This window comes from Benincasa hispida, chromosome 11 (assembly GCF_027475165.1).
Source record: "Benincasa hispida cultivar pf3 chromosome 11, pf3_genome.v1.1, whole genome shotgun sequence".
NCBI classification, from domain to species: domain Eukaryota; kingdom Viridiplantae; phylum Streptophyta; class Magnoliopsida; order Cucurbitales; family Cucurbitaceae; genus Benincasa; species Benincasa hispida.
The window spans coordinates 17,253,606-17,325,694 of NC_143488.1; the positions used below are offsets into that span (position 1 = coordinate 17,253,606).

General features: G+C 36.0%; 4 protein-coding genes and 2 pseudogenes across 6 annotated transcripts in view; all 6 read left to right on the plus strand.

Moving 5' to 3' along the window:
* The window catches only part of LOC120090570 (endoglucanase 11-like), a 3,891-nt gene extending 1,944 nt beyond the window's left edge, over window positions 1-1,947 (plus strand). Inside the window, exon 5 of the mRNA XM_039048298.2 lies at window positions 1,289-1,947. Coding sequence (XP_038904226.1) covers window positions 1,289-1,933 — 645 coding nt within the window. The 3' untranslated portion in view covers window positions 1,934-1,947. The remainder of the gene's footprint in view (window positions 1-1,288) is intronic.
* A 23,532-nt stretch (window positions 1,948-25,479) lies between these two features.
* CNX5 (co-factor for nitrate, reductase and xanthine dehydrogenase 5) lies at window positions 25,480-31,044 on the plus strand. Of its 3 annotated transcripts, none has more exons than XM_039047389.2 (12): window positions 25,480-25,620; window positions 27,046-27,372; window positions 27,452-27,544; window positions 27,687-27,742; window positions 27,886-27,950; window positions 28,081-28,155; window positions 28,297-28,375; window positions 28,545-28,583; window positions 28,727-28,835; window positions 29,209-29,327; window positions 29,702-29,818; window positions 30,317-31,044. In XM_039047389.2, the coding sequence occupies exons 2-12, from the start codon at window positions 27,126-27,128 to the stop codon at window positions 30,710-30,712; spliced, it is 1,395 nt and encodes a 464-aa protein (XP_038903317.1). In that variant the 5' UTR covers window positions 25,480-25,620; window positions 27,046-27,125; the 3' UTR covers window positions 30,713-31,044. The 3 variants fall into 3 exon arrangements, with proteins under 3 accessions (XP_038903317.1, XP_038903318.1, XP_090163361.1); XM_039047390.2 differs by lacking the exon at window positions 25,480-25,620 and adding an exon at window positions 26,575-26,912; XM_090307235.1 differs by lacking the exon at window positions 25,480-25,620 and having other exon boundaries at window positions 27,439-27,544.
* Window positions 31,045-32,629: 1,585 nt separating this feature from the next.
* On the plus strand, window positions 32,630-41,587 carry PYRB (PYRIMIDINE B). Its single transcript, XM_039049783.2, has 6 exons — window positions 32,630-32,931; window positions 33,818-34,381; window positions 34,455-34,594; window positions 40,524-40,697; window positions 40,906-41,142; window positions 41,244-41,587. The coding sequence occupies exons 1-6, from the start codon at window positions 32,718-32,720 to the stop codon at window positions 41,349-41,351; spliced, it is 1,437 nt and encodes a 478-aa protein (XP_038905711.1). The 5' UTR covers window positions 32,630-32,717; the 3' UTR covers window positions 41,352-41,587.
* LOC150032441 (uncharacterized) lies at window positions 35,027-36,835 on the plus strand (annotated as a pseudogene).
* A 3,915-nt stretch (window positions 41,588-45,502) lies between the features above and the next one.
* LOC150032442 (uncharacterized) lies at window positions 45,503-46,311 on the plus strand (annotated as a pseudogene).
* An 18,431-nt stretch (window positions 46,312-64,742) lies between these two features.
* Window positions 64,743-65,477, plus strand: LOC150032443 (uncharacterized). Its single transcript, XM_090306910.1, has one exon. The coding sequence runs from the start codon at window positions 64,743-64,745 to the stop codon at window positions 65,475-65,477; it is 735 nt and encodes a 244-aa protein (XP_090163036.1).
* The last annotated feature ends 6,612 nt before the right edge of the window (window positions 65,478-72,089 follow it).

Genomic DNA, 72,089 nt, shown 5'->3' on the forward strand with positions numbered 1-72,089 from the left:
AAAACATTTTATTAAGTTTAAAAATTAACTTGAAACTAACTATAAAAGATTAATTTTATTGAAAACATAGAGATGAAATTTGAACATTTGAATGTAAAGAGAGTAATAGTGTATTTCGAATAATTCACAAAAGATTATTTTTAAAAAATATATATATATCAAGTTTCCAATAAATTGATAGGACCCAAACTATATAACAACAACCCACTAAGATAATCAACCAAATAATTGTTCTCAAAAATACCACAATTAAATTACTAAATAATCACCAAGCAATCAACCAACAATGGACAGCAATAAATCACAAAATTGTGGAACTAACAAAGAGCATACGTGAAAAACCCCTTCGATGTGAAGAGTAAAAATCACAGAACTTGTGAGGAGTCTACCCTTGTTAACTTCTCCTATATGATAAAATTGAGGAAAAAATAACTTAAATCAGTCATACAAAGGTTCACTATCTACCAATACTTTCATACATAAAAGATGAACACTTGAGAGATAAAAAGAATGTAAAATACCCAATTTTACAAGTTCTGTTCGGTAGGGATTACGGATACACCAAAGCTCCAAACAATTATCCAATCGTTCAAAACGGGACTCTATGTGTCCCGACCAAGCTGACCAAATTTTAGTACAATTCAACAGTTCAAACTCTAGAAATCGATAACTTTGTGGAAGCTATTGCTGAAAAATCAAATTGTTATCTTTCTCTTTGATTTTTGCTTCTTTTTCACTCTCTTTTTCTTTAGATCATCCCCATATCACATAAAAGAAAACCTAGGCTTTCAAGATGGGTCAATCTAAAAAATTAGTCCTAATTGGATTTACAAAACACAAATTTAAAATAAAGACTTGTGCAACAAATGAATTGGACATCTACAACATAAATATCTTAAAAAGTTGATAATTTGGAGCGAGTTTACTAAAATTGATTAAATTATTTAAATTACAATAAGGGTTTTTTTTAATTTAACAAACACTTCATAATAACTAAAAAAAACACTTGATAAAAGTTGAATTAAATTTAAAAGTCATTTTTGGAATAATATATTTGGTAGTAGTTTCTTGAAAAATGACATTTGAATTAATTCAAATTTTCTCTTAAATACTTTTGTTTGTTTATGAAGATTAATAAAACTCTTTTGATAATCTAAAATAATTATTTTAAAAAAAAAAAAAAAACTATACTACCAAACACGCTTTAACAATATATATTAATTATTTGTCAAAAACATTAATTATTCATTTGATCAAATATATTAAATTTGTTTTCTTTTAATTTTAGTTGCTAGCAGAAGAAAAGCACAAGGAACATAAGTTCATACTAGAAGCATACCATTCAAAAGCAGAGCATTACCTTTGCAGTTGCCTCAACAAAAACAAGAACAACTCGACTAACCTAAAACGCACCCCAGGGGGTTTACTATACACCCGCAAATGGAACAACCTCCAATACGTCACCACCGCAGCTTTTCTTCTCACCGTCTACTCCGACCATCTCCGAGCCTCAAATCAACGCCTCAAATGCGATCAACACGAAGTGGGCCCTCAAGAGATGTTGACTTTGGCTAAATCCCAAGTCGACTACATCTTGGGGGCTAATCCAATGGCCACGAGTTACTTGGTCGGGTTTGGTCCACGGTACCCCCAAAGGGTGCACCACAGAGGAGCGTCGATGGAATCGATTAAAGAGAATGGGGGATTTATCGGGTGCGTGCAGGGGTATGATAATTGGTATGGTCGTGTTGATCGGAACCCTAATGTGCTGATGGGTGCTGTGGTGGGTGGGCCCAATGAAAAAGATGAATTTTATGATGAACGGTCTAATTATATGCAGACTGAAGCTTGTACTTACAATACGGCGCCGTTGGTTGGTGTATTTGCCAAATTTAATCGATTAAAATCTGAAGGCAAGAATTTTAGACTATAACAATCGTGTGTAAAGATTTGATTTCATGTATTATTTTAATTCAATGCATATGTTGATTGAGTACATGGTTAAACCCAATATTTTTTTTAAGTCAACCCACGATTCAATCTAATTCAACAAAATTAGAAAAAAAAAATAGGGGTAATAAGAAAAATAACATAATTTAACTTTTTATTTGGACAATTAGCAAACCTACTTTCCATTTGTAAAAATAGCAAATCGGAATAAAAAAGTAATAAATAAAAAATTTTTAAATCCAAGTTACCTCTACTACATAGATAATGTTTGATAAGACAAAAGTTTAGATACACTCTAATTATACCCACCCAAAAGTACCAACTTGCTTTTAAAATCCAATACATTTATCTTTCAAAAAACCTAACTCAACACTCAACTTTTCTTCGTCATTTTCTCTTTCCAAGAACTTTCCCTTTCCCCATCCTAACTTTTTCTCTTCTCAATTCTTCTATCTTCAAGCTTCTGCTCTTCCATCTTCAAGCTTTTGCTCTTGGAGGTTCATAGGTGCTTCGGTCTTTCTTCATGTAATCATTCTCTTAGAGTTGCTCCTGCTCTGGTCGTCGATAGGAGGTGCTCCGACTTTTCCATCTTCAAACTTCTACTCTTGGAGGTCCATAGGTTCTCCGGTCGTTCTTCATTCAATCATTCGCTTGGAGTTGCTCCTGCTCCGGCCGTCGATAAGAGATATTTCGGTCATATACGGTGTTTGAACTGAACAAATTAATGGATTATAGTTTCGACGATGACTCTCTATTCTTGAAATCTTCCGCACTAAAACAAAGGTTCAACATACATATTCTTCCCTACATGCAAGATTTTTATATTCAAAATACCTAATTGTTTTGATTTTTTTTCAAATAAGATCCTATCCGACTTTTAAGGGATCACTAACTGAAACTATGAATTCATTTTAAAAACAATATCTTGTTTTTGTTATTAAAAGAGATGGTAAAAGAGAAGATTAAACAGAATGTTTACTAACAGTTTTATTAACATTTACTAACAAAACTGAATTGGAATAACAATCTAAGTAAGACAAAACCTGTATGGTTAAACATGTTACTAAATGTAAAATTAATAAAAAAAAAATTAATTTACCTACTGATAGGATGCAATTGTTAGACCATCAACCTGTGTAACCAGTAATCGATTGGGGTGCAAGCCTCGATTGCCCACAAGAATAAATAGGTAAAATATAATAGAGCACTGTATTAAACTTGTAGACTTTATACCCTACTAACATATAATTTCCTTTTGTTGAAAATAAAAGGTCAAAAGAAGGTTTGATATGATTGACCCAAACTTGAAGTCAACACAAATCCTCTTACGACATGTAAGCTTTTATAATTAAAGTGTGATTGTATATAAATGATACTCTAAAAATAAATAATATTATTATACTAACTAAATTAGTTATTTATTGTTGATACTTGGTGACGACTATAGAAGAATTAGAGAAGGGAAGAGAGGAAACGGATCGACGTAGAGCTGCATAATTAGCCACATTGAAGGATGCTACAAATACACCAATTACTGGTATATGGATTGATGCAGTGAAGGGCAAAATGCTACAAAAATCTAAAGAATATGTTGATGAGAATGACTCATCCTTTGACCTTCACTTGAATCAAACGTAAAAGAATATGACCACTGATGAATATACTATTTTTTTATTAAAGTTTCCTCAAATTGGAACTTCTGAATTTATGTTTTTTTTTTTTTAGACCAACCTCCTAGTTTATGTTTTAAATGACTTTTTAATTACAGTTAATGCATTTATGGCCCTTTCATTTTATTTCCTTCTAATTATCATATCAATGAAGCAAATTGGAGTTTGTAATTCTATTCGCATATCTAGTCATTCCTAAGTATTGATAAAAAAGTTTATTTGAATTAGATAGATAACAGTTAGTCATTATAGTTTTAGAATGATGACCAATATTTTATAACATTGCACGTTGTTTAAAATTATGTACAAATACAATCAACAAATGCATATCATGATTGAATGAGCAAAAATATGAACCATTGAGAAAAAAAAAACCTCTATTCTTAGATTCCTTGAGTGAAAATATAAAATAAGAAAAGTGTTATTTTTTAAGTCTTCCCTAAGATAGAAACACAAAATCACGACAGAAGTGAAAAATCTTAAAGTAGTAATAATTACAGTGTCATACACATTTAAAAAAAGAATGTTTTATACACAGTTATATATGGTTATGTTGTAACAAAGAGATGTAAAAACGTTAAATAGTGATAATTACAGTGTAACTAAATATTGCAAAAGTACGAGGAATGACACATAAAATATAGTAATAATAGATGGAAAAATTAACATGTATTAAAAAAGTATATTTAGTTACAACAACATATTCATTCAATATATTCACAAGTTGAAAAAAAACCTTAAATTGGATTAGATTGACAAGATGTTTAAAAGATGTGTTTGAAGTAACAGAAACTTCAATGAATCGAAAGTCAGGATAGTAATTATTTTCATCCCACTTATCATTGAACAAAACTCTTAATCGTTTAAGAGCCATAAGATCAAGAAAACGTCCCGAAGATGAAGAAAGGTAGAGCTATGTGTTGTCTTCTAATATTTTATGTTTGAAACAAAAGGACAATAAATATAATGTTTCAAAAGTATTTTAAAACCGTAAATCTTGATTAAAATTAATAGAAAGTACAATAAAAACAATAAATTTTAGTTAAGATAATTAATATAATATGATAATTTAAATTTCAAACCAAGATTTGAAAATTAATTGTTCAGATTTGAAAATTCAAAATAACTATTAAATTTGATACATAAATTCATAACTATTAAATCCCGAGATTTAAGAAAAATAATCCGCATTAAATAATCAAGTTAGTTGGGTCTCATTAATACTGATGTCGAATTAATTACACTACAATTAAAGGAGACTATAAGGACATTTTAGGGTTTCCAAAAGTTTGACTCACGTGATCTCCATGCATTTTGTTATAATTCGAAGATTTTCCAGCTTTTGCTATTTTTTCAAATGATAATGTAATTCCTGCTATTTACCTGATTATTCCAAAAATTTAATCTAATCTAATTCAAGAATAAAACTAAACCAACCCAATCCTTAAATTTTGAGTTCAGTAATCTGGATTATTCGAGTTGTCGGATCATTTGAACACCTCTAGCTTTCAATATAAAGAAGACCCAACAAGTGAAAATGAATATTAATTAGGGAGAAAACCACAATGCAGAGGTTTAAACACAAAATATCCTGAATAAACATGCTCTTGTGGTCTACCTTAAATCACTAATTGACCTAAAAGCTTAAGCTACTGAGTGAAGGTAAATATAATTTAAATTGGAGAGAAAATAACATTACAAGAACTTAGAACACGATAACTCCCTTAACCACCTACCATAATACCATCTTAAATTACCAATTGACTCAAAAACTTAAATCGATGGATAAATTAGTGATTTAAGATGGTATTAAAGCAGGTGATCCAAAAAGATCCTATTTTCCATAAAATATTATTTTCCCCAATTAAAATAGATTTTCACTCTCAAACCCACGAAAAAAATGTTATATAATTAAATCTACCCTCACCCACCAACTTGATCAACTTTCAAAAATATTATATACCCATGAGCAAGAAACTAAGAAAAACCTCACATGGAAATATGTTAAAAAAAAAAAAAAGAATTAAAAGAATTAAAAGAAAACAATAGGACTATAAAACACAAAATTTTTTATAAAAAACTACCATCTCGAAAAAAAAAACACGGCCCAGTAAAAAAATAACACATAATTCTCTCTTCAATCCCAATTAAAAAATATTTTCTTAAAATTTTTCATATCCTTTTTTCTACCTGCAATCTAGAGAATACAAAAAAACAAAAAAAACAAAAAAAAAACAAAAAAATCAAATAGAATTAACACATTTAAGTTTAAAGTATTTTATCTTAAATCACTGGTAGTTAGAGGCAGATCTCATCTTGAAAAAAATCCATAACTCCTACGGCATCCGTTAATTATTATCATTATGACATAATTCTTTATTCATAGAACTACGAACTACTCCACCTGAAAAGAGTAAACTACTTGAAATGCCATCTAAAAAAAATTGTTTCATTGAGGTCAATAAACTTGTTATATATATGGTACAACCTACATCTATTTGACTCCCTCAAAAGTTCTTTAAACATGGACATAAACTTAAATAAAGCATAAAGATTGACTCATAATGAACTACCCACACTATTAACAAAAGTAACCATTCTAAAAAATTCTTTTAAATTTTCTTTTCAACCAAACTTTCTTAATTCTTTGAAGTTTTCTTTTCTCCCAACTTCTTTCTCATTTTCGTTTGTTTCATTTTAGTCCCATCATAATTTTAATCACGATTTCACATCTTCATCAAATTCTCCATAGCTAGAGTGAGTTCCAGCTCTCTCATGCTATAAAAATTTTGGATTCTTACCAAGAAAAGGGCTCAATTTTGAATTCCTACAAAACAAAGCAAAGGTATAGGAGAGTTTGAACCAGCTACGTTATAGGAAAAATGGATTGTTGAGAACACACTGCATTGAATTTTCTATACATCAATGAAACAGATCAAAATTACACCCAAATTATATGTTTTTAACCTTTTAAATACCCATATCAAAATAAGCATAACACAACCAACATAACATATTTGATAATAATAATAAAAAACAAAAAAGGGAAAAAGTTTAGTAGTTTTGGGAAAGTCCATGGGATGATTCATATTTGAGTCGGATCCATCAGCTACAAGGCCGGTAATTAGGCCCTTTGTTTATGCCGTCATTAGGGCCATTTTTTTCTATGGCTTCAGATTCTTTGGTGACGCCCTGATCGTGCACCTCCTTCGGCTGCTTTTCAGCCGCCACTCTATCGAACTCCTCCGCGGTCGACGGGGCTCGGTCAGTCTTTGATCGCTCGCTGCCGTCGTCCTCGCCCTCTTTACTTGCTTTGCCATAGCGCCGATGAAAAGGAGAAGTGCAATGATCAGCCAGAGAGGTACAAGCGATGGCATGGAATGGATTTGGCATGGACATAATATTGCTTCTACGAGTGATATGAGTACCCATCATCCTCATCTTCATCATCTTCATCTTCCTGTGAGAGTTTGAGATGGGTTAAGAATGAATGTTGAAGGGGATCATAAAAATGCAATATTTATACAACATATATGTACGTGGCCTGCTATTAGGCTGCCTCTTGGAGCTTTCTTTATTTGCCACTTTCACATTTTAAAGGATAATAAAAACCCATATTTTACTTTTTTTTTTTTTACTTCAAAGATAATTTTGAAAATTAAAATCCATGGAACAAACAATTTTTCTCTTAAGAACCCATGTAACGTTCTGTGATTCAAACAGGGTTTAAATGTTAAAATCAAAACTTATATAAAGAAGTGATCCAAAAGATAAAAATTGAATCTTCATATTTATATGATTGTTATAATTTTTTGTATTAAAATTGGATTTATATTTTAGAGGTGGTCCTTATCATTTGTTTCTATTTTATAAATCGAACTTCAAATTAATATCACAAATAGTATTTGTTAGTTAAGTTATATATATTTGGACTACTCCATTCCACTCCAATTTGAAGCCATCAATAAACTACTTAATTTTTAAATTTTGAGGAGTGGGTTTTCTTGTTAAATTATAAACATGATTTCATAACAATTTTAGTTTTTTTTCCTCTCCTGTTATTATTGATGTCGTACGTGTTTGTTTTTTTTCTCAAATTTTTTATGTTGTTTTTACCGGTTCCAAAACATTTTAATTAATCAAAATTTAAAAACAAAAGCAATTTTTTTTTGTTTGATTCTGAAAACATCTCTGAGTAGAAAACAGATAAAAAAAAAAAAAAAACATAGTACTTAACTTTCAAAAATCATAAATATAAAAAAAATTGTTCAAATAACCCGACCATACTAATAATTCGGACTATCCAACCATGTAAGAATTGGATTGAGTTAGTTTTGTTCTTAGGTTAAGTTGGGTTAAAAGATTTTCTATTTTTATTGGATTGGATTAGGTCGGGTTGTGAATTGACTAAAAAATTTGGGTTAACCCAAATTTTTGATATATATATATATCCCCTTATTCAAACTTCGATTACTTTGAGATGGCCCATATTACAATAATCTCTAATATTATATATTTTACAAAAAAAAAAGAAAAAAAAAGTCCTATTTGCCCAAGTTTCTTATACGAATATAATAGGCTATTTACAAATAAACCCTTGTAATATATATATATATATATATATATAGAAATCATTCAACTACCAAAATTATTATTATTTTAAAATGTTCCTATTTCTAATGAATCATAAAACCACGTCTTTTCAACTTCTCCCACTTCCTTCCAGTTTCTCCCCCCACCTCCCACCTCTTTCAATCGACAGGGTTCCAACGACAAGGGTTTCAACTTCTCTGACCGGTGACCAACGATGGACGACAAAGACCACCCGACTGTAAGTGAACGTTGGACGGAATTTATCATCGTCGAACGGTCTGAAGGCGAACATTGGATGAAATTTCAACGACGACAACCGACAGCGGATATTGGAAGGCAACCCACGACGGACAAAGGCCACTGGAATATAAACGGCGAACGGAATGAGGTGAACGTTGGACGGAATATCGACAACCGACAGTAGACGAACAGATTGAAGGTGGGCGAGGGTCTTTTTTTCGTTTGACGAGCGTTCTTCTTCGTTCTTCTTGTACCGGAAAATGACTTCCAACGACGGCAAATATACCTACTGCAATCGACGACAAAATTGAAAAGTTCATAGTATTGCCCTAATACCAGTTAGAATGTGAGGTTGAAGGATATGGCTGGCAGTATTGGGTGAAGACTGGGCAGTGGACGACGAAGGTAAACGATCGGTGGGTTGGGCGGTAAGCGATGGTGAGTCAGGTGGTAAACGATCGATGGGTAAACGATCGGTGGGTAAGTGGGTGGTGGGTAAACGATCGTTGGGTAAACGATCACTGGGTAAACTAGTGGTGGATAGACGATCGATGGGCTGGACCCTAGACGATGAGGGTAAACGATCGTTGGGTAGACAATTGGTGGGTAGACGATCAGAAGAAGGAGGTGGGAAAGTTGGGCTATCTGTAGAGGTATTAGTTGGTGATTGGGTGTGGGTTGTTCTGTCAATTGGTGAGGGTGAAGTTATGGACGTAGAGGGTATAGAGTCACTGTGCGATGTGTCCTGACTGAGGGGCAGCCAAAAAACTGGGTGGATGGCAACTGCTTGCTTGGTTGGTCTGCAAGCTGAATGAGACACCTGACAAGGAAAGTCAGTTTTATCAAACACAACATGCCGAGAGATGAATAGCCTACCACTGGGGTTGAGGCATTTATAGCCTTTGTGATTCACAGTAACCGAGATAGATGCACTTCTTTGTGCGATAGCTCAACTTATGTGAATTATACGGTCTCAAGCAGGGGAAACATGCACACCCAAATATTCGAAGCTCCTTAAACCTGAGCTTCTTTTTTAACATCACTTCCATTGGAGACTATCCATTTAGGATAAAGGTGAGAAGGCCATTAATCAGCAGAGTTGAGTATAAGAAAGCATCCCACCAATGATGTAAGGGAAGATGTGCTTGGGCTAGTAAGGTTAGCCCTGTCTCCATTATGTGTCTGTGATTCCTCTCAGCCCTTCCATTTTGTGCTGACGTATATGGACAGGTAACCTGGAGCAATGGCAAGCTGATGACAGACTTTGTGTATCTTAACAAATTCTCCACCATTATCTGACTGTAGGGACTTAATCAGTGTATTGAACTGAGTTTGTATCACGGTGAGAAAATGTTGAAAAGCTGCCAGTGTGTCACTTTTTAACCTCAAAGGATAGATCCATGTGTACCTATTATGATCATCAACAAAGATAGCAAAATATTTGTACCCATTTGTAGATAAGAGAGGAGTTGGACCCACAAATTAGTATGTATAAGTTCAAAGGTTGCAGATGCTCTTGAGTTAGAGTTAGGGAAGGCTAAAGAATGCGATTTGCCATAGCTACAAGAATCACAAAATTTGAGCTCTTCATTAGATAACATAAGGAGATTACGGCCTTTGATAATAAAATCTAGTGTTTTTTACGAAGGATGGCCAAGTCTTCTATGCCATGTAACCTTAGACACCCTATGCTTCGAAGATATGCTAAGAACAGACAGATCTTTATTCTTGTGCACTAGTTGCGATGGTACTCTGTTTCCTACTGACTTTGAGCTGACTTCTGCACCCTTTAACTGATATAGTCCATCTTTAAGCATTCCCTTCATTACTGTTTGTCCCGTACCCTTGTCCTTAACAAGACAGTAATCCGTGTGAAATTCAATAAACACGTTATTGCCGTTTGTTAGCTTAGATATACTGACCAAATTTTTTGCTATGGTAGGCACACATAACATATCATTCAGTTTCAAATTACAGATATCACTAGACAACATGCAGTTCCAACATGAGAAATTTCTAGAGTATTACCATTAGCTACAGTGACTGCTTCAGTATCTGAGTATTCAGTCGGATTGCCAAGATTGTTGAAGTCTGAGGTAACATGATTGGAGGCACCACTGTCAGCATACCAATTTGCATCAGTCATGTTTTCTTGTCTTGCCAGAAAGGGGTTACTTTCATAAGTAGTGGCTAGGGCTGTTGGGTGAGATTATGTGTTTTTGGTCTGGTTGTTGGGGAAGGGTTGTCCCTTGTTTTAAGGAGAATTGGGAACAAAATCTTTGTTATACCTGTTGAAGCAATAGAACGCTATGTGTCCTACCTTCCCACAGACTTGACACACAGGTTTGTTGTTGTTTTTTCCCCTGCCTCGACCTCTGCCATGGCCATCACCACCTCGTTGTCCTCCCCCAGTAGACTGATTGCTGCTATTGGTCTTGTTGTTTTGGTTGACATGTCTAGTGTTTGTCATATTCACTAATACATTACTGACTTGGTTGAAGCCTACTGTCGTCTTTTGGTTTGACTGATGTTCCAATCTTCTTTCATACAGGAGAAGTTCTGATTACATATCAAGCCACGACATGTCTGCTCTCCTTTGGATCGTGGCCACGATGGCATTGTACTCTTCATCAAGTCCTAGTAGTACCTGTGAAACAAGAGCTCTTGGTGGCACAAGACTATCAGCTTGCTCGAGATTGTCAACATTCATTTTCATAGTTCGAAGGTACTCTTCCATTTTCAAATTACCTTTCCTGGTTGTTTAAAACACATGTCTCAGATAATCTTCTTCAGCCCTGGACTGAACACCAAAGAGTTGTTGAATGTTGGTCCACAGATCCCTTGCACATTCACATTCCATCACTTGATGGCAACCTCTGGTGTCATGGAGTTATACAGCCAGCCGAGGAGAAGTTGATCTATAGCCATCCACACTTCGTATTGAGGATTTACCTCAAGTGTTGTCGACGAGCTGGAAGCACCACTGTTGGAGCTTCCTTCTGTGCTGCGCGGAGCAGCTCCTGCTCCAGTTGATCCAGTCGGTATGCTCTCACCGACTGCAGGTTGCAGAAACATTGAAGGACAAACCTTTTGTCCGGTCAGGTGTCCTTCGAGTCGGTAACTCTGAAGGATTGGAAGCACCAAGTTTTTCCATAGGAGGAAATTGCTACGATCAAGTTTAATGGAGGTTATCTGATTGAAGAGTTGGTTTAAGGGTGGGCCGCTGAAGTTGGCTGTGCCGAGGGTGGCTCCCAGGTTTCCTTGATTGACGTTGGTCATTATTAGCTCTGATACCAAGTTAGAATGTGAGGCTGAAGGATATGGCTGACTCACGTGGCAAGTCGAAGTGCTTGTTGTCATTTGAAGAGGTATACAACTGGACAGTAAATGACAGTGCTAGAGAGGTAGACGATAACATCAACAAGTAGACGATAGTGTCAAGAGGCGGACAATAGCACTTAGACAAGGTAAATGATAGCATCAAAGATAGACGATAGCATTTGGTGGAGGTAGACGATGACGTCTGAGGGAGGTAGACGATAGCTTCAAAAGATGGGCGATATCGTGTAGACGATAGCGTCAGGAGGTAGACAATAGATGATATCGTGTAGACAATAGCGTCAGAAGGTAGACGATAGGTGATATCGTGTAGACGATTGCGTCAGGAGGTAGACGATAGTATCAGAAAAGGTAAACGATAGTTTCAATCAGGCAGACGATAACTCAGACAGTACACGACAGTAGCAAGCCAACTTTTCCTTTATAATTTCTTATGTATTGAAATGTACATAGGTGATGTATTTATACAATATGGAATCCCTAATTTGGGAATACAAAAATAACTCAACAAAACAAATGGTTAGATATTTTGTTGTAACCAACCTATTCCTTTGGTAAGCCCTATTCTTTTGGTAGAGAGGCAAGACTGTATTTTATGTGTTGGCATCCTTAACATCTTTAACAATACCTATGGCACTCAACAGCCAAATTGGAGAAGGTATACCCCTCTATGATACTACTATATACAAAAGCTATGTACTAAGGATTATTGAAAAAGGTACATTGGGGAACTTGAAGACTGATCTTTATTTGAGATTCATGGCTAGAAGACTATGTACTACTGGGGTTTATTGAAAATAAACTGCATAAACTAAAGTTTATTGATACTAAACTAGGTACTGGTGTCTATTGACACTAAACTACATAAACTGAAGTTTATTGACACTAAACTAGGTACTGGTGTCTATTGATTATATTCCTTTGAGGTTTATTCAAGAAGGTACAGTTAGTTTATTGATAAGAAACTGCATAAATAGAGGTTTATAAATAATAAATTGCATAGCGATAAACTTTGTATCATAGGACTGTTCGAAACTTAATTTTGCTATATACTATCTTATATAAGTCTTAGTATAACTCTACATAGACAAGAGGTGTTTTTTCTTGATTATATTCCTCTGGTGTTTATTGAATAATGTACACTTAGTTTGTTGATAAGAAACTGTATAAAGTGAGGTTTATTTATAATAAACTGCATAGCGAGAAACTTTTTATCATACTACTGTTTTGAACTTTATTTGTTATATACTATCTTATATAAGTATTAAATAACTGTTATGATGCTCATTCGCTATATACTTGATAGTTGAAAAAGGTACATTGGGGAACTTGAAGACTGATCTTTATATGAGATTCATGACTAGAAAACTATGTACTGGAGTTTATCGAAAATAAACTTCATAAAATGAAGTTTATTGATACTAAACTATCCATTTGAGAAGGAATTCTCAACTTCTTTGGTCTACCAGTTGAACGCTTGACATTAGGAGGTAAGACGAAGATCGATCTTACTTCTTCAGGTATGTTCCAACCACAGGGATCACTTAATGAATGGATCAAGTCTTTGTATATTGAAGAAAGTTTCATGTTAAGATAGTTCGGTGAAACATAATTCTTAAGTGATAAGTGCTTCTTACTCAACACAGCATATGCATGAGGGCACAGAATCTGCAAAATATCCCACATCATACAACTACAACTACGAGAAGGCAGGTACACATCATGTTGAATGGTTCCATCTATCACTTGATATTGAATGTTGTTCACTGGAAAAACCTACTAAATTAATAAAAAAAAATATTATTATGTATATCGGACATATACTAGAGTATATACAAAAAATACTTACCTACATCAATCTGCCTTTAGCAATTTGTTCTCTTAAATGGTTCTCCGTTGCTTTGGTAAACTCAGTGACTTGGTATTCTGCTTCATTCCTCCTATCATAGAATCATCGTTGCATAATCATCCTCAAAACATCAAGTATCAAAGTAGTCGGTAGATCCCTAGCATTCAAAAGGGCAGAATTTAGACTTTCAGACATATTCGTCGTCATTATGTTACATCTCTACAAGGACAGAAGGCACAAGACCATTTTTCAAAACCAATACTTTGTACCTCATCTTGTATGCCTCGTGCACTCAACTTCAACAATCGCATTAGAACTTCAAATTCAACAACATTGAAAGCTTTTGCACATAAAAAAATCTAGAATCTATGAGCTTCTCCTTATATCGAGGCTTTATATTCTGTAACAAATGCAGGATACACATACAATGGAATATGTTAGGCAATATTAACTTAGCTGTTTTTACTATACTCTTGTGCCTATCAGAGATGATCACAACATCGTTCCGATCCTCAATATTTTTTTTAAATGGATCATAAACCACTGCCATGAACAGTCATTCTCAGAATCACAACACAAAACGCCAAGGGAAATATCTGATCATTGGCATCTGAGGCGCAAGCCGTTAAAAAGCTCTCACCATACTTGTTCTTCAAAGAAGTACCATCAACCGATACAGGATGACATTGCTTCCAACCCGAAACACAAGCAGATAAAGCCATGAAGAAAAATAAAAACCGTCCATGATCATCAAGTTTGTAGTCAATAATTGAACCTACAAATATATCACATATGTTGTGGTATATTAAAGAATGTATTATAAACAGTGGAATATATAAAAACAACATAAGTATGTTAAGAATATACCAGGGTTTCTCACAACCAATTGAAAAGCAAATGCTGGAATCATCTGGAAAGATTCTTTAGGTGATCCTCAAATTTCATTAAAAACAGCTTCTCGAGCATGCCAAGTCTTTTGGTAAGTTATGTTCAATCCATCCTTAGGCGTGATCGAATGACTACCATCAATGCTAATCTTCTTCTTGATGCACTCCTTAATAACAGAAAATGATGCTTGTGTTGGGGTTGATGCCCTAAAGTCTCGTGTCTTGTAGTTTGTAAACAGTTTGTATGAACACTTGTGATGTATAATATATGATATTTACTTCACTTCTTGACTTTGCACATTTGGATGTTTTATTTGCTTTACCACAAACCAATAAACTTAAAATCCCTGGTTGTCTTTATGTAACTAAGCATGTATGTGGTGACATACAAGTGGATCATGTCTTAAGTGATAACCAAAATAGTCTGTAGTATATGGATATATGAGAGAAACCTTATCCTGGTAACGCTATGGATGCGGCTCGCTTTGTGGTATAGTTACAAGTGTTGTGACTTGTCACAGATGGTCTGATCTTGATCATTCATGCGCGAGGGTGCGAGTGAGGGCATCTTATACAAAGAGTTTGTATAATACCTGACCACGAAGTGTTAACGTCTCGTCATATAACCCCGTTCATGACAGAGACTTCACTTTACTAGGATGACCATAGGTAACATGACCTCAATCCTGAGTGAGTGGGAATTCCTGCCATTAAGGGCGGTTCTTTGATTTGCTTGGGTGAGAGTGGCCAGAGCGTCGACTCAAACCTACCACTTTAGAGATTCGTCTGATTTGGGAGCTGGGAACTCAGCTATACAAGATGGAGTTCACTCCTTCCCCGAAGCAGAGGTGAGTAGATAGATTGATCCCTTAAGGGCTGATCCCGGGGCTTGAACGATATGGTGCCACACACCTTCTCATGGCTCAAGAGATGTTCACACATAGTAGGACTATGTTGTATTGTTCATTAGAGGGATCGGTGGTACCTAAGGAGTAAGATGTAATTACAGGGGCAAAATGGTAAATTGGCCCAGCTGTACTTACGAGCATCTGTGAAGGGTCATCATACTGATGATTGGCTATATCCAATGGACGTAGAAATATATCTATGGTAAGAAGAGTTTAGTTGTCAGTCTTTAGTGGAATGTCTGGCAGTTAACGGATGATAGATATCGTAGCTAAAGAGTTTAGTTAGTCATTCATGTACCGTTAGAGCTTCGAGTCATAGGTCCATAAGGTCCTCTTGGTAGCTTAGATACAAGTTGAGAATAAGTTTTTGGGTCAGTTTGAAATGTTCAAATTGACAAGAGGGGGTTCGATTATATATAATTGAATTAGTTAATTATATATAATATAATTGAACTAGTTAATTATATATGATATAATTGACTTTATATACGAGATACATTAATTTGGAGGAAATTGGATATAAATATGATTTATATCTAGTGGAGGAAAAATATTATGATTAATATATGATATTAATCCATAGGTTATGAATATAATGTGATTATATTTATTATTTATTAATTGGATAGTTGTGGGATAATTGGTCGGTGTCTTTTCTATTTTTATAACTGATGAGTAAGGCAGTCTCAGTCTCAATTCTTTCAATTCTTTCAATTCTATAAGTTGTATTCCTTAATGAATTATTGCATCGCTTCATAAATAACTAAATTGAAGAAAAGACATGACTATTCAAATGGCTACAAATTAGTCTATAAACATGTCATTTCTTCAATTTGTTTGATGAATGTTTTTCTAAGCATTTTTTCCTCATAAAGCTTTTCTCCCATTTTTTTATAAAATTGTGTATTGTGCAAGTTTGGTTTATTTCCAAAAAGTGTAGTTCTGTGGACAGAATGTTGCATCCATAAGAAAGGTAATATGTTATATCCTGAGAGACAATTACTCAAGAAACTCAGCACTAGAGTGAATAAAATTGTCTTAAGAAGACAATGTGAAATCGTTGGGCTCAGATTCTTTTCAGTATATCAAGTTTTATATTTTCTGATCTTTTGTGATATTATTATTCATATAACAATTTTAAGACAAATTTACTTTGCACGTTTTTCGTTTGTTGCCTCTTGTTTTATATTGATTCTGCCTCTCACACTAAACTCTAGAGTTATTTCATTTTGATTCTGCTTTAGAATATATATATATATATATATATATATATATATATATATTATTTCCAGTATGCAAATTAATTGTTTGTTGAATATATCATTTCTAATATCAATGAAAAGGAAATCTTGAAACCATTTATTTGTATACAATTTCTTAATTGGTGGCTGCTTAGATTTCCATAATTCTATTTTTTTCCCTTTTTAATATTGCTTGGAGAACAATTGACAAAGAGGAAAAAAAAGAAACTCTTTTTATTCGTATTACTCAGTGTATTGTGTGTATGTTATAGTAAGGTCTATTTAAAGTGTTAATTATTTCCTTGGTTTGATTTATTTTGTTTTGAAGATATGACTTCAACAAATTTTAATTCTGTTCCTGTTACTGGTGTTGCCCATGGGAAGAAGTTTGAAAATTTTGATGGCGTTGATTTCAAACGTTGGCAACAAAAAATATTGTTCTATCTCACCATCTTAAATTTGACAAAATTTCTCAAAGATGATGCTCCCATTTTGTCTGAGGAAGAAACAGACAAAGAAAAGCAACTTGCAGTTGATGCATGGAAGCATGCAGAATATCTTTGTAAGCATTACATCTTGAATGGATTGAACAACACATTGTACAATGTGTACAGTAGTGTTGATTCGACAAAAAATCTCTGGAATTCATTGGAGAAGAAATATAAAACTGAAGTTGTCAGTTCAAAGAAATTTATAGTTGACAAATTTCTTGATTACAAAATGGTTGATTCCAAAACAGTAATAAGTCGGGTTCAAGAAATCCAAGTAATTCAGCATGATATACATGTTGAGAATATGACTTTGAGTAAATCGTTTCAGGTTGGGCAATAATTAAAAAATTGTCACCCTCATGGAAAGATTTCAAAAAGTATCTCAAACATAAATGCAAGGAGATAAATCTTGAAGAACTTGTGGTTTGTCTTGGAATTGAAGAGAACAATAAAACTGCAGAAAAAGGTTCTCTAGACAATTTTACAGCCTAAAATCGACTCTAATGACATTGTCTAGAGAAAAAGCAAATATGGTTGGAGATCTCAAGATATAGGTTCAACAGGCAAACCGACCTTTAGATAACTTAGTGAACTTGCATTGGATTATTTTTTCTTACCCATTCTAAGGATGATGAGACAGTGCAAATGTGGTTTTAGGGTAAGCATTGTGCTTTTAATGATTTATATGAGTAGTTGAATAATTATTTACAAAAAGAGTATATACGATGTTCTTTATAAGAATCACCTATGTGAGTGTGAAGGGGCCGCTTCTATGAGAATTTTAAGGCGAATTCCCTAAAACACTCATGAGACCAGGTGGTGTTCAAGGCCAAAATGAATACAATTATGAGAACTGAGAAATTGTGTGACTCTAATTGTCTTAGTTTACTCTAGAACGATGACTAGGTGGTGTTCAAGGCCAAAATGAATACAATTATGAGAACTGAGAAATTGTGTGACTCCAATTGTCTTAGTTTACTCTAGAACGGCTGACAGTTCAAGACATCAAGTCCACTGATTAGCTAAGTTAACTCGATTGATGTTCACTAGGGAAAGTTCAAAGTGTTTACTACTTATCTCAATGCAGTTTCTTCATTGGAAAATACCAAGCATTTTCTTTATCCTTTGATATTAAATTGTTAACTTACCATTTATGGGGGGATTGTTGGAATAAATGGTATGTAACTCTTCATGTAGGGTTGCATCTTTCAATTACAAGTTGTATTCCTTCATGATAAATGGTTGCATCCTTTCATAAATAACCAAATTAAAGAAAGGACATGACTATTCGAATGACCACGAATTAGTATATAAATATGTCATTTCTTCAATTTGATTTCTTAACAATTTTCCATAGCATTTTCTTACTTTAAGGGGTTGTTTGGGGCCTAACATGAGATGGTATATCCCCACATCCTATATCGTCTTAGTATTTGGAGGCCCATTATCCCATCTCACCGATTTTAATTATTTGTGAGCCAATTTTCGGAACGTTTTTTATCTCACCGACATTTTCCTTCCGTCAATCGTATATCATCTCAGTGCTTGAACATACTCGATCAGAACTCTCCATACATCAGAACTCCTCATACATCAGAACTCTCTAGACATCATAACTTCCCACATCCTATATCATCTCAACGCCCCAAACAGTCCCTAAAGTTCTCTCAATTTTCAAAATTTGCTGAAAAAGTTCTTAGTTTCATGTGTTTTTGCGTTCATAACATAAAGTGAAGACATTTTGTAATATTGCTTGAAGATGATGTAAGCAAGAGGTCAAAAAAACATTTAAAAATGTGTGTGCGTATGGGGGAGGGAATTTTAGTCGTATCATCATAGTGTTGGGTTAGAGTTTCTGTTTCTAATATTCAAAAAGTTGGCTGAATTCAATCATGGTAAGAAACTTCTAGCTTTTCACATTTCATTCATTTAATCTTTTTATTGGTGCATTTAATTGTTTATCTCATATCATATTCTCAATTAATTTTAGGTTACATTTTATTGTTTTTAATGTATTAATTTAAAAAATATACGTAATATGTCAATTGAGCTATATTCATGTTGACTATGAGAAGTTACACATGTATTATTTTCTTCATTGCACAAATTGATTTCTTTTGACAAATTAAGATGGAACAAAAGAAATCAAAGAACCGAATATACACTCAATTTCTTTAAATAGATATGCTAACACGATAAATATTGATAGACAAACTCAATTATTCAACTTCATCAAAAGTGGAGTTGTAACATCATAATCCTTGGATCAAGAAACAGACTTACATGGTCACCTCTTGTAATTTTAAAATGCCACCCAAATTATTGCCCTTTTAAAATATCTATTAAGTAAAAAAAGAAAAAGAAAAAAGAAGGTGACAATTGATTTGGAAATTTGGAATTTGACTATAATGCCCTGCATCTTTGGATGCAATTGGCATTTATTTTGGAATGTTGGTTGAAATCTAATTTGTTAGTTAGATTAAGTATTTAAGTATTTGAATTTCTATGATTAGAGATTTCAAATTGTCTTAAGGGTTTGTTTTTGCCCTGAGGTTGGGTGGTGTAAAAGCTCACTAGTTGGAGTTGGAATTATAATAACTAATGTTTCTAACTATTATTATCTACAATTAACTATCACATTACTATTTTAAATTTATTTTTTGTTATAGTATTTACTATTTCTCACTTATATTCTTTTTCTTTTATTACTTTTCTACCGACACTAAAATAGTTTACACCCAAATACAGATTAATATAACTCCAACACATTGGCTATTTAATATTTAGTCGACATAAGCTTGAAATACTCAAATTTTATAGTCATATATTTTGGAAAAAAAATCTAGTACTACGAAGTAATAATTCATTCTATTCATTATTTAACAAGTCATTTAATGAGTTATTAATTATTTATTTTATAGATCCCACATAATTATTAAATGTTAATATTGTGGCAAAAAATGAATGAAATAGAAGTAGTATGAAAAATTTTCCACACCGTAGTACTAAAAATTTCTCATATATTTTTCTGAATCAAATATATGGTTAAAAAGCTTTAGAAAAGTAATAGGGAATTTTTAAAAATAGAAAAATAAGGGAAATTATTTACCCAAAATAGCAAAATTTAATCTTCGATGTCTATCACTATCTACCTATGATAGAAACTAATAGAAGATTATCATTGATAAAAACGGATAGAAATCTATCATTGATACGTCTATCAGTGTCTATCAATATTTATTTTTTTGTTGTTTCTATAAATAGTTTGACTTTTTTTTTATCTGTAAATTTTTTTGAATTAATAATTAAAAGAAAAAGGAAAAAAGAAAGGGAAATTTGTACACATGGGTCAAATTTTGAGGCCACTCGAAATTTGGCCCATCTTTAAAAAAACACTCGAAATTTGGCCTTTTGATGACATTAGCAGCGTGTAAAATGTCTGTTTAGTCCCCAAAACGCTCAATGTCACGCGCACATTCTAGATTCTCGCTCATTCCTTTTGTTTTGAACTCTTTTCTCTCATGTTTTCCTCTCACTAAAACGGCCTTAGCACGCTCTCGACCCCATTCTCACGCATTCCTCGCGTTTTGAACTCCTTCCTCTCATGTCCTCATCTTGTTCTTCATCGGATAGAAATTGAACGTTTTAAGTCATAAGTTTCAGTCCGACTCCCTCATTCCTTTTGCTTCATCTTCTTTCCTCTCGTTTTTGCATCTCGTTCTTTACCAAATACCAATTCCCCACCAATTTTTATGTAATTAATGGTTGTTGTACGAATTTTCTAATACTTCAAAAAAGAGTATTGACAAACCCACAATTCTTTCAAATCAATTTAAAGAAAAGTGTTGTGCACGCTAAGTTTCATTAAGATAACAAAACGTAAAATTGCTATTTCGAGTATATCTATCCGTTCTCTCTAAAAAAACTCATAACATTCAGCTGCAAAGTTTCCCAAAAATTCGAATTTGTAATGCTATAATCGTTGTTGAATCAACACATACAAGCAATTTCACACTCCAAGTAAGTATACACATGCACTGTGTTGTTTCTCATTTATATAAATCGTATGAGTCGCGATAGGAAAGATTTGTTTGTGAGTTGGTATTATGCTGCTATAAATAGGCAAAAGGAAGAAATGAGAGTGAGGCTAGTTGAACGAAAGGAAGAAAAAATCGTATCAGATATATAAACGAGAAAAATGAACGAGAGCGATAGTTAACAAGAGGAAGAAACGAGAGTTTAACAAAATCTAAAATTTTAATGTTACTCATTTGTGTATTATTGAAGTATGGACGAGAGCAACTGTTTGTTCAATATGGAGGGTCATGGGATGAGAAGGAATAATGCTATAATAGAGGATGTTTGAAGGGTATCCTAGTGTCTATGACATTGAAGTATAGTGAATTGAGAGATTGATTGCTTGACTTTACAAAAATTAATTCTTCATAGTTCAACTTGATAATGAGGGTGAAATATAAATTGGATTGTGAATACCTTCCTGTATTTTTTATGAACGACAATGATGTTAGATTTCTACTTTCGGAGTTGGATTGTAACAAATCGCCGATATTCGTAAGTGTTGAGAAAATTCATCAAGTGGCAAAATTCGATGACATAGAGACATAATGCAAACCAATGCGTGTGGGTGATATTAATAATCAGCCAGATACTTTTCCATCGATGGTCTCAATGGGAGACGACAACATGAATCCATGGGAGTTGTATACTTATGGCTAGAAGAGAGGTCGTAATGAGAATTTTGTGAACGAGATTGATTGGACCATGGAAGATATTAAGAATGACACCAGTTGTGACAATGTTGTAAATGATATTGTTTGGAATAATTTAGGGTGAAAGAGGGGTTGTAATGAGAATGTTATGAATGGTGAATGAGAATGTTGTGAATGAGAATATTGTGAATGAGAACGTTGTGAATGAGAATGTTGTGAATGAGAATATTGTAAATGAGACTATTGGGACCATGAAAGACATTTTTAATTGCACCGATTTTGATAATGTTCTATATGATATTGTTGTGGCTCCGGCTACTGAAGGGGGTGGTTTTGTCCTAACTCTGACCTTAATTCTTCATAATGACTTTGGTCATTTTCCTATCAACCCCAACGCATAATAATACAGAAGACTAATTTCACTGCATCTAAGTCATTTTCAAACTCTAACGCCTTATAACATTCTTCAAACTTGGTGGGATGCACTTCCATTGCCATTAAATTCTTGAAATACTTCAATCATAGTGATTCCGTCACTTCAACATTACAAACCAGTTTAGTAGGTGACCGCCACAATCTCTTCACCAATAGAAATTCCTCCTTCAAAATTTCAACAATTGCCTCATCCAAGTCAAAGCCCATGGAATCAGGCCTACCACTTTCCACCTCCCTCAATAAAATATGGTGGACTAGCGGTTGTTGAAAACTCTGTCCATATCCACGAATTTTCCAAATAAAGTCCTCCTAAAACATTTGAAATTGCCTCTCTGTAAGTTTCTCTTTGATTATCTTATTTGCGATCCCAATGTGAGATGAAAGGCTTGTAGCCTATCCTAGAAAACAATCCTTTATAGAAATCTTCAGATTAGTCATTATAACGAGGTAAAAGAAAAAAAAATGGAATTACAGAAAAAAAGGAACAAAAATCACATGATGTAAAAATCTCAATTTAAGCTCTCGCTCTTTCCTCTTGCTGTCTCATTTCTTCCTCTTGTTCCTCCTCTCGTTTTGTCTCTCCCTTCTCCCTCTTTGTATTTCCTTTCATTTCTTTCTAAACTCTAAACCTAAAGATGATTTATGATATCAAATGAAATAGAAAACGTAAACCACAATTCGTACCAGTATTACCTTAACTTTTGGAAGTGTAGAAAGGAGCAAACGAGATAGTTCACACGCATTGCAAGTTACCAATAGAAGAAAACAGTCCATAATTTGTTGGCGTTCGACAGTATAAAAATAGAATTAGATGCATGCAACTTGTGGTTTCTATCGACGACCGAGGGAGAGAAAATGTTGTACTAAAGAAGAGGAAAGAAGATGAAGTGAGAGGAATGAGGGAGTCGATTGAAAATTAAAATTTAAAACGTTCGATTTCTATCCAATGAAGAATGAGAGGAAGACACGAGAGGAATGCATGAGAATCCATGTCAAGTGCATATTAGGGGCATTTTAACGAGAAGAAAGCACGAGAGGAAGGAGTCCAAAACGAGATGAGTGAGCGAGCATCTGGGATGCATGTATGACATCAAACGTTTTAAGGACCAAACAAACATTTCATACGCGATTGACGTCAGAAGACCAAATTTGGAGTGTTTTTGAAAGATGGATAAAATTTTGAGGCTATCTGTACAAATTTCCCAAAAAGAAAAGAGGGAAGCCTTGCATCCATCTTCTTTCTCTTGCAGCCGTGGCCCTTGCTTAGCTTTTCTCCGCCGGTGAACCTCAGACCACGCTACCCCACGCGTTGGCGAGTTATCCACACAACAAGTCCACGTGTTTCCCCTTCTCCGGCGGCTCTGCGAACCCACGTCGACAACCACGTTCCTCTGGCAACTGACGCGAGTAGACATCACATAGGTAGACGCCGAGTGTCACAATCGCTCTTTCGGAAGCTTCTCTTAGCGATTGTGCGGCACTTGTTCCCGCTCACGAACAAGCCAGCCAACTCGATTACGGACTGCCGATGGCACACCGAGTGCCTCTTGCAACCTCCACCCCCGTTTTAGGGAAAACGGTTTTAGAAAACGGGTTTGGAGAAAAGGTTTTCGTAAGAAGATTTGTGAGTGTGAATAAAGAAAGAAAGATTGTAGTAGACTAGAAAGCAATAAGCAACAACAACGGCTTTATAGAGTACTACTCCGGGTATGAGGAAATGATGGTTAGTCTTATCCCCATATAGTGCATTCTGAACAAAAAGCCAACTGGCGCCCTTGCATATGCAAAAGGGCGAGTGGTCACTTACAATGAAAATGTAAAGAAAGCAAGCTAACTACACTAATACAATACAGGATATGAAAGTAAGCTAGAAAGGGGTTGGATTGGGCATGCGGCCATGGGCAACAGGCCCTGGACAAGCATGACCGTTACATTCTCCCCCACTTAATTGGTTGACGTCCCCGTCAACCGACCTTGTTCAAAACCTGCAATGGCTGGAGCTGCATTCTTCAAGTCTTCGGCCCGCTCCCAACTGATCTCTTCGTCGGGGAGATCCTTCCATTTCACTAAGAACTCTGTCAGTTCTCGTCTGGGTCTTCCAATACGGCGCGTACGTTTATCCAGGATTTGTGCAACTTCTTTCTCAGCAGAACTCTTCATCGTGACCGGTGGGCGCCTTAGCATGTTTCGCTGTTCGTCCTCGGGATCGGGATGATAGGGCTTCAGGATACTCACATGGATGACAGGATGAATCTTCATCCATGAGGGTAACTGAACCCTGTATGAGGTTCTCCCGACCTTCTCAATTACCTCCACTGGACCTTCATATTTCCTTACTAGCCGTTGGTCTCTCTGGCCTCGGAAACGAAACTGTTCCGGTCGTAGCTTGATCAGGACCTTGTCCCCAGCTTGAAACTCAAGGGCCCTCCGCTTCTTATCAGCCCACTTCTTCATCCTCTTCGATGCTCTTTCTAGGTAGGCGCGAGCGATCTCAGAGGTTTTGCTCCACTCTTTAGTGAAGTTATGTGCCTGAGGACTTTTGCCTGCATAAGGGTGGTCCACCAAGTGTGGCATGAGTGGCTGTCTGCCGCACACGACTTCGAAGGGTGTTTTTCCGGTCGCGGAACTCTGCTGGCTATTGAAGCTGAACTGAGCCACATCTAACAACTGGACCCAGTTCTTCTGCCTAGCGTCGATAAAGTGACGCAGATATTCCTCGAGCATACTGTTGAAGCGTTCCGTCTGTCCGTCAGTTTGGGGATGATAGCTAGAGGAGATATTCAGTGATGATCTCAATATTCTGAACAATTCTGTCCAGAATGTCCTAGTGAATCTTCCGTCCCGATCGCTAACAATGCTCATGGGGACACCCCATAATTTCACGATGTGTTTGAAGAATAGCTGAGCAGTCATCACGGCTGTGCACATTTTCGGCGTTGGGACGAACGTGGCATATTTCGAGAACCGGTCGATGATAACAAGGACCGATTCAAACTCTCCCACCTTGGGCAAATGGGTGATGAAGTCGAGAGACACACTCTCCCACGGTCTAGAGGGCACAGGTAGGGGTTCCAGCAGACCCGCTAATTTCGCCCTTTCTCCGGTGACCCATTCACTCACCAGCGATTTTTTACCCACGAATCCGACTTGTATCGTGAACACCCACCTCGAACAAGCTTCATAGCAGCGTTTCTCACCTGTTTGTCTTTTCCCCCTCAAATCAGTTTACCCATATCGTTTAAGATCCAGCTCTGTAAGTTCAAACGTTTCTGGACCCAACCAACAAGGTTTAGTGGCTTTTCAGTAAGATTTTAGTGAGGATCATTGTTTTAATTTCCTTATCGAATTGGTTTTAAGTGTTGAAGTGTTACTCTGAACTCTTGGAACTTGTTTTTTGTTATGTTTGGGTAAGTTTATAAGTGTTCGATTAAGGTTGAGCAAGTTTAAACACGTTTTGAACTAGTTTGGACTCAATTTATGTATGTTAGAGCAGTTTTTGTCTTGTGGAAGTTTGTTGGTTGTAATTTTGGACTAATTTGGAGTGAAATTTAGGTTTATAGTGGGTTTTGATTAAGAATGTTCTTGTTGTAAAATCTCTCGGTATTGAGTTTGAACACTTAAACATTATGTTCTAGGCATCTACAAGCAGTTTGTTCAAGGAAGTGGATTTTTGGATTGAGAAGTGTAGGTTGTTTATTACTAGTTTCTACATCCCTTCCACGAAATAAATTTCAATAAAGATATTTTTTGATTCTTGTGATTCGATAAATGTTTGAATTGAAAGTATGTTTTATGTGATTTGAGGATTGACTGAAAGTGTTTTGTATATTTTCTGTTTATTTTGTCAAATAAAAGTATGTGAATGTTTGAATGATACTTGGAAGTGTTTCTTTTGACTGATTTTTGGATTGAGAAGTGTTTCTTTGGTATGAAGTTTCATGTATATGTTGCACTCACATGGCCTCACACTTAAGTATTTGACTGCTGTTCTGGTTGATATTATTAATTGACATCTCTAACTGACTAAATGAATGACTGGTGTTACGGACATGTAACCATATATACTGGGCTACTTAAACTATGCATCTTTCCTGTTCTATATTTGAAAATATTGAATAATTGAAAGTTATAATTGTATCAAAGTATTGACTGATTGAAAGTTTTGTTTGATTGAAACTTGAAGACTATGTATTTGAAAGTATTGAAAGATTAATGTTTTAGGAAGTATGAAAATTCTCTTTATTGAAGGTGTTGAAAATTTATTCGAATGTTTTGGTTTTGTTGAACAACTATTTGAAAATTTCAACTTCAAACGTTTAGTTTTGAAGGTTTATTTGCTTAACAGATTTTGATTTCGAAAGTAATGTTTGAAGCAAGGTTTTGACCGAAGGTTCTGCAATGATTTGTATTTTCACTTGCAAAAGTTTTGAAAGAAAATGAATTTCAAAGCTTGATATTGAAATTGCTTATCGAATATTTTTGTACTTATCTTTATTTTCAAAATATTTTTAGATGACAGACTGATTGCAGGGCATCTAGGGTTGTTTATCTTAGGATTTGATAGTTTGATCTAAAAAAGGTTTGTAGTTACTTGCTTCTGCTGATTTATATAAATTATAAAAGTTTATAATGGTTATGTTTCCGCATTTTTTTTAATAGTTGTATTGGAAAATATGGGTTATTACATTGACTTTGTTCTTTGATGTTGTTAGGGTCATAAGCTTCCCTGTGTTTTAGTATAATAGCATTCTCCCACTCTCTCTCTCTCTCCGAGCTTCTTAGCATACCAGCAATGGCCTCAATCACCACTGAATCTTCTCGTATTCTTCAAGAAATCGAGACCTTGAAATCCGCCAAGACCGACTTAGAACGTCGTATTTCAGCTCTTGAATCCCAGCTCCACAACCTCAATCATCCCCACAACAACGGTGTTTCTAATGCCTCTTCCACTCCACCATCCACATTTCCTCACGGTCTCTCCCCTGATATGATTTACAGATACAGTCGCCACCTCATTCTTCCTTCCTTTGGAGTCCAAGGTCTGCTTTCACTCTCAATTCCTTCTTTTTTCTTTGACTCAAATTGACTGAATGATTTTAAAGTAGCATTTTGTTTTAGGACAATCGAGGCTTTCCAAGTCTTCAATTTTAGTTGTTGGAGCGGGAGGGTTGGGCTCGCCAGCTTTATTGTATCTTGCTGCTTCTGGTGTTGGTAAGATGATTGTACCTACAACTGGTGAACCAATGTTAATGGAATGTATTACAAGTAGTTAGTTTGTGTATCTTGTTCTTCTCAATCGAGTAATTCCTTTGTGTTTTATAACTCATGCATATGTTGGGAATTATGATTCTAGGTCGTCTTGGAATTGTTGACCACGATGTAGTTGAGCTAAATAACATGCATCGGCAGGTACCCTTTTGTTCGTTTGGTTTGTTTAATCGTGGCTGAACATTATTTCTATTGCTCATGTTTTAAGTACTTTTAGCCTTTTTGTTAAATACACTATTAGAACTCTGTTTTACTAACATGATTCTGTTACAAATTTATCTCAGATCATCCATACCGAGGCCTATATTGGCCGGTCAAAAGTAGAATCTGCTGCTGCTACTTGTCGCTCGTATGTTTCTTAGCTCCTGATATTTAGTTTCATTGTTTAATTCTTTTTTCCTACCTTTAGAAGTTTGCAGGGCTTTTATATCGGTCAAATTAATTATGGTTTGGTAGTACTAATTGTGCATTCATCTTAGGATCAACTCTACTGTCGAGATTGTTGAGCACAAAGAAGCTCTTCGCACATCAAACGCTTTAGAAATCTTTAGCAAGTATCCTTATTTCAACTATACTGTCGAGTTTGATATTGCTACTCTTACCCTATGTTAAATTATCTGCTTATGGGCGTCTGTTTTTTACTGTTTGCTGTTCTGAACATTTCTATTTTCTTAACTGCAAAAACCTCCTCTTAGATATGATATTATAGTAGATGCCACAGATAATGCTCCTACCCGGTACATGATTAGTGATTGTTGTGTGGTGCTGGGAAAGGTAAATGGTGCACTCTATTCTTCTTAGAAAGTAAAACTCAAGGCAGAAATATATAGAATAGAACCACATGTTCTATTAATTTAACTAATTTCTGCTAAGACATAATTGAACAGCTTAGTTTATAGCCTTTCTTTCGAGAAATACTAATTGTGTTATGATCTTCTTACAGCCTCTCGTGTCTGGTGCAGCACTAGGTTTGGAGGGGCAGGTACTCTAAGCAGTTGAATTCACTTTTTTATTCTAGAATCAATTAAATATATCTTTTAGAAAGAGGATATTTTAGCTTATATTTTCATCTGTAGTACAAAATCAATTCATTAATCTATCTTATTATCGATTCTTTTGGTGTAGCTCACAGTTTATAATTACAATGGAGGTCCATGCTACCGATGCCTATTTCCAACTCCCCCACCAACAACAGCGTGCCAAAGGTGTGCTGACAGTGGTGTTCTAGGAGTAGGTAGGTCGTTGAATTGCCTCATTTTCCATTAGGCCAGTAATCCTTTCACTTAGACTGTCGATGATTTGTCTGCTCTCCAATGTTATTTTTCCCTTGAATATTGTCTGTACGGCAGAAACCAGAAATATATATAGTGCACATAACTTGTGTTCTAGTTCCTGTGTAATATGATTTTCATGTTCAAGCTCAGTTCGAAATATCTTACTTAGTTGGAAACTCTTCTTTAGTGGGGTGTTTTCGGTGGGCTTGATTTTTTTTATGTCCTCGTATTCTTTTATTTTTTTTCAATGAAAACAGTTGTTTCTATAAAAATAATGATTTTCATGTTCAAGCTTTCCTCGTTGGTCACATTTTTGTGCTGTTTATCATCCAGTTCCTGGGATCATTGGTTGTCTTCAAGCCTTGGAGGCAATAAAAATTGCAAGTGCGGTTGGTGAGCCACTTTCTGGACGGATGCTTCTGTTTGATGCCTTGGCAGCAAGGATCCGAATTGTATGTTTCACAGTTATATAATGTTCTACAAACGATTAATTTCAATTGTTAGTACTATAGTTTTTTTTTCCTTTTTGTTTTTTTTTTTGCATGGCCTTCGTCCAATACCCCATCCTCATAGTTGATGTATTCATTCCAACTTGCATGATAGGAAACCCTAAAATAACATTACTCGTATGAGTAATTTTTGTCGGATCATCAGAAGTAGAGATCTCAGTGGGGCTTTTCTTCAATTTTGCATTCCGAATAAACTTTTAGTTATTCTCCACCCTTCACCTTTTGAACTGATTTGAGTCAATCCACCATTTTGTGTTAGATTTTCATTTCTTGCTTCCCTTCTTTTAAGTCATGCTAAGTTTTATAGTTGAACTCAGGTCAAGATTCGTGGAAGGTCGTTGCAGTGTGAAGTATGTGGAGAAAATTCCGAGTTCAAAGCAGCAAAATTTCAAGAATTTGACTATGAAATGTTCACTCAGTCTCCATTATCTACGGTACTCTTTGAATTACATATGCAAATACTTTTCCTTTATGCACATCATATGGCATACTTTCTTGGGCAAATTGCAAAAACCACCCTAAAGTATGGTGGTAGTGTAGTTACAATTATACCCTCAAACTTTTCATTGTAAATTGAGCCCTCAAACTTGTATAGGTTTTAAAATTAGACCTTCACAACTTACATAATTATAGAAATTATAACATCTGTATAAGTTTGATGGTCCAATTGTTATTATTCAGGTCCAATTTCTACACCTATTATAAGTTTGAAAGTTCAATTTTAATACTTGTATAAGTTTGAGGGCTCAATTTTTACAATTGTAAGTTAAAAGGTGCAATTGCAACTTCCACTATACTTTAGGAGTGGTTTTTGCAATTTGCCCTACTTTCTTTCTAGCTTAGCGTAATAGTAGGTTAAATGCTCCGATCGTATTTCCCATACCGAGCATGTGTTAAGCAGTTCCTCTGATTGTTATGCTATTGACATGCAGTCTCCTCTAAGGTTAAAACTACTAGAGCCAAACACAAGAATAAGTGCCAAAGAGTACAGAGATCGACTTCGTAATGGCGAATCACATGTGCTCGTGGATGTCCGTCCTGAGCATCATTTCAAGATTGTTTCTCTTCCAAACTCCCTTAACATCCCGCTGGCGAGTTTGGATGGAAGGCTGGAAGAAGTCGTTTCGGCTTTGAAGGAAGAGGAACATAAACAGAGTTCAGAGTCCTCGAGTGCTGATGTTCAATTATATGTTGTTTGTAGGAGAGGGAATGATTCTCAAAGAGCCGTCAAGTATCTACAAGAGAAAGGATTCCCTTCAGCTAAGGATATCATCGGTGGATTGGAGGGTTGGGCCCAGGAGGTAGACCCCACTTTCCCCTCCTATTAATTTGGTTGCCAATTCTTGTATATTTTCCCTTTAAACACTGCCCTTTGCCTTCCTATATATGGTTTACTTGTTTGTGATTCACATATTAGCAAGGCCACACCTTCAATCATTGCAATGGGAATCGAGCATTTCAATTCTAAAAGAGCTAGTACGTGTTAATTACTGTTAAATTAAGTTTACTTTGATAGTTACTATCACCTCTATCACTGTTAGATTTTTATTTCATGTATCTTACTATTAAAAGGTCGAGAGGACAATTTCTGTATTATAATTTAAAGTTTTGTTTGATTATTAGTTAGTTAATAGAGTATAATTATGTTGCTTTTCCAGCTTGTCTTTTGTGTAAAATAATAGTCTATTAGGTCATTTATTTTGAAAGTTTAGACAATTGTATAATTAGATCTATTTGTTTAGATTATATGTGTAGAAAGCATTAAAAATTATCAATTCAACTCAACTCTCCATCTCTTCAATGTTTCTAATGACTCCACCTGTCAGCAATTGTCAGTGACCAACTTCGGTAACAATTATTGTCTATAATTACCGTCGCCTCACTTTGGCAACATGCTCTGATGACCACCTCTGACGATCAATATACATATATAATAAACACATACATATATAATAAACCCTAACCTACAATTTGATGTATATGCCATACAAAACTCTAAGCCCGTTGGCGGTTTATTTTTTTTTATGCATTTTTTACTTATACACCTGATTTTATGGGAAAAATATACTTCAAGTACAATGGTTATATAGAAAATTGTAAAAAAATGTTGAATCAACCCAATTAGTTTAGAAATGTGCTTAATGACTGAGAGAGTCAGATGTTCAAATCCCCATACTTTTGTATTGTTGTACTAGAAAAAAATCACCATGATTATAATATAAGTTATTAAAGTATTTAAGGTAATTGTTTCTCTATTTCGAAGAAGGAAAAAAAAAGTATGTTTCTTTAAACAAGAATATCTTTTATTTCTAATATATGGAACCTTAATTAACATAGATATAAAAAATATCTAATATTACGATTTTATCTTTACCATGAAATATGAATATTTTATATAACTTGAAGTACAAAGGTTGCATGCACAAAATTGTAAAATGTGATTACACATTCTAAGTATGCAATTAAATGGTGCACAAAAAGTTAAGCAAAAAAATATATTAAGTGGAAAAAGAGTTCTATAAGTTACAACAAACTATATCATATATTCTTGACCCAAATTAATTCAGTTCTATATCCTAACCATACTTTATGAACTCTTTTTGGACAATGATTAAGTACAATCTACACTACATCTAATCTCATCTCTTTTGATACATAATAAAAAAAAAAATATATATTTTTCATAAAAATAGTTGTCACATACAAAATCTTATGGGTTGGTTTCAAACTTTTTTTGGATAGAAAAACCTATCTTAATGTTCACACTGTACATCTCTCACTCACACAAGCTCTTGCATCTCGACCCCATCTCTCCTCTCTCTCTTTGATATCTTCACGTTGTTGTTGCCGACAAGGAACGACATCACCCTTGTTGTTCGTCGTCGGTATGGGACGTGGATTTTTGTTTGTCGCTTTTTAATTGTCTTGGCTTCAACAATTCAGTTGGGTAGAAATCCGATTAGGTAATTTTCCAATGTCAATAATAAAGATAGCATTTAGGTCTATTTACGGGCTGTGTTAAACTATTGTCCCTCCCTTCTTGTAAGAATAGAAATCCTAACTGGATATTCATTTTAATCAATTAATGACTAACCAATGATTATAAATGAATTAATGACTAATTAATTTTGATGGTTTTGTGATGGGTGAGATATTTCTAATACGATAGTGATAATGATATAACTCAATACAAAAGTATCACGTCAGCTTTAATAGGAGTCTTAACAAGGGTGTACTTTTGGAGGAAAATACATTTTGGCCCTATATTGCATACTTGGAAATGGACCACCACCACCATCACAGCATCTTTTCTTCAAAAACATCCCCTTCCCAATGCGTAACGTTTCACTGCCGCCTCTCTCTCTTGCTTTCTTTGGACCACCGCCGGCATCTTTCTTCAAAAACATCCGCTTCCAAGGTTGCGCAACGCTCCTCCGCCGCTCCTCTCTCCCTCTTCTTCGTCATTTCCTCCGTCTTTTTTCTTCTTCTTCATCACTCTCTCTCTCTCCCCTCTACTTTCTTCAGTCACTCTTCGCTTCAGTCTCAGGTAACTCTTCAGTTGTTCTTAATATTCCCTCTAAGATTGTTTGTTTACTTCAATCATTACAATTCAGCATTTCTTTTTGTATTGCTCCTTTGATTTCTGTGTTCTCTCTTCTTTTTCCTTCATTTCGTGGATTACTTGTAATGGTGTTTGGGATGTGCAGAACAATCCTCATCTGGGTCTGAATGCTGATATCTATTAGTATATATGCTTGCATTTTTTAAATTGCTGTTTATTAGAATCACAGGAAATTGGAAACATTTTGGCAGATACTGATTTGGGAATATATTGATTGTTTATTCGTCCCATCTTCTGTAAATGATATATTCTCTGCTTAATTTGAAAACCTTAGTATTGTTCCGTTTTGGTCTTCTTGGGGTGACTTCTTAGCTTTGTTTCTCTACAGACATCTCTAATAGGTTTCTAATTGAGGGTCATGGATTGACTTTCTATGTGTTTAAAACCATTTTTTAATGGGAGGGTATGCTTTGAATTGACTTTCCAAATGATTAGCAAATCATTCCAAATATGCTTACTCACTCCATAAGTTTCAGGGGCTATTGACTTGCCATCCTATTTTCTTTCATGCCTTTTGTACGAGATTCATAAGGGTAGACCCGCATAATGAGCTGAATGTTTTTTAATTTTCTTCTGGTTATTTGTTATGTTATAATAGTTTCCTGAGTCATCTTTTTACCACACTGCATGTGTTTTTTTCTGTAAGGCAGATTCAGACGTATGAAGTAATGTTTTTGTATGCTGTTGTATGAACAATAAGACTTTTTTTCCCCCCCTTCATTTTATTATTTAATAATTCTCCATTCTAGATGGTTATGTCAAAGCTGATTAAATAAGGTCCTCTGTTTTACTAAAACTCGGGCCAATACAGGATATTTTTTACTTGAAATGGCTGCTTCATCATCTCTTATGTCACACTCTTTGCAAGGGCATGCGTCCACTGAAGCAACAATAAAATGCTGTAAGGGTTATATGTATGGTAGCTTATGTTCATCCTACTCCCGGATTGGATACTCCAAGTCCAAGTTCCTAACAAGTCCTAAGTTGTCACATAATGAGAATTCATCGAAATGGGAATGTATTGAGAAACGTCCAATGAGAAATGAAATCCGGTGCGGAGCTGTGGAAATCGAGGATTCACTTTCTCCTTTTGTTAGCAAAAAGTTTGAGCTTGATGATGTGATTGAAGCTCAACAATTTGATAGAGATATTCTCAATTATATTTTTGAAGTTGCACTTGATATGGAAAAGATTGAAAAAAGTTCGTCTAAAAGCCAAATGCTCAAAGGATATCTGATGGCTACCCTGTTCTACGAGCCCTCAACTAGAACTAGGCTTTCGTTTGAATCTGCCATGAAAAGGTTAGGTGGGGAGGTATTGACAACTGAAAATGCACGGGAGTTTTCTTCAGCCGCCAAAGGAGAAACCCTTGAAGGTGATTGAATCATTTCACCTCTTCTTCACCTTCCTATAGTAGTTTACTTGTAATTTATATGCACTTGATTCAGATACCATCAGAACTGTTGAGGGCTACTCAGATATAATTGTGATGCGGCATTTTGAAAGTGGCGCTGCTAGGAAAGCTGCTGCAACAGCTAGCATTCCTATTATTAATGCTGGTGATGGTCCTGGACAACATCCAACTCAGGTTTGTCAGCACCTTTTTTAGTCCTGTAATATAATGGGTGTATGAATATGTAACATGTAAAGAGTAAAAGGATAGACCACCAATTGTATTTCATTATCAAAGAAGGAGAAATGAGGGTAATTTGGGAAAAGATGGAAGTACGTCGGTTAGGGAAGTGGGGACCACGACTAGTATAGACTCTTAGTCTATTAGGAGAATGTTTTGTTAAAAAAGGAGGAGTGGGAACAGGGGGGTTAGAAAATATTTTGGTTAGTGGTTTTGGGAACTGAAGGTTCTCTCTTGCGTGTGAGAGGAAGCAGTACATTTGTTTCTTTTCTTTGTTCTTGTAATCGTTTAGTTCATCTTGAATATAATAAAATTATTCCATCCAAATTTGGATTCTATCAAATTGGTATCAGAGCACTCACCTGGGAGTAATGGCTCAAAAACGATTTGAAGAGAAGTTGAAACGGTTAGATCAGGAGATCTCTGGTTTTCGTGTAGAGATGCAGAAACTGCCGACCATCGAGGAGAATTTAGCATTGGTTGGCTAAGAGTATCGACCGATTGAGAATGCAAGCGGAAAACCATCAGTAGATGCTCATTTCGTATGTAGCCGAAATGGCAAAAGGAAAGGCAATCTCGACAGAAGAAAAAGAGGGATTGAGGAGCGAGACGACTGAAGGATCGAATAATAATACTTCGAATGCGTTGAATAATATGGCTAAATCGGGAGTAGAAGAGTTGGTGAGTGACCGAAGCAAATTTAAGAAGGTTGAGATGTCGGTATTTAGTGGAAGTGATCCGGATTCTTGGCTATTCAGAGCTGATCGATACTTTCAGATTCACAAGTTGACGGAATCCGAGAAAATGACAGTCGCGGTGATAAGTTTTGACAGAGCCGTGTTGGATTGGTACCGGTCCAAAGAAGGAAGAGAACCATTCAAAGATTGGCAGGACCTAAAACAGAGGTTGTTAGTTCGATTTCGATCACTGAGAGAAGGATCAATATGTGGAAGATTCTTAGCAATCAGGCAAGAATCGATGGTGGAGGCGTATCGGAATCTGTTTGACAAGCTGGTGGCTCCATTACCGCATCTCTCCAGTGAAGTGTTGGAGGAGACATTTATGAATGGACTTGCTCCATGGATCAAGGCAGAGGTGGAGTGTTGGGAACCGGTCGGGTTGGCTCAGATGATGTCATTGGCCCAACGAGTTGAGGATCGTGAGAACGCACGGACTGAAGCGGGTCAGGCAAAGATATTCGGAGGTAAGGTCCAAACCCTGAATAATACTAAAATAAATAACGATGTCATGAATAAAGTAGGTAGTATCGGAGAAGTGAAAGACAGAGGGAAAACCAGTGAGTCGTTTCCGATGAGGACGATTACTCTGAGAGGGGTATCGACCAATGACAATCGGAGGGAAGGACCGTCCCGGCGATTAACAAACGCTGAATTTCAAGCGAAGAAGGAGAAGGGACTTTGTTTCAGGTGTGACGAGAGGTACATCGTGGGACATCGATGCAAGGGACGCGAACTCAGGGAGCTAAGATTGTTGGTGGTGCATGTGTCTGGAGAAGAAATGGAATTGTATGAAGAGGATGGTTTGAGAGAAGAAGTACTGTAATTGAACATGTTGACTGTGAAAGACGAAGTATTTACAGTAGTAGAACTTTCACTGAATTTAGTGGTAGGCTTGACTAATCCATGCACAATGAAGATCAAAGGGGAGATAAAGAGAGAGCTGGTGGTGATATTAATTGATTGCGGAGCAACGCACAATTTTATATCCGAAGGCTTGGCAAAGCGATTGCTCTTGGAGATTACAGAGACTACAAATTATGGAGTAGTCTTGGGGTTTGGCTCAATAGTTAAGGGGAAAGGACTGTGTAAGAATGTGGAGATCGAGATCAGCGAATGGAGGGTGAAGGATAGTTTCTTACCATTAGAGCTTGGAGGAGTGGACGTAATTTTGGGCATGCAATGGTTTCATTCGTTAGGAAAAACAAAAGTGGATTGGTGAAACTTAACAATGACCTTCGATCATGAGAATCGTAAGGTAACTCTTCAGTGTGACCCGAGTTTGACAAAAGCGAGAGTAAGTTTGAAGAGCATGATAAAGTCGTGGACAGAGGAGGATCAAGGATTCTTAGTGGAGTGTCGAATGATGGAAGGAGGCATGTTGATGGTTGAGTGGTATGGAATAGAGGAAGTCTATACCATTTCGGAATCAATACCTACTCTGTTGAATAAATATGAAGATATGTTTGAATGGCCAGAGGAATTACTTCCACGCAGAAGTATTGAGCATCACATACACTTGAAGGAGGGGACGAATCCAATTAATGTTAGGCTGTATCGTTATGCTTATCATCAGAAAGCTGAAATGGAAAAGTTAGTGGAGGAGATGTTAGAATCGGGAATTATCAGGCCAAGCACAAGTCCGTATTCGAGCCCCGTATTGTTGGTTAGAGAGAAGGATGGGGGCTGGCGGTTTTGTGTCGACTACAGAGCTCTCAATAATGCAACCATTCCAGACAAATTTCCAATTCCAGTGGTAGAAAAATTGTTTGATGAATTAAATGGAGCTGAGTTATTCTCTAAGTTGGATCTGAAGTTGGGCTATCATCACATAAGGATGCATCTGAGGGACATCGAGAAGACTGCTTTTAGAACTCACGAAGGTCATTACGAGTTTTTGGTAATGCCTTTCGGGTTAACCAATGCTCCCTCCACTTTTCAGGCCTTGATGAATACCATTTTCAAACCGTATCTATGACACTTTGTTTTAGTATTCTTCGATGACATTTTTTGGTGTACAATAAGAGTTTGGAAGAACATTTGTAGCATTTGGAAGTAGTGTTATCTGTTCTGAGGGAGAACCGCAATAAGTGCCAGTTTGCTAAAGAGCGCGTGGAGTATCTGGGGCATATAATCTCGGGGAAGGGAGTGGAGGTGGACCCAGAGAAGGTACGGTCTATCTTGGAATGCCCAACACCCCAAACTATCAAGGAGATACGGGGATTCTTGGGACTGTCGGGGTATTATTGGCAATTCGTGCAAAATTATGGGAGTATTGCAGCTCCGTTGACTCAAGTATTAAAAGGAGGGGCGTTCCGGTCGTCGGGGGAGGCTCAGAAGGCATTCGAGAAGTTAAAAAATGCTATGACGACGCTGTCGGTACTCGCATTACCAAACTTTAGTTTGCCTTTTGAAGTAGAGACTGATGCTTCAAGATATGGGATCGAAGTTGTATTGGTGCAACAGAAACGACCGATTGCTTTCTATAGTCACACCTTGTCAATGAGAGACCGAGCCAAGCCAGTATATGAAAGGGAGCTATCGGCTGTAGTAATGGCTGTGCAAAGGTGGAGGCCATATTTGTTAGGGAGGAGATTCATGATCACAATAGATCAAAAGGCTTTGAAATTTCTATGGGAGCAAAGAACCATTCAACCATGGCATCAGAAATGGGTTGCAAAGTTCCTGGGGTATGATTTTGAAGTAATCTACTGTTTGGGACTGGAAAATGGGGTAGCTGATGCGTTGTCTCGGGTAGAATCCAATGTCCAACTCGCAAACTTGACAACTCCCACATTGATAGACATGGTAGTCATCCAAAGGGAGGTGGAATAGGATGACAGATTACAACGTACCAAAACTAGAGTACTACAGAAAGAAGGGGGAGTTCAGGATTTCTCTTTACATCAAGGAGAGCTGAAGTACAGAGGGAGGTTAGTTCTATCTAGCACATCCATTTTAATCCCTACTATTTTGCACACGTATCATGATTCTGTTTTCGGTGGACATTCTGGCTTTCTGAGGACTTATAAACGATTATCTGGAGAATTGTATTGGGAGGATATGAAAAGGGACGTTAAAAAATATGTGGAGGAATGTATGGTTTGCCAAAGGAACAAAACTCTAGCTTTGTCTTCAACAGGTTTGTTGATGCCACTAATAATTCCTGATGTTGTGTGGGCTGATATATCAATGGATTTTATAGAAGGATTACCTAAGGCCAAGGGTCATGATGTAATCTTAGTGGTGGTGGATAGATTGAGTGAGTATGCTCATTTTATGGTCTTAAAGCATCCCTTGAGTGCTGAAGTCATAGCTAATGTATTTTGTAGAGAAGTAGTTAAGCTACATGGGATTCCAAAGTCCATTGTTTCGGATCGAGACAAGGTGTTTGTGAGTCATTTTTGGCAGGAACTCTTTCGACTCTCGGGTACCAAACTCCATCGGAGTACAGCTTATCATCTCCAATCGGATGGTCAGACTGAGGTAGTCAATTGCAGTGTGGAGATGTATTTATTAGTATAATACCACGTATAATGCATCGACCGACATGACCCCTTTTCAAATTGTATATGGATGACTACCTCCACCTTTGATTTATTATGGTGATAGTTATACTTCGAATGCTACTTTAGACCAGCAGTTGAGAGATAGAGATGAGGCCTTACGAGTTCTCAAGGAGCATTTACGAGTGGATCAAGACAAGATGAAGAAGTATGCTGATAAGAAGAGAAGGGATGTGGAATTTCAGGTAGGGGATTGGGTCTTATTGAAGCTTCAACCTTATCGTCAAATTTCGGTACGACAATAGAGGTATGCCAAGTTGTCTCCTAAGTACTTTGGGCCGTATCAAATCATTGAAAGGATTGGAATGGTCGCCTATAAGTTGGAACTTCCCTCTATTGCAGCTATACATCCTGTCTTTCACGTATCCCAGCTGAAGAAAATGGTGGGGCAGCAACGTGAAAACCAAATGGTGGATCCATTGGTGACTGAGAACCATAAATGGCTGACTGAACCAGAGGAGGTGTTGGGTTATCGCCCTCACTCTTCGCAAAAGGGACGGGAGATTTTGGTGAAATGGAAGGGATTGCCGAGGCATAAGGCAACGTGGGAGATAGTGGCTGATTTCCAGAAGCAATTTCCGACTTTTTACCTTGAGGACAAGGTAAATGTGGAGGAGGGAGGTAATGATAGACCACCAATCATATTTCAGTATCAAAGAAGGAGAAATAAGGGTAATTTGGGAAAAGATGGAAGTACGTCGGTTAGGGAAGTGGGGACCATGACTAGCAGAGACTCTTAGTCTGTTAGGAGAATGTTTTGTTAAAAAAGGGGGAGCGGGAACAGGGGGGTTAGAAAATATTTTGGTTAGTGGTTTTGGAACTGAAGCTTCTCTCTCACGTGTGAGAGGAAGCAGTGCATTTGTTTCTTTTCTCTGTTCTTGTAATCGTTTATATCGTGAATATAATAAAATTCTTCCATCCAAGTTTGGATTCTATCAGAGTAAATAGTAAGGAAGCATTGTAAACATTGATTATTGGTAACAAAGTAAAAAATGAGCGGTAGAAATTTGAAAGCGGAATGTTCATTTGAGAGGATTTTGATGCCCATAATTTTCACTGAATTTTCAATCGCCCTCACCAGAAAATTCAACTTTGATGAATTACTGATTCCATACCCCTCTTCTCATTCATTAAGCAATATAAATAGTATCCATAGTACTTCTTGCAAAATGATTAAAGAATTGATTAAAAATGAGCAACCAACCATTCACAACATGCCGTAACTCTCAATTGTTACATGCACATTACCAAGAATAGTATTTGTCATAAATATATGGCCACTATTTGGTTGCTTTTGCTGAATTTCGTACAAAAATTCAAACAAGTAATTTGAATGTTAGTCTTTCAATGCGTTTGATTCCAATGATTACCATGAATATAATTAAAAAAAAGAGATATTAAACTTATTTTGAGGGTCATTAAAAAGATATAAAAAAGTTAAGTACGGGTCCAGACTCTAGAGCTTCTTTTGCTTAGCTTTGCGAGAACTTGAAAATAATCCTGTTGGTAATCTTCTGCTATGATGGATATCTCTGTCTACTTTTTTTTTTGAAACCCTTGACCTTGTTCTGGTTCTGGCAGGCTCTTCTAGATGTATATACTATTCAGAGAGAGATAGGAAAACTTGATGGAATTAAAGTCGGACTCGTGGGAGATCTTGCCAATGGGAGAACTGTACGGTCACTTGCATATTTGCTCGCCAAGTATCAAGATGTGAAAATATACTTTGTCTCTCCAGATGTTGTGAAAATGAAGGTAAGTTTTAAAGCAAAAATATAACATTACTGCCTATTGAATGAAATTCTTTGTTGTGCCATGATATTGGGAAACAATTTTTGGAGACTGGATAAACTGACTATGCTATTACTTGTTGCTGTTTTAAAGTAAATTGGAGAAGCCAAAACGTATAAAGTAACTGGTTACTTTGAAATCTTCCAACTGTTGAACTTGTTTGTTTATCTAGGATGATATAAAAGACTACTTGACATCACAAGATGTAAAATGGGAAGAATGTGACAACTTGATGGAAGTTGCGTCTGAGTGTGATGTGGTATATCAAACTCGTATTCAACGGGAAAGATTTGGAGAGAGGATTGATCTTTATGAACAAGCTAGAGGCAAGTACATTGTGGATAAAAATGTGTTAAAAGTGATGCAGAGACATGCTGTGGTCATGCACCCCCTCCCTAGGCTTGATGAGGTAACAAGCATGAATCATAAGCATTTTCAAATGTTAATCTTTAATAGGCAAATACATGTGGTGACTACGAGTCTACAAGTAACTTATTCATTATTTTGCAGATCACTGTTGATGTAGATGAGGATCCAAGGGCTGCCTACTTCCGACAAGCGAAGAACGGTCTCTATATTCGGATGGCCCTCGTGAAACTCTTGCTTCTTGGTTGGTGAAGAATGCTACCTTTTCTAAATTTTGCATTTTAAGCATGCTTTAGTTTTACAGGATGATTCTGTTTAAACAAATTACCATGGTTAGAACGTGGCAGTACCACCATGGGTTTTAAGTTTGCTACCAGGTGAATAGCTTGATCCTGTTTGCTAGGGAGAAATGCTAGTTCAATTTGCTGAGTTTTTCAGTTTAAGGATAGCTAGAATGTTGTTGCAATATTAAAGGGTCTGTTTAACCATGTTTCCGTTTACTATTTTCTGTTCCGTTTCTATTTGTTACTTATATTTAAAATTGGGCAGAATTAAAAGAAAAAAGAATGGTTACAAAACATATTCATTATTTCTAATTCTTAAGAAAGAGGGAACAAGAAAAATGGAGAACGGGAAACAAAAATGTTATGAAACGGCCCGAAGTTACTGTAGTCATTTCTCTCCTGGGAGTTCTCTGATCCATCATTCTTTTGTAGAAAGTCGTGAATGATAATTGTCTAATTCTAAGTCTTTATTCTTTTGAGCTCAAACAGGAAAATAAATGGTATGTATTTATTGGTTTCCTTGTTACAGCTTACTTTTTATATTTATATATGTTATTTTACTTTTTCGAATATTTTAATATTTTATTTTACATCTTATTTAAATTTTATAACTAGGAAAATTATTTGTACTTTTAGTTCTTTTTTTCAACAAATTATACGTACTTATGTCTGAAAAACAAATCATTGAAGGGGTGTGTCAAATTTAATTTAAAACTTTTAATCTTATCAATTCAAACTTCAAACTCAAACTTGGTATATTGTATTAATTTTATCAACTTTCAATTCAATTTAAACCGCATATTTGAGTAAGAGTATCAATTTATACTTTTGATTAAGTCTCTGATTCAATCTCTATTAGAAAGAGGTCAATTGGTCAAGGTCGAGCATCTTAGTTTAGGCCTTGGTCCACAGACTAATCTCTTCCCATAGGCTCGTTTTAGACTTGAATTTTGTCATCTCTTTGGTCTTGTTGCCTATGATCTCATTATTTGTTGATTATGCCATTTAGTCTAAATTGCCTACGACATTAGCCGTTACTCCAAAATTGGGGATTGTGGTTTCAACTATCTATCGTTGTGGGTTGAATTCTCAAATATATTTTTGAGTTTGAGTTGTGGGCTCCACATAAGATGTTGCTTCCTTTTTTTTACTTAATGATACGAGGAATCTCTTGTTTCTAAGTTTGTCCACTATTGCCATCAGGGTCGCCCCGTTGGTGTAACCTACAATGTCTAAGGCTTAATTGCTGTTTTATATGGGCATGTCCGGTTCGATTTAGTCCAGTTTTAGATAAAACCATCAGCCAAATCAAAACTCTCAGTTCTTTAAGTTTTTCAATCGAAAAAACCGAGTCCTCTTCAGTTCCTGCTCAAAATTGAACCAATTAAATTTGGTTAACTCTCAGTTCAGTTCATTTTAACCATTTATTCTTGAGAAATAAGAAAAATAAGAAGTGGCGCTTGAGGATGTTCACTGTCAACGGGGAGATCGAGGTTTTTACGGCCACGAGCAAGAAGAAAGCAAAAGAGAGGGAGGAAAGAACAAACTATTATGGTTAAAACCACTATCATGCTACAATCGCCATGTCGTCTCCCTTCTACCGTTAGTAGTGTTAACGTATTTTATTATTATCATTATTTATCCTAAGGGTAGATTATTTGTCCTACTTGTATAAACCTCATTAGTGTGTATCATTTAGTACTTTTGATTGATAAGAAAATCCTATTTTTCTCTCTAATTTTACGATATCAGACCAAAAATTGGTAGGTACAATTTGAGGTTTGAGAGTTGGTTGGGCTTCGATCAGATTGATTTACAACTTCGGTAATTGATTTGGGTTTTGGATTTTGATATTGGAATAATCAGGTAAATAGCAGTAATTACACTATCATTTAGAAAAATTGTAAAAGGCGGAGTAGTTTTGAATTATAGCAAAATGCATGGAGATCACGTGAGTCAAACTTTTGAAAATCCTAAAATACCTTTATCGTCTCTTTTAATTGTAGTGTAATTAATTCGACATCTGTATTAATGAGATTGTAATTAATTGAACTATATATTCCAACATACTTTCAATGCTAACTAACTTGATTATTTCAAGCAGATAATTATCCTTAAATCTTGCGATTTTAGCCGTGGTTATGAATTTATGTAACAAATTTAATACTTATTTTGAATTTTTAAATCTCTTACAACAACTAATTTTAAAATCTTCATCTGAAATTTAAATTATCATATTATATTAATTATCCCAACTGAAATTTATTGTTTTTATTATACTTTCTATTACACTTAATCAAGATTCATAGTTTTAAAATACTTTTGAACATTATAATTATTATCTTTTGTTTCAAATATAAAATATTAGAATACAATACGTAGCCCTAGCTTTCTTCCTCATCTCGATGTTTTCTTCTTATGGCTGTTAAACGATTAAGAGTTTTGTTCAACGGTAAGTTAAACAATTAAGAGTTTTGTTCAACGGTAAGTGAGATGAAAATAACTACTATCATGACTTCCGATTTATAGAAGTTTCTGTTGCTTCAAACACATCTTTTAAACATCTTGTCGATCTAATCTAATCTAAGGTTTTTCCAACATTTGAATGTAGTATTTCTCGGTTAACAATGTATCAGGATGGCTGCAGAAATCCTAATGTGATTAGAATCGTGGAAGACAAAGATGTGAAATTCTAATGTGATTAGAATTGTGGAAGACAATTGACGACAAGTTTACTTTGCAGGATGAAAGACTTTCCAAAGTGATTCCTAGCATATAGACGGTGTTGATATTAACCTGTTTGCCTTGGGGGTCTTATACCCACTTTGACTGATTCAATCAAGGAAGGATGTACCATTCTGAATATTGTTTGTTTCTCTTTTATTCATCAGATCTACATGATTGACATTAACACCACATCATAATTTGTTAGTAATTTTAATTGACAATTTTTAATTGGGATTTTCATACTCTAATCTAAATCAGTTTCTTTTTTCATGAATGCAACTATTTAGATAAAGTTTTTATTAGTCCAACCCTCACATTCAAAACTAATATTTTAGTCTAGAACCAAGAAAAAGTATTGTTACAAAATTTTGGGTAAGTTCAAAGATGGTTTGGTTGAGTGACTTTCAATTATAGTGTATTTGTTGGAGCTTGGAAACTAATTATTATGTATTTGTAGGTCACATAAATATCTCATTGGAAATATCACAAAAAAACTTTCAAAAGATTTTTGATGACTACAAAACCTTCACCTGAATTATAATGTAACAATTTTTCTTTAACCCTAAAATGTCCCCATCAGAATTTTGAGTAGAGTGGAGGAAATTATGGTTGCGATGATAGATTCAGAGACAATAAATTCACAATCACACCATTGTTGGCCGAGGAACTGATTTTGGAGAGAAAAATGGCGGCAACTTGGTTAGAGAAGAGGTCGGTGTAGAGCCTAGCCCACCAATAGTCTCTAGATGTTAGTTTTAATTACAATATAATTACGAATATTTCTTAAAGTCAATTGCAATCTTGGGTAGTTTAGACTTTTATAAATTCGTTTATTTATTTTTTAATTTATTTACCACTTTTGTGAATGAATTTATGATTTGCTATTTTTATAAATGAAAAGTTAAAATCCGCAATTCTTCTCGTTAATCCTTTAATATTTCATTTGTTATTTAAATTGATTTCATGTTCGACTGATTGGTGTGGAGGCAACCTTCGGCTGTACATGAAACTTTAAAAAAAAAAAATAATAATAATTGGGAATCAACTTTTTGTGAGTGACGGCAATTTTTTGCAGTATATGAGAAGAATTGAAATTCAATTCAATATTTGGCAAACTTGAATTGAATTGAATTCAATTTTTGGCAATCTCAAGTTCAATTTTGGCAAAATTGATTTTAGGTTGTCGTGGCGGCAAGCAATTCGGCAAAAAGAATTGAATTGACAATCAATTCAATTTTGTTTAATTGTTCAGATTAATTGTAGATTTGCTTTTTAATTTTCGAATCTTCAGCAAAAGAAGATAGTAAAGTTTTGGTTTGAGAATTTGATTTGATTGATCGTATTTTGTTCGACTTTAGTTGATTTTGTTATTTGAGATTTCATATCATTGTCATGTCGAATCGCAAGGATGATTCTCTGCCGTCAATTAGTATACAATGGTAAAAATTATTTGTATTGAAGTTATGTTATGAAGAATTTCTTGCGAGGGAAATCAATGTGGAACTATGTTACAGGTGTGTGAACGAAACTTATGGATGATAGGGCTACTGATTATGCTTCATTATTAGAAGTTTGGGTGATCAATAATTTAAAGATCATTACACGGATTAATAATTATATTATACATTCTATTGGTGTCTAGTTGGCAAAAATATGAGACTGATAAAAAGATTTTGAGATAATTAGGCTAGGTTGTACGCCCAATTTAACTTTTCCAAACAATATCAATTGGAGATGGATATTCATGCGCTTCAGCAAAATGATATGAGTATTCAAGAGTTTTATTCTTCTATGTTAGAATTATTGGATCAATTGGCATTGATCGAATCTTCAGAATTGAGTACCGTTGAAGCCTATATCACTCGAAAGGATGCTCAACACCTAGTTCAGTTTCTTATGACTTTTTGTTTTGAATTTGAGGGATTGCATGGGACAATCCTACATTGTAATCCTCTCACTTCCATTGATTTAGTGGTTAGTGATCTTTTAGCAGAGGAGATTCGTCTTATGTCTCAATGTGATATGAAAATTACCCCACCTCCAAGTCCATCTGTTTTGTTTTTGTAGTTCCACAACGATCTTTGACTGGAAATCAAAATAGGCCATCTTCTAAAGTCTCCTCTGATGAGTGTGCATTTTGCAAATGAAAGGGTCAACGGAATGCTCCATGTCCCATTTTGTTGATTAAAGGAAAATGGTAGTAACAACAACGACAACCACTATAACAAACAACATTGTTCATCACAACAACCACTATCGATGTCATCACAAAATACTCAATGGACATATCAAACACGTCAGTCCAACAATGGAGTGGTTGCTCCATCTGTGGATCCTTACATTTTTGAACAATTTCAGCAGTTCCTCAGTTCATAGCTTCATGCTATGTCAGCCTCATCTCATAAAGGTTTGGCCTCATCAAGTACCTTAGGTATAGATTCTTCTTTATGGGTCTTGGATTAAGGTCCCTCTCATCATATGTCGCCTCATTTGTCTTCTTTTGTTTCTTTATCTCCCTATTATTTGATGTCAATTGTGGGTGCGGATGGTAGCCTTATGCCATTAGTAGGTATTGGTTTAATCGTTACATCTCTTGTGTCTCTCTTTGATGTCTATTAGATTCCTAATCTTACTTTAAACCTTGTATCTGTTAATCAATTACGTGAATTTGGATATTTAGTCTCTTTTTCTTCTTTTACTAGTTCGATACAGGATCCACAATTTTAGAAGGTAATTGGGACAGACCATAAGCAAGGGGGAGTCTATGTTCTAGATCAACTCAAAGTATTAGATGATGTTACAACTTCTAGTGTGGATCCGTCATCTTTTACTTTGAGTCCTTCATCTTCCATTTCATATTTATGGCATTCTCGTTTAGGTCATATTTCTGCATCTTGATTACAGTTTTTGGCATCTATAAGAGTTTTAGGACATCTAGACAGTCATGATATCTCTGATTATAGTGGTTGTAAATTGGCAAAATTTCCAGCCTTACCTTTTAATAAAAGTGTTTCTTGTGCATTCTAATGTGTAGTCTTTCTCTTGTTCCTACAAAAGGGGCTCTGGATATTATGTTTCCTTCATTGATGATTGCATTCATTATTCTTGGGTTTATCTTATGAATTGTAGGTCTGATTATCTTGTAATTTAAAAATTTTTTTAGAGCTCTTATGAAAACTCAACATTCAGCTGTCATAAAGTGCTTTCATAGTGATTTGAGGGGGTGAATATACATCTAAAGATTTTTTTTCAATTACTTGCTTTGGATGGGACCTGATACGCTCTCACCATGTGATGAAATAGATGTTAAATGTTGGGTTTTAACGCACTGTTTTAGATAGCCGAACCTAAGTACAAGTTCAACTAGAGTCTTGGTAAGTCCAGGGTTGAACTCAGAGATTGCTTTATAAGTATGCGATGAAAACCAATGCTTCGATCTTGACGAAATTGGAATACTAATCAGATGATTGATTTTGATGCTAGTCTAATGCTTTATGTGTGATAGGATTTACACTTCAAGTGAAATAGTATATGCGATAGGTGTGAAATACAGATGTGTGATGGTAAGGTTCAGAAAAATATTCACTAACATTCCCTAAGCAAATATATGAATCACGCTTCAAGCAGTGCACTCGAAATTATAACTAATATCTCTTAGTGTACATAGCCGCAATATCCTATCTCTAGGATGCATGCGATGAGTGTATATTGCAAAAGATTTTACTTTATTTCTAAAGAACCTCTCTTCTTGCTTTATGAGTTCTAAATCTCTAGCTCTTTTGAACCTAGATTTAATCTACTTAGAGTAAGCTCTCGAGTTATCCAAGTATTTCAATAGGCAAACATAAAATATGTAAAACATATGGTTTAAATATTGCTTAGTTCATGTTAGCAAAATGCTTCTCAACCTATAAATAGTTTAGTTGCTCATAATAAAAATAGAAAAGATGGATAAAAGATGAAATGAGTATGCATTAATATTGAATAAATAGGTCTTTCAACGTTTAAACAATACAAATACACTTAAGACAAGAAATAGGGATAGTGAGTCAAGCCATGGTGCACAATTTTTTGCTTCCTTCGACTTTGTTAATGGCTGCTTCACTGTAAGTGTTGAAAGATGGAGTTCCTCTTCTACTTCAAAGGGAAACTGAAGCTCTCACTAAGATTTTTGAATGGTTGTAAGAGGAGAATTTTCGATAGAGTTTCCTCTAAAAGTTCGGTATATTTTTGCATGGCGATTTCATGGCTATTTATAGGCGTCCGAAGGTAGCTTTTCTTCTCTCACTCATCATTGTGTTGATAAGGTGCATTAAATTCCATACCTTGATACGCTGCTTATTACGCGTCAGAAATTCATTGGTTCTGCAGTGAAGCTTTCTTATCAGCTACCAACTCAATCTTTGATTTGACCTCTACCGCCCACATGTCATGTCATATCTCATCGCTAGAATCACCGAGATGGCCAACTATACGATCTTATATTGGCATTGAAAGTTCTCATGCGATCACATCGGCAAACTTTCTGCATTTAAACAAAGTGTTTTTCAGCTTAAAATAGACAAATTAGGCATTGTGTGTGTATGTGATCACATGATACAATTATTTCTATGAGTTCCTTAGTAAGTTGTCGCATCTTCAGAGTCTTTTCCTAATTTTTTAGATAAAAGAGACAGAATAACTTGTATTTCTACAAGTTATCACACCCCAAAATTTAAAACAATGCTTGTTCTCAAGCATATACTTAAGACTCTTAATAAATCTCGATCGCTTTGTCACATCGACTAGACCTCTCAAAGTGTTTTCAACTCAATCTGCTAGACCAAAGCATTCCTGAGTTTTACTCTTCTATCTATGAAAATATTTCTAGTCTTAAGATGCTGTAAGCTTATTCTTCAAAAATCCCTTACTCATTTCCAAAGCTATCTTATATTTCATTTTTCAGGAATGGGCTTTGGGTTTGAGATTTTTCAAAACAAGATAAAATTCTCCTTGGTATATTAGTTAGGTCCAATCTTATGCTGATCCGAGCATCTCATCTTCGTTTTGCCTTCCCCCACAGGGATCATGCGGACATCCAACTATGAGCAAGGTGCTCTTTTCAGACTTAGCTCATGCCTTGCAATTTTTTTTTGATATGGCAGTGGTGTTGCGATCAATTATTTCTTGCGTTGATCATGATTCCCACCTTCGTTTTGGCTTGCCCCCACTGGTGGTACGTGGACATCCAACTATGAGCAAGATCTGATTTCAATGCTTCTTTCTTCTTCTTCTTCTTCTTCTTCTTTTTTTTTTTTGAATAAAGATCAAGGAGATTTAGGCGATTAAAAAAAAAAATTAAACGCTTTAAGATCAAACCTTCCACCCCCAAATTTAGAGAGCAACAAGGTTCTCATTGCTGAAAATTGAATTGTGCGATGGAGTCAGAAAGATATCGCAAAAGAGGTTTGAAGTAAAGCTTGCACACATACTAAATCCAAGAAATGTTTCCTAAGGAAAAATCCTAAAACTTAATACTAACACCAGTCGAGCTACTTATTGCATTGATACACGGTATCATCATTGAGGTCTTTATTGGAACGTAACAAAACAAAAGGAAAATTAAGCGATCAAAAGTATAAACAAGATACAAACAGAAAGAAAAGGCAAGGAAAAGTGGGCAAACGCATAAGAGTTCATAAATTTCAATTGATAATTCGATAAATGATTACAAAGAAAGAAAAGTTGAAAACAAAAACACCCCCAAATTTAATTTTCTCCTGCATGATTGTTGTTTTGCTCTTGTGCTGGATCTTCATCTGGGAATTGTAAAGGAGCTTGGAGATGCAACGGAACAGATGGTCCTACCACGAGGTGAGCAACGTCATCCTGAAAGAACTGAATCGTAAAATGGAATTGCTCATGCTAGCTTTGCGTCTGTTGCAGAATGAAGTCGCGCGTCACACTTTGTTGGCCTTGAACAAATTCCCTTAACTCTTTTTGTTCCCTAACGAGTTCTTCTTGCTTTCGCCCCAGATCATTCATCTGTGTTGTAAGTGATTGTTGTTGCCGCAATAGCTCATCAAGACCTCCTAAGATTGGTTCTCGGAGGTCATCGTGAAGGAATTTGTACCATTCATCGTCAGAGTCAATTTCCTCTGGAGCGTTGGTGTCATCGCACTGGATTCCTTCGTTGGTCTGACGCTCACTAGCTCGCCAATGCTTGATCTGCCACCTATTTCTAGTGTAGGCATTGGCAAGCTTGGGTCATTAGTCGTGGTACGTGGTGGACTAGATTTGGATTTAGGGGAGGGTGGTGGTGTTGGTAATCTTGATGCGATGGGAGAGATAGGAAGAGGGTAATCTTCAGGAGTAGGGGGCTTCTCAAAGGCTGGAGGGCGCTTGTTGAGATCAACACTCAGCCTAAGAGACTCCTTATGATCATCATTTTTGTTAGAGGGAGAGTTTTCTCTAGGTTGAGGTGGCGGGGTTTGGCTTTTGCGAGAAGGGGACCTTTCTTCTTGGGGTGACGCAATCACCTTTTCTTCAAATCTTGGGGAAATGGTCACCTTCCGCTTTTTCTGTTGAGAGGGCTCGGGAAGCATTTGGCTTTACTAGGGTCGTTGCTTAGTTTGTTATTTCAGTTGGCTCTCAGTTTGAGCTGGCAGTCTCATAAAGCGGTGGAAGGAATTACTTGTAAGAGTACTTTTGACTTCAACATCCTCCTCCTCCTTAAACCAGCCTTGTGCAACGCATAGCTTTGTGACTAGAGACAGGAAGAACAACTGCCCCTTTGGTCTTGAGAAGAATGACCATTTGATCTACAATAAGGCGACCAACATTGATTGGAATTAGCCGTATGATGCAAAATATAACCATCATTCTATCCCTTGAGACCGAGCGATTGTGCATCGTTGGGAACAACTTTCTCTTGATGAAGTATAACCACACATTTTTTTTCAGGCATTAAGCTATGTTGTGACAATGTCTTAACCCTTTTTGCCAAAGTGGTCCATTTTATTTTAGGTAGTACGACCACTTTCAATGCCTCTCTTTGTTCTTCTGATGTTGGTGCTTCGATAATTCTATTGCCTTCAGTGTTGGGAATGTCTTCCAAGTTATATAAATGATTAATCTTCTTGATGCCAAATCCAATTGTAGCTTCTCCAACATCCACTCGGTCGATCCTTGTATGGTTTCCCTTTACCAAATGCGGTCACTACTGATGGTTTGGCCGTCCTTGCCCCCTCACAAAATCTCTCCATCCTACACATCTATTGTGTTTGTGATGAAGGAGGGCAATGGTGCACTTTCCAGGAAGAAACCCATCTTGATCAGAATTGGAGGCCTCTTCTTAGGCACTTTTTTCTTTTCTATAACAGGCGCTTTGCCTTTATCCTATTTCTTTGCCACCATTCGCGTTGGTGCCACTTCCTTCTTCGAGGCGCCGCCTACTTTCGTTTTCTTCTTCTCTTCAACCACCATTTTTTCTTTTCATCTTCTTCTTGCAACAATCCGTTCTCTTATTGAATCTTCTTTAAATTGTGCTTGATGCGCTAGGTCTTCTCCTTTCTGGCATTCTTCTCTACATCGCTTTCTTCGTGCCACTCATTTTCAAATTCAAGCGCAACGAGACCAGCACAATCTAACGACTTATCTGATTGCGATTGTGATGAAGCTCCCACGTTTTCAAGCTCTTCATCATGTATTTCATGATAGAGCTCCGTCGCTATGATGAGAACTGTTGCCTCCTTCCTTATCCTCTCAAGGCCATCTCTTTGACCTTGCTATTGAACTTTTCTACCAATGCCTCTATAGATGGTCATCACTTTTCCTCTTCTCCCTTATTGCGTTTTCCTCAACAGAGTTTCTTCTTCAACGTCGATTCCGTCAATGCATGCTACTTCAGTCCCACCGCTTTGCTTCTTTGTTTTCTTCTCCTCGAATGCGGCAAAAACTCTTCCCAAGGGCCCTTCCTTGATGATAATCAAGCTTGGCGCATTAGATACCAGTGCCTCGGGGCCATTCATCGCATGGCCGGAACCAAGCGGAGACATCTTAGCACCAATTCTCTCCTTGCTTGGTTGGTTTACAACACCCTCGTCTTCAAGAGATTCGAGCAGCTTCAGATTCTTCAATATGTCTTCCTATACTTCTCGCTCATCTCGACGCCTTGTTTCACTTGCATTGGATACAATCGACTGAAGACGTTCATGGGGTGATGAAGAACGTGACAGTACTGGTAGAACGTGACAGTGCTGGTAGAACGTGATAGTGTTGGTGCAGGTCAGAGGATGGTGGAGTTGAAAGGAGGAGGAGATACCATCGTAGGTGGTGGTGCATAAACCGGCGTGGTGGTAGTTGGGAAGAAAATGGGGCGAATGCTTGATGAGGGGGCCACTACCTCATAGGAAGAGGAGGATGTGGCGGTGCGAGTGGAGGAAGAGATGTTTTGGTGAGCCATTAGAGATGAAGAGTGTTGGAGATTGAGAGAATGGGTTGGCTGGAGAAACTTTGGATTGCCGAAAGATTCAGAGAATAGGAAGATTCAGAGTTAAGGTTCAATTAAGAGTGTAGAGAGATTTGGGAAGACAAAAGGGAAGGGTTTAAATAGGCAATTGAGTGGGAGAGGAAACGGTCGACCACATACGTGAGATTTGAGGCAATGATGACACACGTGTAATAAATGAAATATGATGGAATGTCAGGCAGCGCGTTCTTTCATGGCCTTAACGGTAGGCTGACATGTGGTTCCCTCACCTGCGATGAGCTTGCTAGAGATGTGTTGCGTTATAATCCTCACACACCCCTAAACTCATCGCATCACTCAACGTTTTTAAACCCTAATCCCTCCCCCAAATTTTGTCCAAATTTATCAAACAGTCATTGATCACAAAAGAAGAGAAAAGTATAAAAAACAATTAATTAAAAAGAAAATAACATGAGAGAAGCATAAAAAGAAGGATACAAAAAAAGAATATGATATGTCCCTGAAAAAGATGTTATCGCTTCTCGGCGCAGGGACTTCTCATGCTTCATCATTTAGATTTTCCCAAGTCAATGGAGGTCTTTTCTCGATTGAAATCGCCTCCATAGTAGGGCTTTAATCTTTGGCCATTGACATTGAATTCATTGGTTATGTCTTCATTTGTTAGCTCTATCGCTCAACGAGGGTAGATTTCCTTAATAATAAAAGGTCCTAAACAACGCGACTTCAGTTTCCCTAGAAACAAACGCAATCATGAGTTAAATAGTAAAACTTTTTGGCCAATTTCAAAATTTCTCTTACAGATGCGTTGGTCGTGCCAACGCTTCATGCGCTTCTTATAAATTTTGGCGTTCTCATACACTTGCAATCTCTATTTGTCTAATTCCAACAATTGTAGTTTCCTTGCTTCTCCGCAGCTTCCATACTGAGATCGAGTTTTTTTGTGGCCCAAAATGCCTTATGTTCAAGTTCTAATGACAAATGACATGCTTTCTCAAAGACAATAGCATATGGGGACATCCCTATAGATGTTTTATATGTGGTGCGATATGTCTATAACACATTGTCTAGCTTTTACGCCCAATCCTTGCACGTCGAGTTAATAACCTCTTTGAGTATTGACTTAATTACTTGATTGGACACTTTAGCTTGACCATTCGTTTGAGGATGGTAAGCTGTAGCTATCTTATGATGAACATTATACTGGATCAAGAGTTTACTAATGATGCGGTTGATGAAGTGAGTTCCTTCATCGCTTATGATAGCACGAAGGGTGCCAAAGCGCTTTTGCAGGAACTTTGAAACAGTGGCCGCATCATTTGAGGTGCATGAAATTGACTCCACCCATTTTGATACGTAATGACAGCTAATAGAATATAGCTGTGGCCATTAGAGGGTGGAAATGGGATAATAAAATCAATTCCCCATACATCAAACAGCTCGACTTCTAGAATGACATTCAGTGGCATTTCATTCTTTTTAGACATGTTTCCCATGCACTGCATCTGTTGCATTTCATGACATATTCACGAACGTCCTTAAACAAGGTGGGCCAGTAGTACCCACTTTGCAGTACTTTTGCTGCCATGCGTTAGCTCTTAAAGTGGCCATCGTATGGTGACTCATGGCATTGGTATAGAATATGATAAAAAACTATCTTAGGAACACATTATCTTAAATATGATTAGGGCCTCTTTTATACAGATTTGGCTCATCCCAATAGTAGAACTTGCAATCGTGCATGAACCTTTTTTTCTGCTGCGACATATAATCCTTAGGGAATTGTTTGCAGACCAAAAAATTTACAATGTCTGCAAACCAGGGCAAGTATTCATCAATCTTCAGTAGTGATTCATCGGGGAAGGAAACATTTATAGTAGGCTGGGTGCGATCGGTCTCATGACTTTCAAGTCACGACAGATGATCCGTGACTTTGTTTTTCGATCCTTTATGATCAATTATCTAAGTATCAAATTCTTGTAGAAGCAGAATCTATATAATCAACCTTGGTTTGATCTTTCTTTGTCATGAGGTATTTAATTGTTGAATGGTCTGTGTGAATGATGACCTTTGACCCAAGGAAATAAGGTTTAAATTTTTCCAAAGCAAAAACTACCGCAAACAACTCCTTTTTGGTGGTAGTGTAATTTTCTTGAACATTGTCAAGAGTTTTGCTTGCATAAGCGATAGGGTGCAAAACCTTGTCTATACACTGGACTAAGGCCGCACCTATCGCATAGTCACTAGCATCACACATTAGTTCAAACAGTTTCGTCCAGTCAAAAGCGATCAGAATGGGTGCTATGACAAGTGCATTTTTCAGTTTTTCAAATGCGCTCAGATATTGGAGTCAAATTCAGAGGGTCTATCAACTTCTAATAATAAATTCAACGGTCTAGCAATCTTGGAGAAATCCTTCACAAATCTTCAATAAAATTATGCATGCCCAAGGATGCTTCTTAATGTTTTGACATTGGTAGGCGGTGTAACTTTTTTATGTTATCAAACTTTCTTTGTCAACTTCTAATCCTGACTTGGACACTCTATGCCCAAGCACGATCCCTTCAGTTACCATAAAATGGCACTTTTCCCAATTCAGAACTAAGTTTGTGTCCTTGCACCTTTTCAAAATCTTTTCAAGGTTTGCTAGACATATTTCATATGTCTTGCCATAAACCAAGAAGTCATCCATGAATATTTCAACTGAATCTTTGAGACACTCCAAGAAGATAGCCATCATGCACCTCTCAAAGGTGATAGGGGCGTTGCACAACCTAAAGGGCATGCGTCGAAAGGCGAATGTCTCATAGGGGCATGTGAAAGTTGTCTTCTCTTAGTCCTCTAGTGTGATTATTATTTGATTATACCTTGCATAACCATCAAGGAAGCAAAAGTAATCATTCCCTGCTAATCTATCTAGCATTTGATCAATAAACGGTAAGGGAAAGTGGTCTTTTTTTGTCGTTGTGTTGAGCTTCCTATAGTCCATGCATATCCTCCATCTAGTGACTGTATGCAGGGTATCAATTCATTGTTCTTGTTGAGGACAATGGTCATTCTGCCTTTCTTTGGAATGCATCGCACGAGACTGACCCACGTGCTATCTGAAATTGGAAAAATGATGCTTGCGTCCAACCATTTGATAATTTCCTTTTTTAACCAGTTCCTTCATCGTAGGGCTCAACCTCCATTGATGTTCGATGGATCCTTTTTTCCCTTCTTCAAGTCTTATCTTGTGCATTCAATAGGATAGACTACTACACTTGATGTTGGCGAGATTCCATCCTATTGCCTTGATATACTTCTTTAAAACTTTCATCGAGGCATTTTCTTTCTCCCTTGAAAGTGTGACTGAGATAATGATGGGGAAGGTTTCATTTTGTCCAAGGAACACATATTTTAGGTGGTTCGGCAAGGCTTTTAATTCCAAGACTGGTGATTGCTCAAGCGAAGGCTTGATCTTGCCTTCTCTTTATTCCATACTAAGTGGTTCAAAACTTTTCTGTATTTCTCTCACCGCATAATATGATTCAGGTGATGTGGTGGTTTCCTTTTCCAATTCCATCTCTTCATCAATTTCAAGCTCAAGCCTGCATGGCCACTCTTCTTTTAACTCAACTGCCCCGTACGCGTCAATCTCCTTGGGGTAGTTCATCCCATTCAAGATATTGAATTTCAATTGTTGGCCATTGATGTGCGTTGTAATTTCTCCCTTATGTACGTCAATATGATTTTTCCCCATAGAAAGGAATGGTCTCCCTAAAATGATGGAGACGTCTTTATCTGCTTCATAATCTAATATAATAAAATTTGCAGGAAGAATGAATTTATCCACTTTGACAAGTACATCCTCGAGCTTTCCTTCCAAATGCACCAAAGATCAATTCGGTATATGAAGAGTAACCGTAGTAGGCATAAGTGTTATGGTTGATGCCCTAAAGTCTTGTGTCCTGTAGTTTGTAAACAGTATATACGAACACCTGTGATTGTTAATATACGATATTTACTTCACATCTTATTGTTTTGCTCATTTACTTGTTTTAGTTGCTTTACCACAAACCAATAAACATAAAATCCCTGGTTATTTGTATGTGTCTCAAGCATGTATGTGGTGACATATAAGTGGATCATGTCTTGAGTGATAACCAAAATGGTCTGTAGTATATGGATATAGGAGGGAAACCTTATCTAAATGCTACGGACGCGGCCCGCTTTGTGGATCCTGGTAGTTTGTAAATAGTATATACGAACACCTGTGATTGTTAATATACGATATTTACTTCACATCTTATTGTTTTGCTCATTTACTTGTTTTAGTTGCTTTACCACAAACCAATAAACATAAAATCCCTGGTTATTTGTATGTGTCTCAAGCATGTATGTGGTGACATATAAGTGGATCATGTCTTAAGTGATAACCAAAATGGTCTGTAGTATATGAATATAGAAGGGAAACTTTATCTTGGTAATGCTACGGACGCGGCCCGCTTTGTGGAATGGTCACAAGTGTTGTGACTTGCCACAGATGATCTGATCCTGATCATTTGTGTTGGGGACATGCGAGCGGGGGCGTCTTATACAAAGAGTTTGTATAAGACCTGACCACGAAGTGTTAATGTCTCATTATATAACACCGTTCATGACAGAGACTTCACTTCACTAGGATGACCATAGGTAACATGACTTCAATCCTGAGTGAGTTGGGAACTCTTGCCATTGAGGGCGGTACTTAGATTTGTATGGATGCGAGTGGCTAGTTCGCCGATTCAAACCTACCATTTTGGGGATTCGTTTGATTTGGGAGCTAGGAACTCAGCTACATAAGATGGAATTCACCCCTTCCTCGAGGCAAGGGTAAGTAGATAGATGGCTCCCTTAAGGGCTGATTTCAGGACTTGAACGATGTGGTGCCACACACCTTCTCCTGGCCCGAGAGGTGTTCTCACATAGTTGGACTATGTTGTATTGTTCATTAGAGAAATTAGTGGTACTTAAGGAATGAGATGTAACTATAGGGGCAAAACGGTAAATTGGCCCAATTGTACTTACGAGCATCTGTGAAGGGTCATCGTACTCATGATTGGTTATATTTAATGGACACAAAAATATATCTGTGGTAAGAAGAGTTCAGCTGTTGGTCTTTAGTGGAATCAGTGACAGTTAACGAATGGTGGATCTCGTGGCTAAAGAGTTTAGCCAGCTATTCATGTACCATTGGAGCTTCGAGCCACAGGACCAGTAGGTCCCTTGGGTAGCTTGGATAAAAGTTGAGAACCAGTATTTGGGTTAATTTGAAATGTTCAAATTGACAAGAGGCAGTTTGATTATATATGATATAATTGGATTGGTTAATTATATATGATATAATTAGCAAATGTATGAGATACATTATTTTGGAGGAAATAAGATATAAATATGATTTATATCAAGTAGAGGAGAAAAATACTATAGTAGATATGTGATATCAAATTATAGGATATAAATATAATACGATTATATTAATTAATTAATTAATTATTTATTTATATGATAATTAACAAATTGTCCACGTTCGGACGTGGGAAGTGGGCTACGATGGTTATGGTAACCGACCGGTTAAAGAAATGAAAATCGTTTTCATTCTTCACAATCAAGGATTCATAGTCGGTCGATCGCCCAAAGAATTCATGAAGTGCACGTTGGTGAATCAAAATGATTGCTTGAGAGCCTATGCGATAGCGTTCTCCGCCTAGACGATCGTCCACCTCGCGCTAAACAATCGCACACTGTCGCCTAGACGATTGGATAACTTCTCGAAACGATCGTATAGTGCCGATTTAACTAAACGATCGTATACCTTTTCCTAAACGATCGTGAAGCAAATCCTACACGATTGTGTAGCTCTTCTAGACGATAGCATCATTTTCTCTTCCACTTGCTTATCGCCTACACGATTCGTTTTTCCTCCGTCCTCTACCAAATTCACTAAAGCCCACCCTTTGGGTTTTCACTCCAAGAATACCCCGGGCTCATTAGTGGTGGTGTCGTCCCCGTTGCGACATTCGTGTTCACGTTGATCGTGCTGTTGCAGTCGATGTTCCCGCCGGGCATTGGTAGATCATTAGAGGGTTTCCACTGCGTTGGAGTTCTGAAGTTTGAGGATAGTCTTCAACTGGTAAGGAACTCTGTCTCCTTGTTATTTATTGTATTCTAAGCGTGCTGTTGATGAGTTTAATATGCATAACTGTTAGTATAGAATGTATATCGTTTGTGTTCCAGTCACTGTGAAATCGGATCGATCTAAGCTCGCTCATGGAACTCTCGTTTTGAGAACCTTCAATAAATTCTCCAATCTCCAACTGTTTTAAAATTGACAATGGCATGAGATTTATGCTCGCTCCCTGATCGAATAAGGCATGTATGATGTAAATTCCACCAATGGAGCAAAGAATCGTGAAACTCCCTGAGTCTCGCATCTTTGGAGGAATAATGGCATTGCAATCTTGCGTCATAGCTACTATCTAATAAGTGCCTATTTCCCTCTTTTTGGATATAATATCCTTTAAGAATTTAGCATATGCTGGCATTTGTTCTAACGCCTCTATGAATGGAACATTAATGTGTAGCTGTTTTAGTACTCCAAGAAAGTGTTGAAATTGGCATTCATCATTTCTCTTTCTTAATCTTTGTGAAAATGGAGGCAGTTGTACCTCATTTGATGCTTTTAACGTAGAAGCTATGGAAGATGCATCTCTTGGTTTTTATTGAGTTTCATTTGTTTGCTCAATATAAGTGTCTTCATCAGACACATGTTTTTGTGCTTCTTATTGAGTTTCAATAGCTTTTCTTGATTTTCCTTTCACGGTTTCTGTTGTGACGCACCCACTCCTCAATGTCACTACTTGACATTGTTCTTTACCTGAATTCCCCACATTATGAAGAGGAAACCTTCGGGCTGTTACCTTTGATGAATGAGCTCGGTGGTACTTGGGAGTGAGCCTTGTGGCCTATTCTTTAATTCACCTACGATTTGTCCCATTTGAATCTCACGATTGCGAATTGACGTTGCTTAATTTTGGAGAACTGTTTCATTCTTTTGTATGTATTCCTTTAATAAGTTTTCTAAAGAAGATGAGGTTGATGAATAAGATGAGATAGCTGCTTGCTGGTGCCCACTTTGTCTTTGATAGAACCTAGGTGGTCCATCTTTTTTGGCGTTGTCAGAATTGGCTTGTGGTTGCTTATTACCACCCCATGAAAAGTTGGGGTGATTTTGCCAACCAGGATTGTAGGTATTGTAGAAAGGGTTGTTTTTGATAAAGTAGATGGATTGTAGGTTGCGTGGGAAAACCTCAAAAGAATGAGGTTCTTCACAAAGAATGCAACTTCCATTAGTCATCTAAGTAATTGTGTTCACTTGCCCATTTCTTGCACCGGATTTGGTCATGGTTATCGCCTGTAAAAGGTTAGTCATCGCACTCACCTACGTTTCAAGCGATGTGATGGCATCATTAATCTGTCCTCTTTCATTTGACCTTGTACCATATTCATTTTCTTGCCAATCTTCATGATTCTTCGAGATTCTATCAAGAATGTTTTTAGCCTCAATGTATGTTTTGTCCAATAGTCTGCCTGCTGCAACGATATTTACTGCTATTTGCGATGCTGAGTTTAAACCATAGTAGAAAATTTCCATCTGTAGGTAGCCAGGGAGTCCGTTATGAGGGCAGTCTCTCACTAGCCTCTTGAATCTTGCCCATGGATCATTGTGCGTGTCATTTTCTTCTTGCTGAAAGTTTGTAATTACCCTTATTATCTTTGCGTTTTCTGTCGGTGGGAAGTATTTTTTCTATTACTTGCTCCCAGGATGTGATTTTGCCTGGTTTAAGTGAGTATGCTCACATTCTGGAGTCATCACATAATGAAAATGGGAATAATGTGAGTCAAACTTCTTCTAGAGTGATGTATTGGAATACAAATGTATTGAAAATTTCAATAAAACTCCTCAGATGGGCGTGAGGATCAATTGCCACGCCTTTTCCTAAATTGGCCAACCATCTGAATCATTTGAAGTATTATAGGCTTTATTTCAAATATGGTTCTGTCTAAGGCTGGTCGCATGATTCCTAGTGAGAAAATACAAGTTGGATGACGCATAGTTCCTAATGGGTCTGTTGCGATCATTTGCCAAAAGAATGAGGTCGTTAAGGATATCAACATCATTAACAATCACTGCATGAGCTATTCTGGATGATCTCGCTGATTCTGTTGGGAATGTCCTAGAACTTGCAATTTGTAAATTTCATGTTAAACATTTTATTTATCAATAAAATGTTATTGAGTATCTTATTCGATAAAGTTGTTGATATTGCATTCTCTTTGGAAAAATCCAATAAACATAACCATGGCTATAGTATGAATACTTTAACTTTATGTGGTGACATAAATAGGATCAAGTTAATAGTATATAGCCTAAATGGTCTATAAGTATATGGATGAAATTGAGTATCTCATCCTGGTAATAGTAGGATGCGGCCCATTTTTGTATAGGTAATACAAATGATGTGATCCATAGACCATTCATGTAGAGACATGTGAGTGGAAGCATCCTATGCAATGAGTTTGCATAAAGACTAGACCTCGAAATAGTCATTTTTTTTATAACGACCGTTTATTGTTAAAACTGACTATTTCATACTAAAGTAACCTAGGATAACTCGATCTTAATCCTGAGCTAGCTATGAACTCCTGTTTATTCGAAATTGTCCTTTGATCTGCATGGGTGAGAGTAGTTCAACAACAATGCTCAATAAGCCTTCCATTTTGAGGATAAGACCAGATAGATAGCTGGGGATATAGCCTTGCGAGATGGAATTCACCTCTACCCGTCTTAGGGTTAGCAGATAGGTTGTTCTCTTAAGTGCTAATTCCTGGTATTGAATAATTGGGGTCTCGCCCTCATGATAGAGAGGGACATGATTCATAAGTGGTATTATGAATCAGTTGTTCATTAGAGGGTCAGTAGGAGCTTCAGAAACAAGATGTATTTACAGGGGTAAAATGGTAATTTTGACTCAACTATAAATACGAACGACCTGTGAAGGATCGACTTACTGATTATGGTTAACATGGACATAAATACATCTACAGTGAGGAGAGTGCAACTATCGAGCTATAGTGGTTAGCCTTGATAGTTAACAAAAAGTAATTAATTCGGTTTAAATTGTTTAACCAATTGATTACAAATCGTTGGAGCTCATGATCTGTAAGATCAGTAGATTCCTCTACTAGCTTATAAATTGGAATAACAAATTGAGTATTGATCAGATGTATATTGAATTTAGGGTTTCGAATTTGAAATGTTCAAATTTAGTTTTAAGGTTTTCAATTGATTGTATACGATGCAATTAAAACGTTTAATTTAGTCGAAACTAAAACAAGATTGGAGCATAAATTAATATTTAAATTATTATTTAAATATTAATTATATGAAATTGAATCATATTGGTGGAATTAATGTTTTATTAATTTAATATTAAGATATTAAATTGATATTTTTAATTTAAAAATTGAAATTAGTTTTATTTAAATTAATTATTTTTAATTAATTTTATAAAACTAAATTTTAAATAAAATAGTTTTATTTAAAAGAAAAAATAATTTTGTGGAAATTGATTAAAGTTAGTGGATTTTTCTAAAAAATTGGAAAAATCCACTAACATCTTTTGGGTGGTTAATCACCCAAATCCACCATTAGATCTTTAATCAATTCCAAGTAAGAGCTGCCCTACATGCGACCATGTTTTAATGCATGAAATCAGTCTATATAAAGACACTTCATGCATGGAATTAAGAGAGAATTCTGAGATTTTTATCTAAGTTGCTGCAAAACTGAAAACCCTATTATATCCTCTCAAGTTCATCCTCAATTCAGATTAATTAGAGTGTTTCCACCACACATTCCTTCTTGAGCATAGTGGAGAAGATGTTGCTGGTGGTCTACTTGAAGAATCAAGCTCAAACTTGTGAAAATTCTGTTGAATTTGTGGAAGAGATCTTCAAAGGTAATGTTTGGTTCAAACCCCTTATGAAAGCATCATGAGTAACATGTTTGAAACTCAAATTAAGTGTAGTTTAAGTGCTTATTGATTATGAGTTCTTCCATTACATGTAATATTACTCCTTCAATTGGTATTAGAGTATGATTTAAGTGCTTAACTATTGTTAATTTGAGTTTGGTGGTTGAATTTATAAGCATGTTTAAATTTGTGACGGATATGGTTTAAATTCAACTTTGGCATTTAAATTCTCTTTGATTCCTTAGTTAAATTTGTAATTGGCTCTTGTTTAATGAGCTTATATATATGTTCAAGGGTCTAAAATTTATTTTGAGTCATTAGAGTTGAAATTAAGTTGTAATTGAAGAAAGAAGTGAAGAAGGCCGAGTTGCAGAAAACTGGATCGTGAGCTTTTGCCCAGGTAGCGTTGCAACGCTGCTCTTGAGTGTCATGATGCTGCTCATAGTCGAGCGAGGAACGAGTTTCATCGAGGAGTGAGGATCAAGTTTTTCTTTCAACCAGCTGTCGAGGATTGAGTTTCAACTGAACCAGACGAGTTTGATCGGCTTGACGAACATTGATCGTGCAAGAAAATGAGTTCTGGTCCGGTTTGACGTTCGAGTGAGCAAGATTTGAATCAGTTTGATCGATTCTCTTCTTGTCCGGTCTGGTTTGAGTCGGTTCGAGCAGTTCTCCCCAATATGAAGCTGTTTTATTATACAATTTTGTAATAATTTAGTATTTTGTTTGTCTAGAATGCCAAAGTTGAACCATATTAGTATTATTTAATTATTTTATGCATGTGATGTATATTATTTTTGAAGTAAAACATGTTTATACATATTGTATGTCATTTAGATTTAAAATCCCACCATAGGTAAACATGTTATGCATTATTGTATGTATAATTAGTTATAATATATAGTATGCATGTTTTAGGGTTTGTTAAATAATTGATGTAATTGATTTTGAATACCTTTGAAGCATGTTATGGTATGTTAAAGCATGTTTATTTCATAAGTTTGTTATAAAATAAAATTAGACTTTAAAATCCATAACAAAGATAAACAACATGCTCACTTAGGTTAACAACTAGTTTTAACAGTTAAAATAGATTGTTACCTTATAAAATTTGGTTACAAACTCAAATCGGTTCATAAACCTGTCTAAGGCTGGGGGTACTTAAGTTGACGGTTTACGTAACACCTCCTACCTGGGGATTATGACCGAAATATTGAGCGTTATTAACTGATTTTATGAGCTTGCGTGAGTGGTGTGAGATTTAAAACTAGTTTAAACACTTAAACATCGAGGTTAATATCCAAATATAAATGTTATACTTGGATAAAAATCAGATAGACTTGGGTTATTTAAAATTAGCCATTTCTAAACCTAAGTAAATAAACATCCAAACATTTAGAACACTTTAGTGGGAGATTAACAATATATTCGATATATATTTATTAGCTCTCATGTCCCTAAGAGTTTGCACCGTGAGATTCATGCTCGCTTCGTGTCGCTTTTACCGTGATTACTCCATTCAGAAAGTGTTTGCATGGGTCAATAACAAGGTGAATGAGGGAAGTAGTTCACAGTAAGTGGGTGAAGGAAATATGTCAACATTATCCTACGGTCTTCTCCATTAATTTAAACCATGAGATTCCTATGTTGCACTTGCTATCGTTTTTAGGTACCCCTAGCCCGTCGTTAACCATGGTGATCCCTACAGCGGGTTATAACATAGGATTTGGAACAACCCAAACTTTAGAAATGAATAGGGTCTTATAGTTCCGTCTTGGATATTGTCTTCCACCTTGAGGGCATATTCATACCGTTCTATAAGATCTAAAAATGGCGGATCATACTTACAAGAATTACTATTTGTTAGTAAAGATCTTGACCGAAAACGATAACCAAATGTACTATAGGAAAAAAGGTTATTACGATATAGTATTTGGTCAAGATTGTGTTGCTTCAGTGAAAGTTTTTTTGACTGCCCTACAGTAGAAACTATTCTGAATCACTGAAGTATCGTTGCAAAATAAATTAAAAAAAGGGTACTTTATTTCTTTGCTAAAAATCAGATTAAGATGCATAAGTTTAATAGAATTTGTTTAATTTTTCAGCAATGTCAAATTCAATTACACAACTGCTCGCTTATGATAAGTTTAATGGAGAAGGATATTCAAACTGGAAATTGAACATAAATACGATATTGGTTGTGGATGATCTGAGGTTTGTGTTAACGGAGGAATGTCCTCTGATTCCTAGTACAATAGCAAACCAAAATGTTCGGGACATCTATGATCGGTGGGTTAGGGATAATGAAAAAGCCAGGGCTTATATCTTAGCAAGTATATCTGATGTACTTAATAAGAAACATGAAGTAATGCCCACTGACTGTGAGTTAATGGCATTGCTCCAAGAGATGTTCGGGCAACTGTCACCCTCTGTTCGACATGAAGCCATTAAGTATGTTTATAGTACTCGCATGAAAGATGATACCAACGTTAGAGAACATGTTCTCGATATGATGGTCCATTTTAATATTGCTGAGGCTCATGGGGCAACAATAGATGAAACCAGTCAAGTTAGTATGATATTAGAATCTCTTCCTAAGAGTTATCTACTTTTCCGAACTAATGCTGTTATGAAAAAAATTACTTACAATTTGACTACACTGTTGAACGAATTGCAGACGTATCAGTCTATGATGAAACTTAAAGAAAGTGAAGTAAATGTTATTTCACAACCTAAAAACTTTCTCAAGGGTTATTCGTCTGGAACAAAACCCATTGATAAAAGGGAAGTCTGTTCCCTCATCTTCAAAAGACAAAAATGTATAAATGAAGAAAAAGGGTAAAGGGAATAAGAAAACCACTGCAAAGAAAAATAAAAACAAAGCTCCCAAAGGGAAATGTTTCCATTGCGGAGAGGATGGGCACTGGAAATGTAACTGACCAAAGTATTTAGCAGAAAAGAAAGCGGAAAAGGCGAACCAAGGTAAATCAGATTTACTAGTAGTTGAAATATGTCTAGTGGAGAATACTCACCTAATCTGGATATTAGATTTGGGCGGCGCTAATCATGTTTGCACTTTTCTACAGGAAACTAGTTCTTGGAAATAACTTTCTGAACAAGAAATGACATTCAAGGTGGGAACGGGAGAAGTCATTTCGGCTCATGCAGTGGGAGATGTTAAGCTATTTTTTGGAGAATCACCCATTTTACTTAGAAATGTATATTATGTACCTAAGATGAAAAGAAACTTAATCTCCATTTTCTGTTTGCTAGAAAATATGTATAGAATATCTTTTGAATCTAATGAAGTGTTTTTTTTTTCGAGAGGTGTTCATATTTGTTCTGCAAGACTCGAAAATAACTTGTACATATTAAAACCAACTGAAGTAAAGGCCATTCTAAATATAGAGATGTTTAAAACGACTGAGACTCAAAACAAGAGATGAAAAATTTCTCTTAACACCTATTTTTGGCACCTCAGACTTGGTCACATTAATCTCAACATGATTGAGAGATTGGTTAAAAGCAGTCATCTAAATCAGTTAGAGGATAGTTCTTTACCTCCATGTGAATCATATCTTGAGGGAAAAATGACGAAAAGATCTTTTTCTGGAAAAGGTTTTCGTGCAAAAAACCTCTCGAACTTATACATTCAGACTTATATAGTCCGTTGAGTATAAAAGCACGAGGAGAATATCCATATTTTGTCAATTTTTATTGATGATTACTCTAGATATGGCTACATTTACTTAATAACTCACAAGTTTAAAACTTTTGAAAAGTTCAAAGAAATTAAGTCTGAGATTGAAAATTTTTAAGTAAAAGAATTAAAACACTTCGATCTGATCGAGGTAGTGAGTCTATGGATTTACAATTCCAGAACTATCTAATAGAACATGGAATTCAATCCCAGCTCACTGCACCTGAAACACCATAACAAAACGTTGTTGCAGAAAGGAGAAATTGAACCTTATTAGACATGTTCCGATCAATGATGAGTTACGCTTAGTTACCTTAATCCTTTTGGGGGTATGCAGTACAGACTGTGGTATATATTCTGAATGTCGTTCCTTCAAAAAGTGTTTCAGAAACACCACATGAGTTATGAAAAGAACGCAAAAGTAGTTTACGTCATTTCCGTATCTGGGGTTGTCCAACACACGTGTTGGTACAAAATCCTAAGAAACTATAAACACGTTCGAAGTTATGCCTTTTTGTGGGATACCTAGAAGAAACAAAAGGAGGATTATTCTAAGAGTTGTTGATCAAGCTGGTCCATCAACAATTGTTGTTACCCCGTCACGTCCTTCTCAAGAGTTGAGTATACCTCGACGTAGTGGGAGGATTATCCAGTAACTTGAATGCTGTATGGGTTTAACAAAAACTCAAAACATCATACATGATTATGGTTTAAAGGATCTATTAACCTTTAAAAAGGCATTGGTGAAGGAATAAACAAACAGAGATCTCCATGAGCAGCGGAAGTGGATCATTCCAACTTCCATTCCAAATAAACACAACGATTACAGTCTTAAACGAAAACATACAGATTATGCATCAATAGAAATTACAACATGCTACAATAGGATTCAAGGGATAGAGTATGCGTACCTTTGAAGAACCATTCTTCAAGTATCCCTCGACCAGTCTCTAATGCGTCCAACGCAACCCTTGAACACAACGAACAAAACAGCAACAACACGAACAACTAGATGCTCTTCGAACCCAATCGAGTCCAACTCGATTCATGACCAGAGTTAAAACACCACCAAAAATGTTACCTTGGTATTCTCGGTGTGAGAATCTAGGAGTTTTGGGCTCTGTATGATCTTGGATTGAGGAAGACAAGTATGCGATTGAGTAGATGATTGAGTAAGTGGGAGATAAGAACACTGTTTATCGTATAGACAATGTACTCGATCATTTAGTAAATGGAAGCCTATCACATAGACTTTACTACTCGATCGTGTATCAATGATCAAAAGAATAACTATCGTATAGTTAACTCTAAACGATTGTTTAGACTCTCAACGACTATCGCTTAGCAAAAATAATTTTTACTTGATAGCCTAATCCGTGAGAATTTCCCGAATGGAACCACTACTAATTTTGGAAAATAATTTTTCTTTTATCTTACGGTTACCATAAACTTCCAATAACCTCCCACTCAAAAGATTATTAGAGAAAAAGAATTTATTATCATATAATTAATATATTATAAATAAATATGATAACCAACTTATCATATTATATTTATAACCTATAGTTTTAATATTTCATCATATGAAACATATAAACCATAGTTCTTTTTCTATTTTATGGTACTTAATATAAATCACACTTATATTAATTCCTCCACTTAATGTATCTAATACATCACACCAATTATATTACATATAATTGAATTTTCTCTTGTTAATTTGAACACTTCAAACTAACCCAAAATCTGATTCTCAACTTGAACCCATTGAGCTACCAAGAGAACCTCATTGACCTGTGCTTGAAGCTCCAATGGTACGTGAATAACTGACTAACCTCTTTAGTCATGAGATCCACCATCCGTTAACTCCCAGACACTCCACTAAAGATCAACAGCTTCACTATTCTCACTACAGATATATTTCTTTGTCCACATGACCAATCAACAGTGCGATAACTCTTCACAAATCGCTCATAAGTATAGTTGAACCAATTTACCCTTTTGCCCCTATAGTTACATCTAACTTCTTAAGTACCACTAATTTCTCTAATGAACAATAAGTCATAGTCCTACTATGACTGAGTCCTCTCTTCTAAAGAAAGGGTGTGACCACTATGTTTAAGATCTGTAATCAAACCCTTAAGGGAGCAATTTATCTACTTACCTCTGCTTCAGGGAAGGAGTGAATTCCATCTTGTGTAACTTAGTTCCTAGCTCCCCAATCAGACGAAGCCCAAAAATATAAGCTTGTTGAGTTGGCAATCTGGCCACTCTCACCCATACTAATCAAAGGACCGTCTTCATTGGTAGAATTTTCCAAAACACTCAGGATTAAGGTCATGTCACCTATGGTCGTTTTAGTGAGATGTAAGTCTCAATTATCAATGGTGTTATATAAAGAGACTAATCATCTTGTGGTCTGTTCTTATACAAACTTTTTATATAGGATACCCCTGCTCGCATGTCTCCATATGAATGGTCAGGACAGACCATTTGTAGTACTTTACAACACTTGTAAAAATCTACAAAGCGGGCTGTATCCATAGTGTCACGAGGATAAGGTATCCCTCATTTATCCTTATACTATGAACCATTTAGGTTATTACTTAAGGCATGATTCACTTGTATATCTCACATACGTGCTTAAGTTACATGAAATAACCATGGATCTTAGTTTATTGGATATGAGTAAATGCAAATAAAATATCATTTATTTTATTAATAACAATGTGTACAAACTGTTTACAAACTACGAGACCACCAGGAGAACTAGGACACCAATCCCAACAAATGGAAGATGTTGATAGGGAACATGGGATAAATGCTATGGACTAGGGTGTTCATGGGTTGGGTTGGGTTGAAATATTTTTTAGACCCAACCCAATTATTCGGGTTGTAAATTTTTTCAACCAAATAACTCTTATTAAAAAATGAACCCAACCCAACCCAACCATGAAATATTTGGGTTGGGTTGGTTCGGGTTAATCAGGTCATTTAGTTAAAATTTTGTTCTAAAAAGTAGCAAAACGTAAATATGTAAAAATCTAATTTAATTATTTTCATATATTGAATTAAGATTAACAACTCAATTTTAATTTATATAGTGATTTTTTTTTCTAAAGTACAAAGAAACTACTTTTAAGAGTTGTTAAAGAATAAACTATTAAAAAAATATTGAAATTAAATAAAATTAAAATCAATATATATATATATATAAATAATTGTGTTATAAATAATAAAACATATATTTTAAGTTAATAATAAATTTGGGTTGGTTTGGGTTGGTTTGGGTTGGTTTGAGTTATATTAGGTGAACCCATGAACCAACCCAACTTTTAAAATTTTCATTTATTTGAACCCAACCCAATCCAAATGAGTTAATAACCCAACCCAAACCACACGGGTTGGGTTGGGTTAATTGGTTTTTTCGAGTCATCGGATTTTTTGAACACCTCTACCATGGACGTTGAAATGGCAATGTACTTCAATTTTATTTGGGAACTTATAGATCAACCACATGGAGTTAAACCTATAGGTTGCAAATGGATCTATAAAAGAAAAAGAGACCAAACTGGCAAGGTGCAAACCTACAAAGCCAGACTCGTGGCAAAAGGTTTTACCCAAAGAAAAGGGGTTGATTATGAAGAAACTTTTTCTCTTGTTGCCATGATAAAATCTATAAGAATACTTCTATCCATTGCCACATATTATGACTATGAAACATGGCAAATGGATGTCAAGACCTGAAAGTATTTTTATGTCTTAACCAGAAGGGTTCATTGAACAAAGACAAGAACATAAAGTCTGTAAGCTTAAACGATCTATTTATGGGTTGAAGAAAGCTTCAAGATCTTGGAATATAAGATTTGATTGTCAAATCTTATGGCTTTGAACAGAATGTTGACGAACCTTGTGTATACAAGAAAATAGTCAATAAAACTGTAGCATTCTTGGTGCTTTATGTTGATGGGAATGAGACAAGCTTCTTTGCTGACGTAAAGAGATGGTTAGCAACACAGTTCTGAATGAAAGATTTGGGTGATGCTTAATATGTGCTAGGGATACAAATTTTCCGAAATTGAAAGAATAAAACCCTAGCACTATCTCAAGCATCTTATATTGACAAAATGTTGTCAAGGTATAATATGCAAATTCCAAAAAAGTTATGTTGCCTTTTAGACATATAATTCATTTGTCAAATGAACAACGTCCTAAGACACCTCAAGATATTGAGGAAATGAAAAGAATTCCATATGCATCTGCAGTTGAGATTTTGATATACACAATGTTATGTACACGTTCTGACATATACTTTGCAGTTGGAATCGTCAGCAGGTTCCAATCCAATCTAGGACACAGTTATGGATTGCTTTAAAAAACATCTTCAAGTATCTAAGGAGAACGAGGGACTATGTGCTTGTGTATGGACCTAAGGATTTGATCCTTACTGGATACACTGATTTTGATTTTCAGATTGACGTAGATTCTAGAAAATCTACTTCAGGATCAGTTTTCACTCCCAATGGAGAAGCTATAGTTTAGAGAATTATTAAACAGAGTTGAATCGCTGACTCCACGATGGAAGCAGAATACATAGCTGCATGTGAAGCCGCTAAGGAAGCAGTATGGCTACACAAATTCTTGGCTGACTTAGAAGTAGTTCCATATATGCACCTACCCATCACATTATATTGTGACAGTAGTGGTGTCGTGCAAACTCCAAAGAACCAAGGAGTCACAAACGTGGAAAACATATTGAAAGCAAGTGCCATCTCATCAGTGAGATAATACACCGAGTATACGTGATCGTCACGAAGATAGCCTCTGAAGAAAACCTTGCTGATCCATTTACGAAGGCCCTTTCGCCTAAAGTGTTTGAGGGCCACCTGGTTGGACTAGGACTACGAGCAACATAATCTAGGGTAATTGGGAGAATATCTATAGTATTATAAATGGCCCAATTTATTGTATTTTCCCTCTATGTTTCTGAACAATATAAACATTGTATATATTTGTATATTTATTCTCACTGGAGTTTTAATCCAAGTGGGAGATTTTTGGGAATGTCCTAGAACTCGCAGTTCGTAAATTTTGTGTTAAACATTCTATTTATCAATAAAATATTATTGAGTATCTTATTTGATAAAGTTGTTGATATTGCATTCTATTTGGAAAAATCCAATGAACATATCCATAGCTATAGTATGAATAATTTAACTCTATGTGGTGACATAAACAGGATCAAGTTAATAGTATATAGACTAAATGGTCTATAAGTATATGGACGAAATTGAGTATCTCATTCTGGTAACACTAATGGATGTGACCCATTTTGTATAGGTAATACAATGATGTGATCCATAGATCATTCATGTAGAGACATGTGATTGGAGACATCCTATGTAATGAGTTTGCATAAAGACTAGACCTCGAAATAGTCATTTTCTTTAGAAAGACCGTTTAATATTAAAACTGACTATTTCATACTAAAGTAACCTAGGATAACTCGATCTTAATCTTGAGCTAGCTATGAACTCTTGTTTATTCGGGATTTTCCTTTGATTTGTATGGGTGAGAGTAGTCCAAAAGCACTGCTTAATAAGCCTTCCATTTTGGGGATAAGACTGGATAGATAGCTGGGGATATAGCCTTGCGAGATGGAATTCACTCCTACCCGTCTAAGGGTTAACAGATAGGTTATTCTCTTAAGTGCTGATTCTTGGTTTTGAATAATTGGGGCTCCGCCCTTTCAGA

Coding starts and splice junctions, on each gene's coding strand:
- CNX5 (XM_039047389.2), top strand. CDS start 27,126: ATGGCCTCAATCACCACTGAATCTTCTCGTATTCTTCAAGAAATCGAG. Junction 28,584..28,726: donor CACTAGGTTTGGAGGGGCAG/GTACTCTAAGCA, acceptor CTTTTGGTGTAG/CTCACAGTTTATAATTACAA. Junction 29,328..29,701: donor TGGCAGCAAGGATCCGAATT/GTATGTTTCACA, acceptor AGTTGAACTCAG/GTCAAGATTCGTGGAAGGTC.
- PYRB (XM_039049783.2), top strand. CDS start 32,718: ATGCGTAACGTTTCACTGCCGCCTCTCTCTCTTGCTTTCTTTGGACCA. Junction 32,932..33,817: donor ACTCTTCGCTTCAGTCTCAG/GTAACTCTTCAG, acceptor GGGCCAATACAG/GATATTTTTTACTTGAAATG. Junction 41,143..41,243: donor CCCTCCCTAGGCTTGATGAG/GTAACAAGCATG, acceptor ATTATTTTGCAG/ATCACTGTTGATGTAGATGA.
- LOC150032443 (XM_090306910.1), top strand. CDS start 64,743: ATGTCAAATTCAATTACACAACTGCTCGCTTATGATAAGTTTAATGGA.